The sequence below is a fragment of the Mauremys reevesii genome, linkage group 2 (genome assembly GCF_016161935.1).
Source record: "Mauremys reevesii isolate NIE-2019 linkage group 2, ASM1616193v1, whole genome shotgun sequence".
Classification (NCBI taxonomy): Eukaryota; Metazoa; Chordata; order Testudines; family Geoemydidae; genus Mauremys; species Mauremys reevesii.
In genome coordinates, this window is record NC_052624.1 from 83,444,221 (window position 1) to 83,515,079 (window position 70,859).

At 45.3% G+C, this 70,859-nt stretch overlaps 3 protein-coding genes and 2 non-coding genes across 9 annotated transcripts in view; 1 reads left to right on the plus strand and 4 right to left on the minus strand.

Moving 5' to 3' along the window:
- Positions 1 to 14,673: 14,673 nt before the first annotated feature.
- RPSA (ribosomal protein SA) lies at positions 14,674 to 22,992 on the minus strand. Its single transcript, XM_039526996.1, has 7 exons — positions 22,864 to 22,992; positions 20,810 to 20,978; positions 18,895 to 19,013; positions 17,060 to 17,305; positions 16,022 to 16,150; positions 15,620 to 15,803; positions 14,674 to 14,823 (listed from the first exon to the last, which is right to left on the minus strand). The coding sequence occupies exons 2-7, from the start codon at positions 20,940 to 20,942 to the stop codon at positions 14,729 to 14,731; spliced, it is 906 nt and encodes a 301-aa protein (XP_039382930.1). The 5' UTR covers positions 20,943 to 20,978; positions 22,864 to 22,992; the 3' UTR covers positions 14,674 to 14,728.
- LOC120399720 lies at positions 16,705 to 16,864 on the minus strand. The gene has a single exon (XR_005595319.1). It is a non-coding gene; the product is annotated as a small nucleolar RNA SNORA62/SNORA6 family (small nucleolar RNA).
- On the minus strand, positions 19,092 to 19,251 carry LOC120399721. The gene has a single exon (XR_005595320.1). It is a non-coding gene; the product is annotated as a small nucleolar RNA SNORA62/SNORA6 family (small nucleolar RNA).
- Positions 22,993 to 28,821: 5,829 nt separating the features above from the next.
- SLC25A38 (solute carrier family 25 member 38) lies at positions 28,822 to 39,950 on the minus strand. 5 transcript variants are annotated; one of them, XM_039527166.1, is made up of 8 exons: positions 39,558 to 39,950; positions 38,858 to 38,934; positions 35,818 to 35,939; positions 34,917 to 35,001; positions 34,122 to 34,301; positions 33,034 to 33,202; positions 32,131 to 32,297; positions 28,822 to 30,051 (listed from the first exon to the last, which is right to left on the minus strand). In XM_039527166.1, exons 2-8 carry the CDS (start codon positions 38,924 to 38,926, stop codon positions 29,929 to 29,931), a joined length of 915 nt encoding a protein of 304 aa, XP_039383100.1. In that variant the 5' UTR covers positions 38,927 to 38,934; positions 39,558 to 39,950; the 3' UTR covers positions 28,822 to 29,928. The 5 variants fall into 5 exon arrangements, with proteins under 5 accessions (XP_039383100.1, XP_039383103.1, XP_039383102.1 ...); XM_039527169.1 differs by lacking the exon at positions 39,558 to 39,950 and adding an exon at positions 36,934 to 36,978 and having other exon boundaries at positions 38,858 to 38,910; XM_039527168.1 differs by lacking the exon at positions 39,558 to 39,950 and adding an exon at positions 36,826 to 36,978 and having other exon boundaries at positions 38,858 to 38,908.
- A 10,236-nt stretch (positions 39,951 to 50,186) lies between these two features.
- CASP14 (caspase 14) overlaps positions 50,187 to 70,859 on the plus strand; it is a 22,476-nt gene continuing 1,803 nt past the window's right edge. The window contains exons 1-6 of the mRNA XM_039527165.1: positions 50,187 to 50,448; positions 53,275 to 53,366; positions 57,505 to 57,660; positions 63,665 to 63,893; positions 66,026 to 66,154; positions 70,224 to 70,333. Of these exons, the coding sequence (XP_039383099.1) occupies positions 50,187 to 50,448; positions 53,275 to 53,366; positions 57,505 to 57,660; positions 63,665 to 63,893; positions 66,026 to 66,154; positions 70,224 to 70,333 (978 nt within the window). The remainder of the gene's footprint in view (positions 50,449 to 53,274; positions 53,367 to 57,504; positions 57,661 to 63,664; positions 63,894 to 66,025; positions 66,155 to 70,223; positions 70,334 to 70,859) is intronic.

Consider the following 70,859-nt stretch of genomic DNA (forward strand, 5'->3'; position numbering starts at 1 on the left):
TTTGCATAAGAATGACAACAGCCACTTGTGGCAGGCCTCAGAGGAAAAGCATACAGGGTCTTTCCGTTCACTGGCGGGAGATGCATCTTTTCTGCTTTGCACATTGCCTCCAGCAGGAGAGCACAGCTAAGCACTAACTGATAAGCACTCTGTACTGTAAGGCTTACCAGGACTTTGTGCAAGAGGATGCAGCTATCTTAAATCTCGGACTAGTTCTGAGATCTCCTGAGACTTGGTTCCCTCTTTGGTCTTGTTCACTGAAACTGACTAGACTGTGTTTACTGTTGGCAAACATGTATGTGTTCAAGGAAATCACCTACTTTTTCACATCACACAGAAAGAAAAAGACAAGGGACGACATGTTCCAGGAACTGATGGCCAGCTCCAGAGCGGAGGCGGCAGAGCAGAGACAGTCGAGGAGAGCCTGTGTCAGCAGCATCGCACACACCTGGAACGGGAGGATAGGTGGCGGCAGGAAGACCAGCAGGCGACTCAAACGCTGCTTGGTCTAATGAGAGATGTTCTGCAAGACCGCAGTCAGTGCAGTGCATCTGCAACCGCCTCCAACGCCAAGAAGTCCTGTCCTCACCCAAAGTGACAAGACGGAGGGTGAGAACTGTCCCTGCACGATAATGTTAGAGACAACTGTAAATTTGTACAAGCTCTTTCTTTACAGCATCAACCAGTCCCAACTCCAAGTTCAAACCCCCACTGTGTATTACATTATTAAAAGCGGTTTGGTGTTACTGACTGTTTTTCTGGTGTCAGAAGACTTTCTGTTGTTCTGTGGGGTAATTGTAATGTCACTGCATAGCCCACAGTGCCATGCTACAGACTTGGCTGCAGGGTCAACTGCAGGGCACACACAGACTGCAGTCACTAGGCACCAGGGACAGTCTGTGTCTTTCCTTGAGGTGTATGCTTGTGCAGGGTCCTGGTGCCTGACATCCCGAATGTAAGGCAGGCTTCCCTTCACATGCATTTGGACCGTAGTCCGATCCTCCCGGTGCCCCGAGCCCAAAAATAGACCTCATCCAGGGGCAGATACTCACCCTTCCCTTCCAACGCCCAAACCCACAGCCCAAACCCACCCATCAGTGCACACCTTAACCAGCACAGAATGCTTCCATGTTTCAACGAATAAACAGAAATGCAAAGTCAACGAAAGATTTATTATTAATTACTAAAACATGTCCTTAGTTTTAAAACGTCCTTGGGAAGTGGGAAAACTTGGTTTATGATCAGGCTCTCTTAAAATCAAGTGGACAGTCACAGGTTACCCTGCTGCTGGGATATTCTCTCAGCACGGGTGTCTGGCTGATCGTAAACAGCAGCCAGGCGATTTGCCTCAACCTCACAGAGATTGTGGAGCACACAGCAAGCAGCAATAACTACGGGGATATTCTTTTCGCTGATGTCCCACCACCATTCTGCACTTGCTCAGCCGGGTTGAAGAGTTCCTTTCAGTGTCAAAGGCGCCTATAGGGCTTCATGAGGCCAGGGCATTAGCGGTAGGCCGGGTCCCCGAGGATCACTGTAGGCATCTGCACATCCCCAACCGTTATTTTGTGGTCCGGGAAGAAAGTGCCTGCCTGCTAAACAGACCAGAGTTCCTGAACACTGATGTTGGTAAAACGTCCCCTATGGTCCACCACAGCTTGCAGCACCATTGAAAAGTAGCCTCTTCGGTTAATGTACTCGCTGGCCTGGTGGGCTGGTGCCAGGATAGGGATGTGAGTCCCATCTATAGCCCCACCGCAGTTTGGGAATCCATGATGGCCTGGACATTTCCGACAGTCACTACCTTTGAGAGCAGTTTTGAATGACAGCAATCCCCGTAGATTTTGCCACGCCAAAAGTGGTTCGCTACTGACCGGTAGCTGTCTGGCGTGGCAAGTTTCCAGAGGGCTATGGCCACTCGCTTCTGCACAGTCAGGGCTGCTCGCATCCTTGTGTCCTGGCGCTTCAGGGCAGGGGACAGCAAGTCACACAGTTCAAGGAAAGTGCCCCACGCATCCTGAAGTTTCGCAGCCACTCTGTGTCATCCCAGACCTGCAGCACTATGCGGTCCCACCAGTCTGTGCTTGTTTCCGGCCCAGAATCGCCACACCATGAACTTGACCCATTGCCACCATGATCTCCACTGCCTCAGCATCTGACTGTGGAAGAGGTGGAGCGGGCTCCATGCAAGGAAGAGAGGGGCGGGATTTGGGTTCAAATGCGACACATTTTTCACATTTTTTCCCAGCATGCATTGGAATTTGTGTATTTAGTATGGATACACAAATAATCCACAAATTGACTTAAAGTAGATAAAAATAGTCCTGTAGTGTAGACAAGCCCTTAGTCACGGCTCATTTACTAAATGTGTTTAGAATGGGTCTCTTCCATGGGTTAATTGTAGCTGGAAGAGAGCCAGCACTAAGACATCTGTCTTCACAAACCATCTACAGATAGCACAATAATATCTATTTCCGAAGGCATTTGGGCCTCACCCTTAGAGTGAAAATAAGATGTGTACAACTGCAGCCTTTTAAAACAAAACATATTTAAAATAAATGAGTTCCCTCCCTCCCCCGCACACACACACATTAAAGAGGCTGCCAAGGACAAGAAAGGGCTTACATTGTATTTCTAATGAGAGCTGGCAGGGAGGGCTATTCACCAGCTACCCGAGTTATCGGGCTGAAGCTCAACACATCTCTAAGGAGACCATCTACTGTACTCAGGAGGAACAAAAACTGTTTGCATGTTGCATGGCTCCTTTCTAGGCTGCAGACAGAGCCTCACAAAAATTATGGAGGTGCTCCCCCCCACTCCCTACTGAGTGGAGGCCAAGGAAGGGGTGTGTGTTAGAAAGCTCTCCCCACAGGGGTGGCTCATGTCCTGGCAGAGTAGGGGGCTGTGGAGCTGGGACTGGTTCCAGGAGTTGCAACCTGGAATGGGGGGGAGGTCACAGCACCAATCACTCAAATCAATCAAATTTGGCCTGGCTGGGGACGGAGCGACTACTGGCCCAAACCTGAGTAGAGTTGCAATCCTGCACACCGGGTCACCCTGCCACTCACTCATATTTGGCCTGGCCACTCACCATCACAATAAAGAAGTGTTCAGGCCAAACCAGGTGCTGCAACTCCTTTGTGCCAGCTTACACCACCACTCAGTTTGGGGGCCCTCTCAAACGACAGGCCTGGGACAAACTGTCCTTTTGCCACCACCCCATCTGCATGGCCCCTGCCCCTGCCAATCATCTCAGGTACTTCTGCTTAGCTAGAGATCTTGCTCAGATACTCTGAGCTCACACACTGTAAGAACCCCCTCCCAGTGCTGAAATCAGGAGACAGCTGGACACATGTATGGAGCTGTTGATAATTAGCACATAGAGGCTGTCGAGAGCAAAAAAGCTGAGCCCATTCAGGGTCTGTAAAGAACCTGGGTGTAGGGAGAACTTTTTTAAAGTAACATTTTAAAGCCCTGGATTCCTGTCTCCTATGTTTGAGGGACCTCACTGGTGTGGTAGGTTTTCCTTCTCCTACAGGAGCAGTGTCTGGGGTACAAAACGAGTGAGGACAAGTACATCAGCTCCCTAGAGTCTGGAGAGCTGCAGCAGGAAGGCCTGCCGCAGGGCCTTATAGGAAGAGAAATAGAGAGAATAGAAAGAAACAAATGGAAAGGGCAGGGAAGAGTACCAGAGAAGTGATTTTTCCAAAGAAGAATAGTCTTGGACACATTCCTCAAATATACTCCCCTCACAATACTGAAAAAAATATATATATATAGCTCTTATATGGCTTTTCATCAGTAGATCTCAAAGGGTTTTACAAAGGAAGTTTGCATCATTATTGCTAATTTACAGAGGGGTAAATTGAGGGACAGAAGGTGAGTGGCTTGCCCACAGCAGGCCAATAGAAGCTCTGGGAATAGAACCCAGGTCTCGCTAACTCCCAGCCCAGTGCTCGCCCTACTAGGCCTCCACAGGTATGGCACTGCCTGCCAAACACAGCATTTCGGCCTTCTCCTGGCAGTGCCAATTCAGAAAGCTCTGATGACGCGTCCATGCTGAACACCAGCTTTTACTGACAGGAGACCGTGTGTGAAAACTGAGAAACCAACTGGACCCTTCTTTGTTTTACAGTGTGCTTTCTGGCTGGTGACACATGGGCAACCTTATCCCCAAATCCCGTTGTGATGAGAAACCTTTTTGTCCCTTTAGCGTTTTTAGTGAAAAGAGCACCATACATCAAGGACTCCCACTTTTGCCAGCTCCAGGGAACCCATGAGTGGTAAATCACATCCCATTTGCATTTTTAATGTGTCATTTATAGGCAAGTACTTAAACATGGCACTCTTCCATCATCTCTCAGGAGTCACTAAGCCTTAACTAATGATGATGATAAAACAGCCTTCAGGAAGGTACCATACCCTTTAAAATCTGAATGGTTCCTAAGCCGAGAGCCCACGCTGGGGAGAGTGGGGAGGGAATTGAGTATTAGACTATATTAAGGAGACTACAATGCAGAAAATACATCATAAATCATTCTGCATCTTAAACGCCAAGTTCATTTTTGGTCACCATATCTCAGAAAGACAGAGCAGGGTAGGAGAGGAGTGGAAAAGGGCAACAGAATCAATCTGGGATATTGTACAGAACAGGGGAGTCCAGTTAAGGAGAGACTAACAGGCCATGGAACTAGTTGGTTTAGAAAAAAGCAAGAGGAACTATAAGAGGCATTGTCATCATCAGTTCCCTGCAATTACCACTCCTGGTCTCTAGTTTTTTCCCCTCTGTCCCAGTGCAACTACAGTACCTTTAGGGAACAGGTACCATTCTGTCCAAAGCAGGGACTCCACCTTCCCCCAGTAGTCAGAGATTTGCTTTCCTTCGCTGTGGAACAGCCCCCAATCATTAGCCCGAGAAACAACCCCTAAACCAAGACTTCAACAAAGTAGCATTCTTGTCCCAAACTAGCACTAGTTCATCATGCTGTGTTATGCATACACATGAAGAACCCTTCCTAATTTATCTGTAGTAACAGGATTTCTCCTGGATTGTATTCAGCCCTATAAAGGGAGATAAAAGTGAACGCTATAAAGAAGGCCAATCAACTATTCCTCAAATATAACAACAAACACCTGGAATTTTAAAATAAAATATACATTAAAATGGATGCAAAGACCTACTACTTACCTATCACCGGTGAGCCCTTCCTCTCCTGCAGGAGTCATGCTGTCTGCTACCACCAGATCCTAAGGTACAACAGTCATCCAGAGAGCTAACCCTCACCACATAGTGTAGTCTCACAGGGACTGAATCCCAGTGCACCCACTCCAATTCTCACGATTATATTGTGTCTCATGCTATTTGATTTTTTTTCTTAAAGGCCCAGCCTAAGCTCATGTGATTAGGTGAGAATCTCTGTTTTCATTTTAAAAAAAAAAGTGTGTAACCTTGATGGCTGCAGAGAAAAGCTTAACAATGTGACTTGATCTTAAAGCTCAAAAAAAAAAAAAACCCAGAAGACTAATAAACTAGATCCAAAATGTATTCTATTTTTTAAAAAATCTCATGATCTTTTGAGGCCCAATTCCTGGTTTTTGAACACTTGGGATTGGCAATACTGGTTGCTGGAGATCCCAGACTCTCAAAATGAGCTAGCGGAGCATATTTGGCTGACTACAATGTCCAAACAAGGAATCTTTAGCTCACAAGCTAGAGAATCACCACTCCCTGTAGCTATATTAGAATAGCAAACTAGTACATCAGTTCTGGGGCTACCAGAAGCCAAGTTAGATGGAGAAAAGGACATTTCTGGAGCCAGCAAAACATTCCACTCCTAACTTCTACCTGCCAGCTCTCTTCCCAATGGAGAGAAAACCACACCTAAGGGAGGGGCTGAAGAACTACATCCAGTCTATAGCACCTGGAGAGAGGCAAGTGGCTGCACCCAAACACACAGAAAAAAAGGGGGGGAGGGCTTTAAAGGAACCTGCAGGGAGGACTAGACCCTAACTGCACTGTGAATGACGGCACTATACAAAAGAGGATTTTGGCAGCTGCGAGATGGAAAATATGCTGCTCCTTTATTGTGCCTCAATGAAGCCACCTCCCTGTTTCCCCTGACATCCCCTCCCCTTCCAAAATGAAAAGTCAGGACCTGTTACAGCGACATGTCTCTGTTTTTTTCTTCTCTTATTTCCCAAGTATTTCACTCCCTCCCTTCTCTTTCACTCACAACCAGTCATTTTCATCTTTCCTTCCCATTAGTTACAGTGGAAAGGAGCCTAAAGGGCCTGTGTCTTATCAGTGGACAAGCAGGCCAAAGAGGAGCCTACAGTCCTGACTAATGCTCTCCCTTAATTTACAAAGGGAACAATGATCTCTTTCCCCTCCATTGATATAAAGGGGAGGGGTGACACCTCTGGAGGCAGTCAGCAGGATGAGCTTTCTAACTATATGGCTTGGTAACTACTGCAATAGGTTAACAAGGTTTGTGGAATCCCCATCATTGGAGGTTTTTAAGAATAGGTTAGATAAATCCCTGTCAGGGATGGTCTAGGGCAGTGGTTCTGAACCAGGGGTCCAGGGCCCCCTGGGGGGCTGTGAGCAGGTTTCAGGCGGGGCCAGCATCAGACTCACTGGGGCCCAGGGCAGAAAGCCAAAGTCCCACTGTATGGGGCTGAAGCCTGAGCGGCTTAGCTTCATGGGGCCCCAGGCAACTGCCCTGCTTGCTACCCCATAACACTTGCCCTGGCTTTAATATGCAGAAAATCAGTTGTTGTGACACAGGTGGGCCATGGAGGTTTTATAGCATGTTGGTGGGGGCTCAGAAAGAAAAAGGTTGAGAACCCCTGGCCTAGGGGTCCTGTCTCAGCATTGGGGAATGGACTAGATGTAGGGTGACCAGAGAGCAAGTATGAAAAATCAGGACAGAGGTGGGGGGTAATAGGTGCCTATAGAAGACAAAGCTCCAAATATCGGGACTGTCCCTATAAAATCGGGACATCTGGTCACCCTAACTAGATGACGTCTCAAGGTCCCTCCCAGCCCTACATTTCTATGATTCAGTAAGAGCCACAGTCAACATCTAAAAACTCCTGGTTTTTTGTAACACCAGCAGGGCAAGCTGAGGGAAGTATAAGCTTCCGAAGCAGGGAAATTGTTCTGATCACCCAAGGCAAAAGAGGACAAAGGAAGATAGACAGTCGGACTGGGAGAGGGAAAAAAAAAAAAAAACAGTGATTGTGCTGGGGAAGCTGAGGGCTTGGCTACACTTGTGAGTTGCAGTGCTGGTGGAGGCTTTCCAGCGCTGCAACCAGCACTGGCTGTACACCTGTGTCTGCTTGGGGTGTAATGAGTGCAGCGCTGGTGCTGCAGCGCTGCTCGTAAAGTGTGGCCACACACCAGCGCTGTTATTGGCCTCCAGGATATTAGGAGATATCCCAGAATGCTTTTAACTAAATTACTCTCTTTGTTTTGTTATGCAGCCTCTCTTTGTTTTGTTGTGAACTCGGGGCTCCGGGAGTTCTTATCTAAAAAACAAACACAGCTCCTGTTTGCTGTGACCAATCTGTTTGCTTTTGAGTGTTTGCTTTTTGAGGAGAGAAACAGCAGGGGGAGGGAGAGAAAGGGAGTCCGTTGGAGCAGCTGCTTATCTGGTCTGCAGGCTGTTTGCAATTAAGAGTAAGGGGTCGGGAAAATTTTCTGATTTTGCAAGGCAGGGAGCTGATATGATACACAGTGTCGGCTCCAAAAATCCACTCTCTCTCTCTCTCTCTCCTCCGCTCCCTGTGACACTCCACCCCACCCCCCTCTTTTGAAAAGCACGTTGCAGCCACTTGAACGCTGGGATAGCTGCCCATAATGCATCACTCCCAACAGCGCTGCAAATGCGGCCACACTGCAGCGCTGGTAGCTGTGAGTGTGGCCACACACCAGCACTTTCCCTACACAGCTGTACAACCAGCGCTGTAACTCCCAGCGCTGCAACTCTCAAATGTAGCCAAGCCCTGAGACTAGAAAGTACAAGGAAGGAGCTAAATTAAAGGGGGAAAAAACTGAGTCAACGAGAGAAAGTATTTGTTTTCAAACACGGCCCAAAGCAACCGTCTTGGAGGAACCAGAGAAGAGTAAACAACGGAGCCTGAAATGCAAGGAAGACAGATGGTGCCAGGTAGCGAACCACTGTGCTCAACCTGATGGAAATGAGACCTTCTGCTTCAAGGACTTTCCACCTCAGCTTGTGAGTACTATGGCTACAAGAAACCTGAGAACTGAATCTGGGAATGCTTGAAACAAAGCTGCCGTGCTTGTTATCAACCGTTTGTGGGTTCAACTTTCTCCCAGAGATTAGAGAGAACCAAGGGCGGCTTAAATTAGGAATGGAAGAGTCAAAGGTTCTCTTCAACTTATAAGGCCAATGACCACCCACGTGTCCTCTATAATGGAAATAAAACAATGTAAATTTTACAGCAGAACATTGAGAAAGTTTAATATTCAAAATGTGTCTCGCCAGAGTAGCATCTGCAGTTAAATAAATTACAGTATCTACTGAGATGCCTCTTATCAGGATGAGGGTTCTACTGGGAGATGGTACTATTTACATTTGATAAAGATGCAGAGCTGGGTGAAATCTACTTACTGATGGCACTTTATGCCATATTCTCACCAGCTTTCCCAAGGGTTTCAGAGATGTTAAGATGAGAGGACTGAACCTTGTGAATTGAGAGTGTTTGAGGTGGAGAAACAGTTGCCCAAAGCAACTCTCTGGGTTTTCAGCAAAAGAAAAGAGCTGAAATATTTCAGGGTGTTTCTTTTCACTCCCTTGGAGATAAAACAAGATTATATGAAAGTCAATAGTATAAAATGTGACAAGTCCATTAGGATGGTTACTGATGTACTCTACCTGTAGACAGGTCAGCTGTCAGAGCCAAGTGCTGTCTATACCATGTTCTAGCCCTGACTGAAAGAGGCTAAAAGGCTGACATGCTGGGACTGAAGCCTGTCTTTCCAGCTTCTCAAATAGCTTGCTTAGCTAGCAGTTATACAGTAGGTACTAATGATGGTTTCTTCAGTACTGCTTGGAGAATGGCAGGTTTGAGGATGGGTGATAGTCTCTTGGAGGAGGGGAGTCTTATCAGGCCCTTACTGAAGCCAGAGGCGGATTTACTATGAAACAATGCGGTAACAGGGGCACCCCCAAAATGGAGGACAAATCTCATCTGACAACCTGCCCCCGAGTCCTGGCCAGCAATACAGCAGGGCTTAGGCAGGCAGACTGCCTGCATTCTGTGGCTGGTGGCCCCACAGCGCTCTCAGAAGTGGCCGGCTGCTGGCACATCTGTGTGTGCCCTTGGGGGTGTGGGGGGAGGAAGAGGCGGATCCACGTGCTGCCTCCGCCCAAGGCAGTGCATGGAGACCTGCTGCCCCCATTCCCCAAGGGGTGTGCAGAGACATGCTAGCAGCAGCACCACAGCACTAAGGCTGACCCTGACCATGCCGCCCTTAGGGGGGGATGTCTCCACATGTTGCCCCTGACCCAAGCACTGACTCCGCAGCTGCCAGTGGCTGGGAACTGCAACCTTCCTCCCAGAGCCTGCACCCCCTAACCCAGGGGTCCCCAATGTGGTGCCCGGGGGTATCTAAATGCACTTGTGTCCGGGCCAGCAGTTGAGCGTCTGCCGGAATGCCACTGAATTTCAGCAGCGACACCTCTCGATGACATCGCTTGTTGGCAGCGACCGATGTCGCCGCTGAAATGCTGCCAAATTTGGCAGCATTTCAGCAGATGCTCAATTGCTGCCACGGTTCTTCACCAGATGAAAATGTTGGGGACCACTGCCCTACCCCAAGCAAAGTACCTCACTTTATTTTCATTTACTTCCTATTACTTTTAGAAGGAGAAAAATGGGGGCAGAAGGGGGGAGATTAGTGTTCTTTTTCTTGGCTTGGTCCCAAGGGGGAAGAGGGGGTGCGCAGGGTGGAAAATGAAGCTGTGCACAAACTCTAAATCTGCCAATGACTGAACCAGTGGAATCGCAGTCACTTCCCCCAAGGTACTGCTTTGTCAAGCACGTGTTTTTCACTGTGTTGTGCTGCTGGACTCCTAAGCAGACTAGGTGCAACAGCACCATCCAGTGGTCAGGGAAATAACTAATCAGGGAAAATAATCCAGCTCTGGGGTTCCCCAACTGCAGGTAGGCCACAGGCACAACTGCATTCTTCAATCAAATCTCTAACTCCAACTGACTCATGTAATTTAAGTAAAAGCTCTATAAATAACTTGAGCTGTATCTGCTGGAGTATAGAAAATTTAGAAAATGCAATGTCATGTTTAAGTCTCACAAGTACAATGGTGTGTTTCACTTCAAGATAAACCTAGAGCAACATACGTGGTCCACCATTTACAACAGTACAAAATGACCAGCAATATTTTAATCTGACATAGATATATTTATTTTTCAAAAAATAAAAGGATGCACTCATCGAAAAGATATTTACTGGATCAGATGAATACCCATAGCCTTAGTGTTATTTTTATTTACAATATTTGATTTTCTAATTAGTGGAGAACAACAGTATCTTCCTTATATAGCACATTCATATTTTACACTAAAAATGAAAAAAGTATTCAAAGTTTTAAAAATGAATATTGAATGTTTATTCAGTTTTATACATTGTATATTAATATATAGTGTTCTCCCTCTTTGAATATTTTGCTCTCAACTTGAAGTTTTAGTAGAACCATCTTGTTTCAAAGACCTTGAATTTCTTTGAGTGAATAGTGGTAGGGATTCTATTACACCTGTTTAAATGCACATTTCCTTTTCATTTTAATGTAGTGTTACTTTATATGTAATAATTTTCCTACAGTAGAGGGCCTCTGAAGCAGAAGTAGGGGAGCCTTAATCTAGCTGATGGGATCAAAAACCCTCCCAAGCTCCAAAGATTTGAACATGCATCTTCCCCCTACAATCAGTTGGTTTTTAAAAGTGCAACTGTGTATATGTAAAACTTCAATGGCAGTTAATATAAGGATGAGGTAGTTCTAAGTGTTACATCCCAACATTATCAAAATGACCAGGTGAGGGATTTACACTAGAGAACATGTGATAAGCTTCATGGTCCACAGAGACAAATTCTCAATGTCCGCTCCGGTTTGATTTACTGGAAAGACAACGGAGCCTTCTGAACTAGTTTCATCCCAGACATTGTGCTGTACCAGAATTGTGGTGGCATTTTAGAGAGAGCCCACTATGTTAATGTTGGGAGCCACAAACCACGATCATATTGTTGAAGACTGCAAAACAAAAGCTTCCTGGAGGTCTTCATACCTTGAACATTGTTGATAACACTGGTGCTTGGCTTGATAGAATTCCATACATCAAATCATGCACTGTAACCTCATGAGCCTGGTGGCTCTAGGGCAGTGGTCCTCAACCTTTTTGTGGCCAGTAGCACATTCATGTTTTCAGAAGAGAGGGGTGGGTGCCAACAATTTTTCAAGGCTTATTTTGTATTTGTACATTAAATACAAAAATATACATAATATATGAACCCATAAGATAAAAAGGGTAATTTTACATGTAAAAGGTATTAAATTATTCAGCAGTTACTCTTTCACCTTACCATGTAAATTTGCTTTTTTTAATCTACCTGTAAGAAAAATTGAATTTTTACAAAATAAACAGTTTTCATTATTTTTAAAAAGTTAAACATTGTTGAACTGCTGGTCCAAATATATTTATTATTCTTACTTTAACATAGAATGAAGCCTGCAGCCCTGGAGTTCTGTCCTCGGCAGGCCCGGGGCTGCAGTTTCTCTCTGGCCCCGTGCCTGCCAGGGACTCAGAACTGGCGCCCACAGCCTGCAGCCCCAGAGTTCTCTGTCCCTGGCAGGGGCAGGGCCATGGCTTCTCTCCAGCTGCGAAGCCCGAGAGAAGCCACAGCCCAGCACCTGCTGGGGACAGAACACCAGCGCCCGCAGCCACGGAGAAGCTGGAGAGACGCTGCAGCCCCATGCTGCCAGGGACAGAACACCAGTGCCCGCAACCTACAGCCCTGGAGTTCTGTCCCCAGCAGGCGCAGGGGCTGCAGCTTCTCTCTGGCTTAAGCCGTGGCCCCGCGCCTGCCCAGGACCAAGAACACCGGCGCCCGCAGCCTTGGAGTTCTCTGTCCCCAGCAGGCGTGGGGGCCGCAGTCCCACGCCTGCCCGGGACCAAGAACACTGGCACCCGCAGCCTGCAGCCCTGGAGTTCTGTCCCAGGCAGGTGCGACCCAGCGCCTGCCACGGACAGAGAACACCAGTGCCCGCAGCCCCGGAGTTCTGTCCCCAGCAGGCGCAGGGCTGCGGCTTCTCTCCCTTGTTGGGCACTAGGCAGGTGCACATAAATGCCCTGGCGGGCGCTATGGTACCCATGGGCATTGCGTTGGGGACAACTGCTCTAGGGCATAATCCATTCTAAACATCAAACACACATTGGTTTATTGGAACACCTAAAAGCAGCAGCACAGCTCCCTACAGACAGCTTTACATCCACTAGACAAGAGCTATGCATAGACTTGTCTGTACTCTTGCTAGTCCTTTTGTCTTATAAAATGGTTATATGTGAAATTAAATAGCTGGTAGGGTCACCTGCTTCAAAGTTGATCTTCAGCCCTTTCAGATTCACTCAAATGATCCTTCCATACCCATTCCCACCACCACCCCTCCCCAACATTAGGCTTAAGATACACCCAGCTTGGATCAATGCCCACACAAATCTGAGATGGTGGGAAACAAGCAATTTGAATAATGGTAAAATGTGAGAAAACTGAATGCTACTTAAGTTAAAACCTGCACTTGTTTCAGGAACATTTCTCTGTTGGGCATGTAGATGTATAACAAAGGGGCACAAGCTCTTCCCAGTTTGTGTGTTTAGATAGACCTGATGCTGAGGAGAGCTGAAAAGTGTTAGATATCTAACCCCCAGCACAATTTTAATATGCAATTGATGAGATTCATGGATGCATTCAGGAAGTGGTCTGAGGTGGTAGTTTGTGCAACATGCATGGATATAGCCCCTTTACTGCCATCATCCATTATTTGTGATTAAGGAGCTACACCTATATGATGGGAGATAAATGCACACTGGCTTATTTTTGTATCACTTCAGTTTTCCATCTGTCTGGGATTCAACAGCCCCCACCCTACCAGCTACGGAGTTTAGACACTATGGCCAGTTAAATGTGAATATAGGCTTTTACTACTGACAGCCAGTGAACTTCTGTCTTTACCCCTTAGTCTGACTCAAAAATAATCTAGAGACAATCAACCTGGTTTACTTCCACTATTAACTCGTGACTCACCAGCCCTGTAAATTTCCTCTTGAAATTATTCAACTTAGCAGGAAATTGCTTCTCTATATTGCTTGTTTTACAGATCCATTAGTCACTTACACCAGCCTAAAAGGAAAAATCAAATCAGTGCCCAAACATACATGCACTTGTTGGCTAGTATTTTATCATAGCCAGTTACCTGTAATGGAACCAAAGCCAACTAACACGATTGAACTTCCCCCTTTGTCTTTCTGAAGTATTCTGACTTATTTCCTTTCACAGCTGCATTTTTTGCCTATGTATAACAAGCTACTGGTTATGAGACTCCCTGTACTGTGGGTCTCTGCTTCACGGTGATCTATAGAGAGATCAGAAAGGGACACTTGAGCTGACAGTTGCTGGAGGTCTTAGGTGAGGGGCCTGGAAGCAAGTCTTTACTCTTCCCCAAACTGTTGTCTTGGAAGGTCTAAAGACCCTTAATATCACCCTTGGAGTGAATTGGGGGCAGCTGCTTTCTATGGAGTTCTTCTGTCCCTCTTCCTCTTTGGGGAGAAGGGATCTTCTCATGATCTGGCTTCTCTTACCATGAAGGATCTGGGAGCGCTTCACGCCTCTAAGATTTTATACTCCCTGGCTTTCCCTTGAGTGGCTCCTCTGGTGCTCTTGGCAAAACGCTGCAGATGGCAGATCAGGCCTGAAGCAGTTCTGTGGGTCATGCTGTAAGTCCACATACACATTCCCAAACTGAAGATGAAGATTGCTCATGGGATAGAAACACTAAATATGCATTTTATAATAGTTAATTTGCATTACGTATTCCCTGTAAGGCAGTGAAGTTTTCATGGGAAGTTACCCTAGATGTATACAAAATAATTCATGAGAGGATGATTCCTCAAGTTGAAAATCTCAATTGCTGCCTTTTAAAGTGGACTGATTGTCTGAAACATCTCCATAATTTCTGGGCACCTTTCCAACAGTATGTTTTAAACCTATGGTATCAACAGTCCAAAATGCCCATCATTAACTATAGAAAGTCTTCAGTCCCACCATAAAACAGGTGATCTAGGTGTAGAAGACCCGATCCTCTAACATGTCAAGGGAGTAGCTATTTGAACCAGTTATATACAACATTCCCCATGCACTAATACTTTTCTGATCAGAACAAGCTCTATGAAGCATTTGTTTCTGAAAAGCACAAATAAGACTTTACGAAGTGAAAACTATAGGTTACATCTTGGGCATCCCAAATCTTGGCAAGTGCCCCATCAAGTTTGCTTATGTCTAAAGAAACTAACTGGAAAGTAAATTGAGATTTCAGAAAAACAATATAAATATACCAGAAAGGAGGACCAGAAATGCAAAGTGTAAGAAACCGATCTTTTATTTACTTCTTTCACTGCACTTGTATTGAAGTTAAGACCATTCAGTGGCAGTCCCAACCCACTCAGTGGCCTGTGCTGTGGGGGCTGCAGACCAGTCTTCAGTGGCAGGCTGGGCACTCCAATCCTCTGAAATAATAAAGTGACTATCAGGAACTTCTACAGCAATTGTACTCGCATCCTGTGCACCTATTAACTAGTTTCACATGCATATCTAATCATGCATTTGAATAGGCAAGAACACTTATGGAAACAAGTGTGGTTGACTGTTCATGTATCCCATTGGAAAACAATTTGTGACCACTAAGAAGTACCGATCTAAATGGTTAAATAAGGGCTTGTCTACACTATGCAGCCTTTAGTGACAAGGCTGTGTCTACACAGCCTGTCGCTAAGAGTCAGTGTGTGTGAATGCTCTTTTGCAGTATTTTATCAGCACTTTTGCCAACAAAATACTTCCAGCCCCATGAGCAGCATAAGCTGTCAGCAGGAGAGCGCTCTTGCTGACAAAGCTGTGTTCACACTGTCGCTTGCATTGGCAAAACTTTTGTCTTTTGTGGGGGGCTTTTTTAAGCACCCATGAAAGAAAAATTTTGGCAACAACTGTGCAGTGTAGACATACCCCTTAGGCTCTAAAGACAGGGTAATCTATACAAATTTACCAGATGAATATAAAAAATACTTCCCAATATTCAGCCATGCTAACCAGAGGACATCTGCAGGAAATGTTTGGCAAATACTATGGAACTGAACTCTAAACTAATGAAAATCTGAGGAAATTCACTCAATGCACATGAAAGCTAGTCAGAGCTCTATGTGCATCTCCAAAGTTTCATACAGCTGACTATCACCAAGTCAGCTCTTTAAAAAAAATCCCCCACATAAGAACTTCTATATCTGCCATCAGCACTTCTCAAAAACTTACCAGTTGGGAATGGTTGGATTGGCACAGATGGTACCTGCACCCCCTCAGACCAATCTGCAACCTCAGGCTGAGGAGCAGGAGCAGCAGCAGCAGCGGTGAATTCAGGTGCTGGGGCTGTCCATTCACCCTGGAACTCCTCCTTGGTAACTGCCTTCTCAGCCGCAGCCTGCTCTTCCTTTTCAATCTACCAGACACAAGATTGACAGAATCTCAGCGGGAGGGAGTACACTCCTATATTAGCTAACTTGCACTGCTTGAAGACCATTTAAAATTGAGGTTAAAGTGAGGTTCTAACTATTTTAGTGATTGTATTACAGATGAAACTTCCCTCAAGTGACCAGCAAAGTTGTTTCCATACCCTCCCCTACATGCACACTCCCAACCCAATCCAGAAGTTTTTACCTCCTCAGGATCTCTGTAGAAGTAGAGGTCAGGCATGACCTCCCATGGGTGTTCACGGGAGATGGTGCCACGCATACGCAGGACCTCACGGGCGAGCATCCACCACATCAGACCCACTGAATGGGCCCCCTGAAACACAAACTGGTGTCTAACCTTTGGTTCAAAACCAGTCCTTAAAAAAAAGGATACATGCCATAGCTGAAATCTATAAAAGAGCACAAAATGTACACACCAAGTCCAAACCTCTTAAAAGCACAAGCTCTTGTAACTGACTAATGCTTATTTTTCCCTCAAATCCTTCCTGAGGGTCCTTGAAAGATAAAGGCAACTCTTTGGGGCACTGCTCACTTTTCAGATCAACGGTAAAAATACCCCATGGGCACCCCATAAGCATCAAGATTTTAAGAATACAGATATGAGTAGTATGTTTATGGGGTAACTGAACTTACATAGCTAGGAAAAACTGACCAAATAGACAAAATTTACAGCATATTCTGAATATGTTCAAGTTTTGACTTAGGTATGAACAAATTTCAGAGTAAGGGTCTAATCAACATCCTAGGCTCCTGCCCCCGTAAGCCTCACCATTGAGGTAGTTCCAGAGACGCGCAGATGTATTCCAGAGCAATTTCATCAGCTGGAAGACTCATCTTGGTGCTTTACTTTTATCTCTCACGTTTAAGAAATGTCGCAAGAATCACTATCAAACTCCACTCATTGGACCACAAAGGCCCTTGTGGCGTTAGCGAAAAATCCTGCCATGGTTACTGTAGCACATGTCCTACACTTGAGAGTTCATTGGCCAGAAACTGACCTCAGCTCCAAGCTCTAACAATGTGCAGTTCAATCCCTCCTTCACACCATCTCTCCCTCCCACACCATGCAAAAGGCTTTAACTGGTTCTTACCAAATTAGATAGCCAATACTTTCTAGCCCTTCTCTGCAGAAAGGGTTTTGAAAGAGAGCATACTAAGGTTTCCATACCATGGATCTAGAGTGAGTGCCAAAGGGAGAAGCACTGAATACTAGAGCAATTACCTTATTATTGCATGGGATAGCAATATCCACATAGCGCAGCGGGGAGTCTGTGTTGCACAGCGCAATGGTTGGGATGTTAACGTAAGATGCCTCAGTCAATGGCTGATGATCAGCCCGGGGATCTGTAACCACCAAAAGGCGCGGCTCACGGAAGGCAGCCTGGATCTGATTTGTGAAGGTACCAGGGGTGAAACGTCCAGCAATTGGTGTAGAGCCAGTGGCAGCAGCAAACTTCAGAACAGCACGCTATCAGGGCAGTAAAAACAAAACCAGGATTATACAGCTGGATCAACAATCTCTCTATCATGGTACTGTGGCAATCAAAGAGGATATGCATTTTTGAATGACCTTCTTTCTATTTCAATTTCTATTGTCTGACTGAACTCCGACAACTCAACTCTGGCATGAAACAGAATGGAATTGTAGTCACATTCACAATTATTTCCAGCTCTGCGAGACTGAAATGGAGTAAAGCCTCATCTGTCAGTGAAATAAGTAGCCAGCCCAGGACTGTGGAAACATGGGACTACTTCCTAATCCTAACCATATGCGACTCCTCAGAGGTCTTAACTCTACTCTTAAATGTCACTAATAATCTAGCTTTACTATTTACCTAGCTTCTGTATTTACACTGATCCTCTTGTAACAAATACAGGGTAAGGGTGTAAGGAAATGGAAGAAAGAGCAAAATATTTCTCCCCAAATTTCTATACAGTATTTCAATTTCCCATATCTGGCTGCAGCAAAACTTTAATCACAGGTGAAAAAAGAGTTACATTTACCTGCATCAATGTCTCAGTAATATCCCACCAAATCTAATTTATTGAAAAATTCTTTAAGCCCATCAGATTTCTCAATTAGGCTGGCACATGGCAGTGATTGCCATCAAACTCCAGTCACAGAGTTTTAACAAACATCCTGCCATGCTGCTCCACTGTAGCACACTTTTGGCACTTGGGAGGTCATTGGCAAGAAATTAGAGTCAGCTCCAAGTTTTAACAGTTGAAGTATACAACAAAATCCATTCACAACCTGAAGGTCTTCTGCTTACATCTTAGACCTATACAAGACCTACCTATCATGACACTATGAATTTGAACCCACTCTTTTGCCCATCTCTACCAGTGCAGACGCAAAAGCTAACAGTGGCTAGGCTGGACTTAATTTGAAGGGTAAATTCCCTGCTGCATCATAACTGCTTTTATGGCAGCATCTCTCGATTTGGAGAATGAAAATAGGTCTTAAAGAGTTTATCATTAAAATGGAATGTGAAAGCACTGCAATGCAGGAAACCCAGAGACACCATCTCATTCAGCAACAACCCCTACCAAGGTGCAATGTTGACTGATTCCCAAGAGACTTGGGAAAAGTGACAGCTGCAATACCAGGCCTCCAAAAGGGATGTATAATGCAGGAGCAGGTTTTCCCCCCCAAGATTACAAGAAGTGAAGAAAGAAATGTGCATAATTAGAATGCATGAGAACCCATCTAAAACAACTGATTTAGTCACTAATCTGTCATTACCTTAATTACCATCACCTAGCCCTCACATCCAAGACACTTGCTCTAAAGGAACAGAACAGCACACTACGAACTATTTAACTTGTGTCTGCAGAACATACAGATCCGAAGCTTCTGTGTATATGTGAAATTTGCTGAAAATGGACACACAGTCTTCCCAAACCCCAAATGCAACGAGTCTATGTCCAAAATAAGCATTAGATTCCGGGTTGCCTGCTTCCATTTACCTAGCCTCACAGCCCTGCATGCAACATAGGCTCAGTGAGCACAACTCTACAAAAGCAGGCCTTGCGCCCCATGAGTAAGGTCCATACCTGTCCAGTATTCCTGGAAGAGATGACGCTCACATCAGCTGGGTTTTCAATGGCAACGATGGCACGGGCTGCCAATAGAAGCTTCTCCCAAGTCCTCTTCAGATTGATGATGTAAATACCTAATATTAACATCAGCATCCTCAATAACCAACAAGTATAAGCTCTCATTGGAGCTGCACTTTTGTGCAACTAGATTGGCATGTGGCAGCGATTACTATCAAACCCCAGTCACAGAGGGAACACCTCTCCTGGTGTTAGCGAATATCCTGCCATGCAATTCACTGTAGCACACTTCCGACACTCAAGAGGTCATTGGTCAGAAACTGGCCTAATCTCTGAGCTTTAACAGTGTGCAGTTAAGACTTGTAACGAGGAAAACAAAACAAAGGATCACCACATATGTGTTATTCAAACCCAGAGCAGTAGAAACTTTCTGAATTTCAGTTGTCATTGATTTAACAATTTGACAAAGAAAGCAATTTTGGATCAACACTATAGCTGGGGGGAAAATTGACAAACTCAAAAGTTTCGATTTTCATAAACCAGTTACAAATTTAAAAATCCTGCACAACACTTTCCCCCTATTTACCAGCGTTACTCAAGCCATTCCTGCACGTTTGGCACATCCTTGTGTTAAGAGATAATACAGTAAGGAAAAAAGATACTTAGTAAATTCTATTTGTTTGTGATTTGCAAGAAAAAAAACTACACTTGGGTCTTTATTTGCCCTTTTTGAGGTATAGGTGGAGGCCTGGAATTTTGACATCATACCTACCTAAAACATGAAAGCTGAACAACTTAGACTGTTTTTGTTAGCATGTCCCTTCTAACTCCGTATCATCTATTTAACTCCAGCATTAATTAGTATTTTGGCTAAAGGACACCTTTGTTAAACATCCCTAAGACCTTCCAGCATTATCAGGTTAGACTAGACTATTTCTAAGGTAAAACCATAAGCAGGAAATAGAGGTTTGTGAAAGTTTATGTGCACCACAAACCAGAAGAGGTACAAACCCAAGTTTTACACTTTTTTGCATGTTAACTTTCACTCAAATATACCTCGGGGTGGGCAAACTTTTTGGCCTGAGAGCCACATCCGGGTATGGAAATTGGGGACGCAGGCTCTGGGGTGTGACTGAGGACCTTGGGGTACAAGAGGGGGCTCTGGTCTGGGATTGAGGGGTTTGGAGGATGGGAGGGGGATAAGGGCTGTGGCAGGGTACTGGAGCGCAGAGAGGGCTCAGAGATGCAGGCTCTGGAACGCGCTCACTGCAAGCAGCTCCTGGAAGCATATCCACCCTCCGGCTCCGAGGCACAGCCAGGCAGTTCTGCACACTGCCATGTCTGCAGTTCCCATTGTCTGGGAACTGCAGCCAATGGGAGCTGCGGGGCAGCATCTGCTGACAGGGCAGCACACAGCACCACCTGGCCGTGCCTCCACATACTAGGATGCGGAAGGGGATCATGCTGGCTGCTTCCTAGGAGCCACATGGAGTGGGGGCAAGCCTCCAGTCCCACTCCTTGGATGGAGTGGGGCAAAACCTGAGCCCGCTTTCCGGCAGGAGCTGAGGGATGGATTAAATGATCTGACAGGCCAGATGTGGCCTTAGTTTGCTCACCCCTACTCTAGGTACTCAATGTTGCACAAGATACAGAGCCCAGCTCTGCTGAATTCATTTTTCAAGAATAACACTTAGCTGTGAATGGGTGACAGGGGATGGATCACTTGGTTACCTGTTCTGTTCATTCGCCCTGAAGCACCTGGCATTGGCCACTGTCAGAACACAGGACACTGGGCTAGATGGACCTTGTCTGACCCAGTACGGTCTCTCTTATGTAACCATGTTAAACATCATTGCCAGTTGCTGCTACTAAATATACATTTTAAGTCCCAAAGCACTGCCGAAGTACTTACCATCACTTTTCCTTTTGTAGATATACTGTTCCATCTGAAAGTCTAGATTGGTGCCTCCCAAGTGGGTTCCTGCAGCAAGGAATTTGAGGACATCCTCCTCCTTCATCTGCAGGACATCGAGACCTCCGGACATTGTGAAAGTTCCCCTTTTAAAGTAACGACAGGGAACCTGGAACAACAAATCAGTTCACTCTACCACAAACTTACTCAGAAGTAATTGTGTGAAGTAACAAAACATCGGGGAATCCTAGTCACTGGAGGTTTTTAAGAACAGTTTGTACAAACATGTTAGGGAGGTCTAGATCAGTGTATCTCACATGCAGTCACCACGGGCTTTTCTTGTAGCTAACAAGTCTAAAAAGTAGGACTGTAGATTAATCGCACTGTTAAACAATAGAATACCAATTTAAATGTATTAAACATTTTCGATGTTTTTCTACATTTTCATATACTGTATTCTGTGTTGTAACTGAAATCAAAGTGCATATTATTGTTTACAAATATTTACACTAAAACTACACTTTCAATTCACCTCATACAAGTACTGTAGTGTAATCTATCATGAAAGTACAAGTTACATATGTAGATTTTTTGTTACATAACTGTGGCACATGCTTTCGGAAGTCGTTCAGTCACACATTTAATTAAAGCATTTTTTTTTTTAAAGTGTCATCAATGTGGAAGCATGTCCTCTGGAATGGTAGTCCAAGCATGAAATGCTAAACATTTATATGCCCCATCTGGCAGGTAAAGATCTTGCAATGCCAGCTACAATCGTGCCATGAGAACACCTGTTCTCACTTTCGGGGTGATATTGTAAATAAGAAGCAGGCAACATTACCTCCTCCAAATATAAACAAGCTCATTTGTCTTAGCAATTGGCTAAAGTAGGACTGAGTGGACTCACAGGCTCTCAACTTTTACGTTTTATTTTTGAATGCAGTTTTTGGTACATAATTTTACAATTGTAAGTTCAATTTTCAGGATAAAGAGATTGCACTACAGTACTTGTATGAGCTGAACCGAAAAAAACTAATTTTTAGAGTGCAAATTACATGTAATCAAAAATATAAAGTGAGCACTCTACACTTTGTATTCTGTGTTGTAACTGAAACCAATATATTTAAAAATATAGAACCATCCAAAAATATTTAAATAGATGTATTCTTATTAACAGTGCAATTATTTGTGATTAATTTTTTTAAGTTGATTGACAGCCCTACTAAAAACATACAACAATAAAAGCAAAAGAAATAAAAAAAGACAAGAATATGAAAAGCACTTTATTTGTATTTCTATTCTGTTTGGGCTCAGTAAGGAAATAGTACATTATTTTTATTGTGTTTGCAAAAACCCCAACATAAATAAATTACTACGAACTGCACATATGCATGGACATAATTAACTTTAGGAAACAAGTAAGTATTTTAGGAAAAATTGTCAAGAGCAGCCACTGGTGGTCTAGATGTATTTGGCCCTGGCACAGCACAGGGCTTGACTTCTCGAGGTCCCTTCCAACCCTGCATGTCCATGACAATCCCTAGGGTGGGGGGTGCAATCTAAGCAAGGTGCGACTGAAAACCTGTAGTTAAAAGGACGCAAAAAAGCAACCGCCCCATTCTGCCATCGGTGACTCGTGTGGCTTTTGCTTAAGTTCCCTGCAGTACAGCTGAGCTAACCCTAAACGAGCCCCCCCCACCACCACCACCACCCATCCCACCCGCGCACAGCACGGGGCACGCAGCGGCTCTGCGCACCACGCCGCTGCCGCCGCCGCTTCCCGAAACAGCAGCAGCGGCGCCCAACCGCACATTGCCACTTGCCAGCGCGTGGCGGGGGGCCCCGCGCGCGCTTGGCGGGGCTCGCGGAAGGCCCTGGATTGGCCGAGGCGGCGCGTGCGAGCTCGCGGGGAGGGGGGCGGGAGATCCCGGAGCCGGGCCCGACACTAAACGAACCACCCGCCCCGCCCGGTCCCGAAACCCGCCCAGAAGCTTCCCCCCACCCCCCGCGCGGACGGTCCCCCAGGCCGGCTCCCGCCCCGCCGCAAGACTCACCCGGTGACAACGCCGTATGGAGACCACGCTCGGCTCAGCGAGAGAAAGAGGGAGGCCGCGCGCCGTGACGTTCCTTTATATGTTCCCGTCGGCCAATCAGCGGCAGCGACGTAATCGGAAGTGAGAGAAAGGGTTGAAGGTCACCTGGTTCCTAAGGGGCGGGAGGAAGGCTCGGGGACCTAGCAACAGTCACGTGGGAATGGCCCTCAGCCGCAGCGCCTGTGCCGGGCAGCAGCCGGCAGGTGGCAGCAGAGCCGCGAGTGCTGGGGGTCCCCGGGCTGGGAGCCAGGCGTGCAGGGGCGCTAGCTGGGGCAGGGGGGGGGGGGGGGGGGAGGCAGGGGAGAGGGTCTGGCCCCCTGGCGCAGATGTTGGCTCTCCATCATGGCATGTATGCATAGTATGTCCAAAGTATATCTATCAAGGTGGGTGTGTATCTTGTGTGTGTCCCAGAATGACAAATGTGTCCTCAACAGAGATAGTAGTTAGCCAAATACAAATGATATATGTATCCTGTATATCCAATTATCCCCTAATAGTACATGTACAGGGTCTATAGGTCAACCAAATGACGAGGACAAACTAGGTGTTGTTGTGTTGTTATATAAAGCAAGGGTAGGGCATGAAAAAGGTGTGTCTTTCTCTCTGGCACAGCCAAGAGGAACACCCGCTCAGCTGACCTGTGGTACCTTTCCTGTCTCCGTGACTCCTTGGTGAACAAATGGCGACGTCTCTCCTGTAGTCAAATCGACCCGCCTCCATAGAGAACTCCCACCGACACCGCAAGACAGTACCATGAAGAGGAGTCCACCTGCCATGCCCACTCCGCTGGTGTGCGCTGCTTTCAGCCCCAGCTGCTGTGGAAATAGAGACAGGCAGCATAAACTATGTTATACATTTGCAAAGCTTAACTGTTTGGTGAGATCCAACAGTCTGACTGTGATGGATGTGATGTGGCCCTTGGCTGTGCCAGCAGCCCCCTGGTGACGCTTGGTGACACTGGAGAAGCCAGGGTAGCTGACTGGACTGGAATCTTGAAAAGAGACACCGCAGAGATTCCAGGGTGTAAAAGAACAGCCTTCCCAATCTATCACCCCCACCGTCCTGCAGTGTCAGTTTGATCATTCTCAGCTGCAGAGTCTGAGAACTGGAGAAGGGTTTAGCATTCCTCTCCACCCTGGTTGACCAGGAAGGGTGGCAGGTGAGCAGGACTGGGCAATTGAGCAATTAAGAGCATAGATCATGAACCAGGCAGCAACTCAAAGGCAGTTGCAGGAGATAAAAAAAAAACTAAATGCCAGCTAAACAGCATACAACATACCCATGATTTACTGGCAGAGTAAAAATTATGTTTTGTGTTCTATGTTCTGTACTTGTATTAAATGAAAACCAGCTGTAAAATCTGCAAAGACACTAATGCAATGTCCTGGGGAACCGGATGAATGTACAACATCCACCAACGAAAGACTGCTTTGGCTCCGCGCTGGAAGGCCCCCTTAGTGAGTCCTGCTGACCACTAACACCGCCAGTGAAGTGCCAAAGACTGACTGCTTGACCCCATTTTCAAAAGAAAAAAAGACTCTACATCAGGAGAATTCTCCTACTGACAATTAGCCTATTCTTTCCTCTAGTTCAACTGTGCTTCTGGACAGCTGTGATAAATGTATCCCTCTGTCTTCCCCTCTTTAATTGATTTTTTAATGATATTGTCTTTTTCCATTTTTCAGATCACTACAGATTGCTCCTGCTCACAAGGGCATTAGATTAGCACACAACACAGGGGTTTATTTCTTATCTCTGGAAAAGAAGAAATTGGATCCCCTGTGGGGGGGGGGGGCTAACAAACTGCCATTTTGGAATATCTTTAAAGGCCAAGAACATAATAAGAAATTGGGCCGACTAGAAAGGGCCACTAGCCTCTGAGAGATGGTATTGAATATCACTGAGGCTGGGAAGGCATTGCAGCAGGGGATAGTATGTTTAAAAAATTTCATTTCCCTGAATGACCAGCTGATGGCCATTTGGAATGATCTTAAGCACCAAACTTGGCCCACTGGAACCATCTGATCTGTGGTCCTTCCTGTCTCCGTGACTCCTTGGTGTAATTAGGTAAGCTCCAGGGGGAAACGAGCCCTTTTGGCTAACAGCTGTTTGGCGCTACAAGCCTGGGAGGAGAATTAGAGCAGAGCAGTGTGCTCGGGGTGGGGAGGTGCTGCACGGCTCCCGGGAGGGGGGGAAAGAGCCTCAGGACAGGGGGGAAGCTGCTGTGGGGTTGGAGGCACCTCAGGGTGGATGGGGGGAGCTGCCACAGGGCTGGTGGGGGTGGGGGTGTGCAAGGCCCAGTGGCTAATCCACCACTGTTGCTACCTCAAAGGGTTTAATGGGTCCTTTATATCTCGCTGTTGTCCTTAGAATTCTTAACATATAATAGTCACTGTCTTACTAGCTGGTGGCAGCTCTCTTACATATGTAAATTGCTGTTTGTAGGACATGGTAGGCCTGCTTTTATGTCACAGTTTACTCTCCAGGTTCAACTAATGGATTGGCTAGGGAAACCGAGACTCTGGAGTTCAAGTGGCCTCACAACTCTGTGCAATACCTACTACCTGTAGGTAGAGATGTATAATTTTGTGTAACCAGAGGTTATTCCATAGTAATTTACAAATCCTTTCATAATCTTCACAGCAGTATTAAGTATAATGTTCTGATATTAAGGGATTTATAAAAGTAGATATAGGCATTGTACAATACACAAAAGGAAAGGCCATGATTTGAAGCACTTAAGACCTAAAAACCCCCATATATATAGAAATGAGGCCACAATGAGACAATGGGCAAAAATATATTACAGCAATTGGGGAAGAGTTGAAGATGTTACTGCCTTTTTCCCTGCTCCTATTCTGTATTTTCTGTTTTTGATTGTAAACTCTTCAAGGCTGGGATCCATCTTACAATGCTTGTACTGACAAGCAGCCTTTAGGGCAGTATAGAAATAATGGTTTTATCATTCACACAGAGAGCACAGAGTACTGTTGAAACCTGTAACAGCCTTGCTTTTACTGTGCCAGGTAGATGTTTTCCTTCTCCTTAGCCCTTCTATCACAGGTGTTGGTTTTAGATGCACACAGCCTGAGGCCAGGGATATTAGCATGATCTTTCCATAGCCTGAAGGTGACTTTGTGCTTCAGAATTACCTTGATCTGCCACTTTTTCCTCTGGTCTATTTCTACATTAGGCAAGGGTTTTGAACCTCATCAAGCAGCAGCTGTGTGTAGCAGATAAGAGCCCAACTGTTGACTCCACCCCCTGATCCTTCTGACCCCCGGATGATGCTGAGCCCTGAAAAAATCTCTTCCTTTTGTGACAGCACTAGCAGAGCCAGGCTGGTAGAGCACATTTGTGGAGATGGAGAGGTAGGGCTAGGGTAACCAGACAGCAAATGTGAAAAATTGGGATGCGGGTTGGGGTAATAGGAACCTATATAAAAGACCCAAAAAATCAGGACTGTCCCTATAAAATCAGGACATCTGGTCACCCTAAGTAGGGCTGGAGTCACTTTTAAGGGCCTAACATAGGCAGACTTTGTAGAATCAGTGGGGCTCTGTGTAGTACACATGGGAATTGAATCATGAAGAGCAGAAGGCTGCGGACTTTTATGCCATAGTAGCACATGTTCATGCTTTTAAGATCTACAGGTTTCTCCTGGTAATTCCACTTACAAAATATACAACATTTGTAGTAAAATCAGATTTACAAAAAAAAATTTCACCTTACGCAGGTTCCATTTTAATACCTCCCCCTCCACACACACACATGCAGACCAAAAAGAAATGGCAAACTATCATTCCTTCCCCAAAGAGCTTCAGTTCTACATCCCACAAAAAATAACAGCTGCGGAGCTTCCAATCCATGAAGTTAGATTAGCTTTCAAAGGGTAAGGAGCCAGAATTGGGGTTTGTACAGTACATTTCAGACTTCAGTTCTGTAAGAGGGGTTGAAGAAGGGGAGTGATGGTATAAACCCATGCATTAGCTGTTATCTGCTTAGCAGGTTACACACAGCTTGGGGCACCAGAACTTTTTTTTTTTAAACTGAGCTCAACGTCCGGATTCCTGTGCTGCCTTGCATCTTGTGCTCAAACCCAGGGGCACTAGATTGGACGCTCTTTGTGGCAGGGACTTTTTTGTTCGGCTTGTTCACCACCTAGCACTCTGGGGGCCTTGCACTTGTGTAGTCATTTCCACCTTTGCACAGTGAATATCAATCCTAAGGGGAGCATTTCCCCCCCCACCCTCCTTGGCATTGGTGTGAATGACTATGCAGGACCCTGAGCAGTGTCTAAAAATGCCCCAAACTCTTTCACACATTCTCTTTCAAAAGGGCCTGGGGATTGTTAATTTCCACAGGAAGCCTGGCAAAGGGGGTCTGCAGTTGATTTCCTATGAAGGCAGTGGTTTGAGCATTGGCCTGCTAAACCCAGGATTGTGAGTTCAATCCTTGAGGGGACCATTTGGGGATTGGTCCTGCTTTGAGCAGGGGGTTGGACTACATGATCTCCTGAGGTCCCTTCCAACCCTAATAATCTATGATTCTATGAATAACATTAACAGAGCAGTTACCTTCCTCTCCTCCCATGACTGCCAAGTTAGGGATTCCATCTAGTGTTGCCTCTAAAGGCTAGAGCCTTCCGCAGCTTAAATATGACTGTGCTTTATGTCTGGCCAGATGTGGAGCTCAGTAGTAGCAGAATCTGCAAGCTTGGTTGGGAGGGGGGAGGCTGTGCACAATAGTGGTACAACTCCTGTGCCCTGATTCCATGCCAGAGAAACCTGCTGACAACCAGGCCTCTCTATCCAAGGAGGCACCTGATAACTCCTGCTTCTATAGCCCTCCCTCCCCAATCCTGGAACATGAATGTCTCAGCAGATAAGGTGTCTGCAAAGGGCTCAGCCATGCTCCTAGGAGACCAATTTCACAGGAGTGGCAGATATCAGCTGTAGCAGGGATCTAATGTTTTTGGCAGCATCCCCTCAGCAGCAGGCTTCCTCCAGCAATAGAGGCTCCTGTTCTGTGCGCCCTTCAGTCAGTATGCAGGCTCTCTCCTCTCTGCAAGGGCACTCAGCTTAAATAATCAAGTGTTTTTCTTGCTATAAATGTTTACTGGAGATGTTTACTTAAGCAAGTGCTCAAAGCTAGGGGCACTGAAGGGGAAATGCGCTCCTCCCATACACAGACAGGAAGCTTTTTGGGTCAGGAGCTGTGGTTTGGTTCTGTTTATGCAACACCTGGCACAATGAGGTCCTGCTCAGTGACTGGAGCTACAAGAATAATAATGAAAGTTCTCAACAACTCCTTTGAGAGCAATACTATGCAATTCTTCTGGGGTGCACCTGCTTAGGGAGAGACCGTCTATCTATACAGCAAAAAAGCCAAACCAAAACAACAACAAAAAGCCCTGCAGCACAAGTCTCAGAGCTCAGGTTACTGACTCAGGCTTATGCTTTAGGGCTAAAAATAGCCCGGGGAGCATCTCAGAGCCCAGGCTCCAGCAGACCAAGCCCAAATGCCTACACAGCTATTTTTAGCCCCAGAACACAAGCCTGCATCACTTCAGCTGGGCTCAGATTCGCTGTGGTGGGTTTTTTGTTGTTTTGCCATGTAGACGTAACCTGACTGTGCCTCTCCTGCAGTTTCCCACAGGGCTGTTTGTCGTCATTGCTTTAGTAGAACTGGTCCCCATGGAAGTCAATTGAGCTGTCTCGCCTCATCCCCCACCCCACACACTAGGGAGTTTGTTTTCCATCCGTTTCTTAGGTGTCCTAGTGTTTTTTGTTTTTTTTTTTTTAAAGAAAGGCACTGAAACTAAGACCAAAAGATTCCCCACCCTCCCTTGCGAAGAAAGAAAGGAGCTGCTAGTCCATTTTGCAGCCACAAATGTAAGTGACAGTGTAGAATACAACCTTCTTGCATGATATGTTTTATTACAGACGCATTTACATCCATTGGAGTTAAACCTGGATAATGGTCCAAAGCTGCAGCTCAATTTAAACAGTGCAAGAAAAACAGCTGGTACAGAAAGGCTGCAAATGGAGTTTCTCAAAAAAAGAAAAAAAAAAAGACTCCATTTCTCAAGTCCTTTTTCTGGCCTTTCATCTTTCTTAGCTAAGTCATATTTCAAGCCAGTTAGTGCTTTTGCCCTGCCATGGTAGTCATGTGGGTAGGCATAACAAATGCCTATAGACAAAGAATAAAGCCAGTGGAAAAATGTCTTCTTCCAAGACATTGGGTCATGCCATGGGAAATACAATCTAAAGCACAAGGGAAGAGGTGTAATGGCCTTTGCTGCAAGCCACAACGGAGATGTCAGTTAGGTTCCCAGCTATGTTATCCAACATCAAAGCTACTGTGCAAGGTATGGTAAGACTGCATTTCCCAGCATTCCTTTCAGATACATTTCCCCCTTTCTCACTCTAATACATGTATTAATACATTAAGCAATGTCTGAAACAAATGGTTACATGGTGCCCCTCGTAGCATTCTCCTCTATGCCTTCCCTGTGGGTGCAGAAGCAAAATACACTGACATAACTGGACGAGTGTCAGATGGCACATGGTGTGCCCAGTCTATGATCCCAGGCCACCAGGGTAGAAAGCTGCAGAGTTCTGTAGTCCAAGTCCAATCACTTCTTCCCCAAATGCTTCAGCTGGCTTCTGTGCAAAGGCTTCTCAGGGCACATAGGACTATTCTGAAGGAGTTTCTTTCAACGGTCTTTACCGTAACCATGTAGTTCGTAGGACACTGAAACCCTCCCATCTTCCAAGGAAGTTGAATGATACGGTCCTCCTGGAATGCTTTACTCTGACGATGCAAAGTCAAAACCTTCTCTGCTACTTGCATTTGTGTCAGACAGGGCATGTTTTGCAGCCTAGTCCCCTGGATCAGAAATCGTTATCACTCTACCACTGTGGAACAAAGATCCACCCGCACAGAACTGGGAAATCACATCTCACCAGCTGATCCAGGTGAGCAGGAGAAGGGCTTAGGCTGGTCTCCTCCACTACAAGTCCTTCAGGATTTCAGCCCCATTTTTGCCATCATCTGCTCATATAAAGTCCATGCCATCGCTGCCATCAGAGTGCGCCGCAGGGCACGGGGGACGCCGCCACGGAAAAAGCCAACCAGTCCATAGTCCTGCAGGACGAGACAAAACAAACACCAGCTGTCTCACTTCATTTAATTCCTAGACATCTACTGGATGGCATAATCCATGGCTGCACTGAAATACATTCTGTACTAGTCCCTAGTGCCTGAGAAATCCATGCTCACATAGCACTCAGCCAGAGGGGCAGCCGCAGGGAAGGGATCTCTAGCATCATTCAACTGCAGTGACTCTTGCTGATGAAGGACCAGAAGTTACTGGACAGCTGCTATACTGTGAGGCACATTACAGAACAGTAAGAAGAGGGAGGGGAACCACAGGGCATGAAGGGAAAGCCCCACCTCTGCTCAGGGGGAGGGGGAAAAAAAAAAAAAAAGACAAGAAAACCACTTCAGGTCACTTAATATAGTCACCAGCCACAGTAAAGGACCCTGCTTAAAGCGCTGCTGTGGCAGCATTTTATTGTCGCTGCCCCATTTGTGCCCCCCAGACTGCCAACGGGGCAGGGGGGAAGGGGGCAAAAGGAGCAGCTGCCCTGGGCTGGTGATTTAAAAGGGCCCGGGGCTCTGGCTGCTGCTGCAGAAGTGGCAGTGACGGCCAGAGCCCCAGATCCTTTAAATCACCGCTGGAGCCCCGGGCGGTGCGGGCCAGGCAGCGTGGAAGGGCTGGCTGGGGGATGCTGACCCTCCCAGCCCCACCCCTTCTGCCTGAGGCCCAACCCTTTCCAACCCCTTACCCCCATACCAGTAAGTTTTCAATTTTACTTTCATCCCCTGAGAATTGCCCACAAGTATTTTTAAAGCTCTGCCTAGGATTTACTTTCATTGAGCAGAAAGAGAAATTCTGAATGGGAGCAAATAGAGTCTAAGCAGAAGCGTGGCTAAAATCCGGATTTAAACAGACCCAAACTTTAGGGAGGAGGATTGATATAGACTTGAGCAGCAAAATTAAACTCCAGATCTTTCATTCTGATTTTGCAGGCTCTCACTTGCAACAAAGAAACAGTATAGCCAAGAGTCATCTGATCAGCAAGGTAACCCAATGTCAGGACAACTGTAACCCAACTTTGATGTTGTGTACCCCCTAGCATTGCATCACAGGGTTTGTGAATCACATCTTGGGCTAGCATCCAATGGACATACAACTCGGGGGCCAAATACAGGTCGATGAGTGCTCCACTGGGGTATCCACTGCATGCATCCCCACCCAGTTCCTTGGATAACAAATCTGTACATTCACTTCTTGCTAGTATTCAAAGGACAGATAATTGTTTTATAGCCCATTTAGCCTTGAAGCTCGTGTTTATAAAGCAGCATATTACAAAAATCCTCCTGCCTCAGTCTGGCAATCACAGGAGTACTACAGTGATAAGCCATGGATGTCGGCAGCCCAGGACTGGGTACAACCAGATCCTGCAAGGTTATTTGTTAACATAATTGAAGTGAAATCAGTAAGTACATTCGATTAACAACAGTCTAAGGGTAAAAGTGCTCTATAATGGAGTGAAGAAAGGTGAAGTGAAACCTCTAGGTCATACGATGGCTCAGAATACAAGTTAGATTACGTGTGAGGGGTGAATGTAACATGCCCAAATGCGTATGACTGTCGTCCCCTTTTTATTCACTCACTCCCCGTGCTCAGGTAGAGAGAGTGTTTGCTTTTCCATGGGATTTGTTCTGTGAACATAGGTAAAGGATGGTGGAGCACCAGGAATAACCAGGTGATGGAGAAGTTATCTAGCACATTAATTTTCATACCGCTCAGAAGGAGCAAGAAACAAACAACAGTAGCATGTTGGACGCTGATATGGATATCTGCCCCTTGGAAACTGGACTCGGACTACCAACCAGTCATCAGATGGGAGTAACTTCAGTCACTACTGACCCAGGCTGTATGTGAACCAGTGACCGAGAGGAGAAAAGTTCAATCTCCCATAGCATAACACAGAGGAAGCATTTCAGAAGCTACACTGCGTTCACAGCGGTATACCTAGTAATAACTCATTTGAAGGTCTGCTTTAGAGATGAAGGTGAGAACCTTCTTATCAAATCTGCATCTCTGGTGAAGTGACCAGAACTGAAGTTACATTCACACAATCTTCTCAGTCTCACCTTGAAGATTAAGGCAATGGCCTGCCCCGTCCAGCGGTACTTTTCAGGTGTCAGCTGCATGTGGGTTTTGATTACATCAGCAGGCTGTGTCACCAATGAAGCCAGGATTCCAGCAAAGATTCCACAGCTGAAGTTCACTAAGGGGGTGAGTGCTGGATCAAACTGGTCTGGAATGGAGCAAGACACAGCTTAGTCAGACATAATACAGTTCAATTCTGTTCTGTAGATAGTGAGTTTCTTAGAAGCTGTACCCCAAACTAAAGTTACCAAATTATAAAGTAGATAACTGAGGAAGAGACTTTTCAAAGGAGATTAGCAAAGAGAGACACCAATGCTAATTTTGGCTAAACAAATCACTTCCATTGGGACTGAATTTGACAGACACACAAAGCTAAAGAAAGGCTGTTTTAGAGGGCAGAAGTTGCAGAGGAGAAGGCTCTCACACCAAAATCAGGCAAGTCTCAATTTAGCAGAGATTGCAGGAGTGTTGGGGAACTATACAATGTGCATGAAAATGAGCAAGTTTTCCCCACACACAGCTCTGCCAACTCCTCATCCCTAACTCACAGTACCCCTTGCTTGGTAACTGCATCCCTGAAGTATCTGTCTCATACTTTGTTCATAGGCAAACAACAGATCACCCCTGAAGTGTGATGCATTCTATGTGCAATCTAGACCAGAGTCCCCTGAGCACCAACATGAGGCCCAGGTCATTTTCATTTAAGACTCCTCCAGAACGTGAGCAACCAGTTCTCTACAGGTGGAACACTAATGCCCCACCTTAGCCCTACAAGAGATCGATTTAATCAGAAAGGCCAAAGTAAAGCATGTGGACAGAAAGGAAAGGATGCTGGAAGTGAGAAGAACTACATTCTGTGTTATTACATCCACATTCAGCATTACCCTGAGGAATAACTTTTTTGGTCTGGGTATAGAACATCAAATAGATGCCGGAAAAGGGTGCATCACGCAGGAGCGTTGCAGTCAGCCCACAGAACAAGCCCCGGGCCCCTTCTGTCCGATAGATATTCCTCAAGGCTCCATACACACTCTCATAGCCGTACTTCCCACTCTGCAGAGGACACACAAAAACAGTTACCTACATGTCAGATATAAGGTCCCTTGTGCTGGGACATCATTACCGAGCAAGCCTTGAAGTGAAATCACCTCTCTACACACAAAGGGGTGTACGCTTACCTCTGACTCCTAAATGCTTCAAACCCACAAGGGCAACCAGCCAGATTTCTCCTTTCCCAAGGCCAATCATATATTGTACTTACAGTATATTTTTAAGTATATACACAAGATGAGATGACATAAGAACTATTCCAGTGACATCACAGCAGAGCCAGAGAGCAGCTGTCTTGCTACATTATCAGCAACAGAGCTTCCCACACGCTTTAGCACTGATATTTTAATCAGCTACTTTTTCTATAGCAATTTACTTCTCCCACTCCATCCACTTCCACTGGCTGGAAGATTTAACCCCAGTCTCCTCACAGAGCTAAGCATGGTGCCTCCCCAGCAACCCCACCAATGATGCAAGAGATGAGGAAGGGAATTTGAACTTTATCTCCTGCATGGCAGATCTGTGAAATGGGACTAACACATATAAAATAAATATACACCATATAGTTACTAGATATTACAGACCAGCCTTGCAAGAGTGTTAACAGCCAAGATACAGCCACTCTCCCCCACTCCTGCCATGATGATTATGATAAAAAATATTATTTCTTGCTGAGCAAGTAAAATATAAAAGTTACTTGCCCCAGGTGTGTGAGCGTGGAGAATTTTTCAGTCCATCTAGGTTTCAAACCATACCCATAATTGCAGATTTTAAGCTCCTTACTCAGTATAGAAGCAGCAAATAGGATCTCAGTTTCTCAGTCCCTGATACTCAAGACAGATGAATTTTTTGTGCTATAGGAGAGGGTATGAAACCACAACACATCAGAAAGTTCTAGAAGTATTAAAATTGAGACACTCACCTCATATCGTGTCTTCACCACGGTTATGGGCAACATGCAAACCCCTGCTACTGTACGGGAGCTAACACCCAGAAAGACAGACTCTAGGGCTGTGGGGGAGCGGTCTGAGAGAAAGTACTGCTTCATCTTGTACAAGGTGCTGAAGTAAATCCCGACCCCAGGGATGCATCTTGCGAAGGACTGCAGAAGAGTGAAAAATGGAGAGAAAATAGAAGGGAGCGAGAACACACTACAGAACACTAATACAAGGGAGCGTTAAACTGGCTGGGAAGCTTCAGGCCCCGGGGAGGGTCACTGAAAAGAAAGAGCTGGTACTCTGAAGAAAGGAGAAGAGGTGTAGGGCAAAATCATGACTCCACTGAAGTCAGAGTTTTGCGATTGACTTCAATGGGGCCAAGATTTCACCCGAAGACTCCATCCCCAACTACATGCACATTCAGGAACTGAAACAGGCTTAGGCCAGTGCATCAGCCATTACAGATATATAGGCCAAGATCTGTATAGATATTTATGAGACATGTCTTCCCCTCAGCGTTGCATGGCCTAAGTAACAGACAGATACCTCCCAGTTTCAAAAGTGACTTGGGCACTTAGGAACCTTAGACCCACTGCCCTTCAGTGAGAGAGACTTAGGCTCTTAAGTGCCTAAGTCACTTTTGAAAATAGGACAGACATCTAAGTCGTTTCAGCCTTGCAACACTGAGCAGAGCAACATTTAAATACCTTTAAAATTCTAAACCATACTTACTAACACATGCTAGGTAAGAAAAAGTCAGGGTTAAAATAATCACTTACTGGTGAGACCCCTTTCCAAAGCCCTAGGAGGCTTTCAGTGCGAACAACCCTAATGAACAAAGCTACCATCCCAACATGACCTGACCTAGAAGGAAAACAAGAAAAGAATTAAATGATATACTGCAGCTGTTACCCCGTGGGACCAACCCTACAGCCCTGCTCTAGTCCTCCCTCACCCACCCAGAGTGCTCCAGAGATATACCTGTGTGCTAGCTATAGCACCTTTAGAAGCTCTCTCTATTCAGCCTGTTCTTCCTTGTTCATTCAATGCTGCCTCCATCCATGATTTACAATGCCACAATCGCTCCCACTGGGATTATCTATGGATTTTGACAGCATACTTAGCATCACCACTATGGAAGCAACTATGATATCACAATCTACTATTAGTGACATCATAGTTCATCAGCACCGGAGCGACTGTAGATTAACAATGGATAGGGTCATGGATGAATATATCAGGCAAGAGGAAGAGTGTGGTTAGATATTGACATACCAGTTCCCCATGGGGTAAAGGTATGTAGCAGTTATATGGGATTTTCCAGAGCATGGTGGGCATTAGTGAAACCACATGGGCCTACCTAGGACAGCTGCTTCAAGAATGTATGCAGTGCTCTCAGCTATATACCTCCCAATGCTATGGCTGAATATCACTAGAGTAGCGCTCATGAGAATAAGGTCTCACTACCATCTTTCACTTTGTAGGCTCCTTCAAAGTACCTCCCCTCCCACACACATACCCCAATTTCCATAAAGCTCTTCTTTCTACTCTGCCTTCCCAGCTGTTAGCAACACTAACTGAGATCCTGCCCTCAACTCCAGGGCCTGGCCAGCAAGAAAATGAGACACCCCACTTCCCCTCCCCACCCCACCCCGGACAGCAGAAGCTTCAAGCACTTACCCATTGATTGAAGGCTGCAGGGTCTGCAGCCGGGTTTTAAGAAGATCTAGGGGCTGGAAGAGAAGGGTGGAGCAGGTCCCACTGATGGAACCGCACACAAAGGCCTTTAGCACTGGATGCATCTGAAAGAGAAGTCCTGGCTTTAAAAAAAGACTTAACTGGAAACAGTGCAGGAGGAGATGAGTATTCACTAGTTCTGTGGGGGATTTCTGAAGGCAGGGGGAAGCATTTGGGGGATGAACACTGAGCGATAGCAATTCAGTGTGCAGGAATAGTTGCCTAAAACCTTCTGAAGCGTATACACAAACACTGCGTGAAAGGTGTTACAAGTGCTTTTTAATTTATCTTCATGGATTTCCTCTTCACTATTGTGTACAGTGCAGTACAAGGACCTCAACAGAACAGAATAAAAGCATGTATTGGCATAAGAACATAAGAGTGGCCATACTGGGTCAGACCAAAGGTCCATCCAGCCCAGTGTCCTGTCCTCTGACAGTGGCCAATGCCAGGTGCCCCAGAGGGAATGAATTGGTAATCACAAAGTGATCCATTCCCTGTCGCCCATTCCCAACTTCTGGCAAACAGAGACTATGGACACCATCCCTGCCCATCCTGGCTAATAGCCATTGATGGACCTATCCTCCATGAGTTTATCTAGTTGGGATTTTTTTAACCTTGTTATAGTCTTGGTCTTCACAACATCCTCTGGCAAGGAGTTCCACAGACTGACTGTGCATTGTATGAAATAATACTTCCTTTTGTTTGTTTTTAAACCTGCTGCCTATTAATTTCATTTGGCGACCCCCTAGTTCTTCTGTTATGAGAAGGAGTAAATAACACTTCCTTATTTACTTTCTCCACACCAGTCATGATTTATAGACCTCAATCATAGCATCTACACAGGTGAAAGGGACAGCTGCAATGCAAAATATAGAATACACAGCAGGCTAAAGAAATCCAAAAATAATTCTTGCTCTACCAAGCAGATGCTAAAAAGTGAAGAGTTACTTGGAGGGTGTTGGGATGTGCTCAAAGCAAAGTATAATGTCTTCTCAGCAGAAGATGGAGAGACTGCGGAAATGCAGAGTTAATTAATTTTCCTCTCTTTCTCCTCACCCCACTCCTTCAGCTCCAAATCTTGCTCCTGAGGTAGGTTCTTTCCTGATCCAGAGAGGACTTAATCATAAGCCACAAAGCAAGCCACAGGCTTACTTTAAATAAAACCACCTCACATGATTCCCAAGAGACAAAGAGCCCCTGTGCCCTCCGCACAGAGCCACATCAGAGAACACGTCCTACTAACATAACGCTGCCCGGACACACCAGAGAACCTCATGACTAGCGATCATGTTTTCAGCTTCTCTTGATGTGTATTTAGCTGTAATAATAAGTCTTCTATATCCAAGTGGCTTCTAATATTTAGTTTAGAGCATCTTTCTCTCGCTAATGGATCTGACCGGACTTCCATGTGAGGCTCCCCAAGCATTATCATCATCATCATTGTCTTAAACGAAGTACAGGCCATAAACAATAAGCTTTCCCCCATTCTGTCTTGGCAGTGGCCTCGCCGAGGCATTATGGTAACTACGAACTTTTGTGGGGAAAGGAAAAAAAAACTCAAAAGGCTACACACTGTGCACCTGAGGTGCCTTAAGGACCTGGTTTTCCTGTACACCCTGTCTGGCCCAGCACAAGGCACCGGGAGAGAGCAGAGGGATTCTCCCCTCCAAATACTGACCCACCCGCTCCACTCAGCCAGGGCAGGAACACACCCGGCTGGGTCTGACAGAAGACCACAGCAGGGGACTGGGGTCCCCCATCCGCGTCCCGGCCCAGCCTAGCCCTGCTTAGCTTGGGAGAGGGGCTAGGATCGCAGGCCTGGGGCACCGGTAATTTCACAGGCTCCGCCCGCAGCCACACCAATCACTCTCCTCATTGCCACTTGCGGACCCGCCCGGAGATTTACGGCAGCGGCCGGCAAAGGCAGTGATGTCAGAGGCACCCCTCCGACGCCAGCCAATCAGGAAAAGGGAGGGACCCAGAGTTCTGTTAACTCTTTCCCTCCCGCTCTGAGCGGGAGAGGCGGCCGCTGCTACATGCCAGGCTCGCTCCGGGCCGGGCCGCGTTCTGCCCTGCGGCTCAGAGCAGCCTGTAGCGCCCCGCACCCCCCCCATACACACTGCGACAATCCTTAAACCTCCCGCACCCTCCTCTGCTCCTGCAATCCCACAATGCACTGCACTGGTACCATTCACCACCCCCGCACCCGTCTGTGTGTGCTGCGTTACCCTCCAGCCTGTCCCATGCAGCCTGCCCTGATCTCCTAGTGCACTGTCCTGTGCATCATGCAGTACCAAACAATCCTCCCCATACACTGACACTCGACTACTGCATTCCCATCCATGCTATACCTTGCAATCCCCAAGACATTGTCAGTATGCTTCAAAGCCTCCCCATGTGCCATGCAGCCTCTACAAGACATTTCATTGGACTTACCCCCATTATATACCATATAGTCCCCGTGGTATCGTAACTCATTGCTATACAACCTCTACTGCTCTGCACTGCCGCTCTCTGTATGCCATGCAGTTCTCCTACTGCATCCCAGTACCAGGCACACCAACTGCACTCCACCATGTGACACACAAGTTCTCTGGCTCCAGTCATGGTGCAGCCTTGTACATATCACACTGCATATTGCATACCCTCTACACACACGACAACACTCAGCACTGCTCCCCACTGTAAGCCATGCAACCTGTAATACCGAACTGCAGCCCTACCATGCAAGAACCCCCGTGTGATCTCTTCTGAACTGAAAAGACTGGATTTCTCTACATGAACTCGCCTAGTTTTCAGTAAGAAAAATCCTGCAATACCCAACACAAGCATGCAAAGCTGACTCTTAAAGGGACAAATATACACTGGGGTTTTTCAGGATGACAGGACATCACTGTTCCTTCCCTTCTCCAGATTTTCAATTCCAGGGATTGTGGCATTCAAACAAAACCACACCCATCACCCTTTTCCATTTCCTTACCATTAGTGTTTCCATCTTCTCTCCTACATCTTGAGACTGGAGCAGCGGAGGCCTCGTTTTCTGGATCATTTAAGAAGCTGGACACAGAAATGAGGGGATGATGTTTTATAAGTAATTAAATAGATGTTTCCCCCACCCTCTCCTTCCTGGAGATAGGAAAGAACTGGGTCTGAACAGAGGCCAGCAAGCAAACAAGGATTGTGAGCGTTTAATTTCATAATTTCTGGTAAATCCTCTTCACATCTGGGAGGAGCCACTTAATTCCAAACTCAATTCACATTTGGTGATTATTTTTTTAAAGAAAAAAGGCACATCTGCAATTCAAGAGCAACACAGGAAAACAAAGCACTTCGGATTTCCCAGAAAAATAGAAACTACCCTGAAAAATGGGAACTATTTTACTCTCTTTGTTAATATTTAAATGTACACACCCGCGCACAAAGTTCCTTGATTTCTCTGCCTTTTCTGCTCTTGCAGTTTCTTTCCCATCTGGTTATTTCCTCCCTCATTAAGCAGTTTCACCCCAATGAGGTGTCTGCCTTTTTAAGTCTTTGTATTGAAATTCTTGTAAATCCTTCTTGTTTTAGAATACTTCCCACAGAGGCTTACCCAAACGCTTATCTCCTCAAGTGCTCCTTCTCAATCTTTACCTGGCCTTCCCGAGGTCAGATTTTAAAACAAAACAAATGACTATAGTCACCTTTAAACTCCAGGAATCCTCGTGTGTGTGATATTACATATGCCTTTCCACAACACCTAACACGGTCATGGCTGGGCTTTCGTTAGTAGTCCGCATACAGGCTGCTAGCCTTCAGCCAGTTTGCATTCTGCTTTCGGGGAAACGCCAGATTGCTAGTCTTTTTCCCCAGTGTGCTTCCAGGTTGCTCACTTTGCTCTTCCTTGTGTTGGTGGGTGCATACAGGAGAGTGTCGTTATAACAGCTCTGTCATGTCAGCCTCCTCTGAATCAACGTAAGATCCCTGAGCCGGAGCTGCGTATTGGCAGCCAGTCAGCTTCCGGCCTGATATAGCCAGCTTCACGCTCCATGCCGGAGTCACTCCTGCAACTGCACTCGGATGACACCAGCCGGCTAACGCTGGGTACTGCAGTAAGTATGACCAAAAATTCAATTTAACAAAACAAAAGAAAATGTTTTAATTTTGTTTCAAAATTTGCCATAACACTAAAACAAATTAATTGAACATTACATTTTCCTGAAAAAAAATAGTTTTTAAGACAACCCCATTTTTTGCTGGGATAAATTTTCAGTTGAAAAATTTCTAAGCAACAGCTTCTGCAAACTCTGTGCAGAACCTAATAAGGAAAAGGGGGTTGAGGCACTGTAGAAATGTGAGCATTTTACATTAGCTACAAAAGGAAACTTCAGTCACATCTTTAACATAGCGACAAAGAGTCCTGTGGCACCTTATAGACTAACAGACGTATTGGAGCATAAGCTTTCGTGGGTGAATACCCACTTCATCAGATGCATGGGACTAACACGGCTACCCCTCTGATCTTTAACATAAGAAATCAGAATAATGGAACAAAATCAGGAATATCAGGGATAGTGTCTTTTGGATAGTTTTGTTAGCGTCCAGAGTTGTGTGTGGAAAAACAAATCTATGTTAAACTTGCTCAAACCTCCTGATTCAAGGCATAAATCAACCTCCTACCACTGAGCGTTAGAAAGAAATTTCCCCTTTACACAAGTTGTTCCAAGGCAGTAGGAAGACAAGCAGGCTAAACTGTAGATTTATTTGGGTTTTATATAGTGAAGTTTTAATTGGTTTTTAAGAAGAAGTCTGTACTTCTACAAATACAACAAAGAAGAGATGCCCTTTAGAAGGCTGGTAAAGAAACAAATGATGTCACAATAAGTTCTTGAAAGGTGTTTGATTTTATTTATAAGTGAAGGAAAATATACAAATCTCAAAGAGCTGATTTTCTTTGATCTTGTAACAAAGTGCTTGATAAGAATACAGAAAATAAAATCAAAACATGATAGAAAATAGTTTCTGAAAGTACTATAATAAAGCTAACTAGTTAAAAGGAACATCCTAAAGAGACACACTCTCTCTCTCTCTCTCTATATATATATAATTTGTAGAATGTGACTTAACTGCTATTGAATTGGAAATGAGGTGGGTTTTTTGTTTGTTTGGGGGTTTTTGATCAGCCAATTCAGGAGCATGGTATATAGCTTTTCTAGGTTGAAAGAGTCCCCCACAGAGATCAGAGTTAATAATCAGGCCATCCAATTGTTGGGTGCAGCCTCGGGGCTAGGCAGAGGGTCTGAGTGAGGATGCAAGAGAAGAGAAATGATGCCAGTTCCTGCCAGTTATGGCTTTCCAGAGTAAGTGACTTGTCACCCCAACCCGGATCCTTTCCCCTTGAGGCTTGGGCTACGAACAATTTTTGTACCAATTTAACAATTTCAGTTTACACACACACACACACACACACACACACACACACACACACACACACAAAGTCACATCTCTAATCAAAAATAGTTAACTTTGTACAAAACCTGTTTAGCCTAGGCCTAATATGCTGCTTAGGTCTTATGTGGCCTTCTGCAGAGGGTGAATTTCACCCTTCAGAGTCTTCCAGTGGAGACAGGGACTGGATTCCTAATGTAAAAAACAAGCTGAATAATAACCTATAGAAATTTTTCAGGTTGCATTTATACTTCATAAACAAGCTAAGAGCAGAAGACCACACAGTTTCCTTTGCAGGCCACCTCTGAAGTACTATTTACCCAGATTGCCTGCACATTTATATCAATAAATAAATCCCTAATATGCCACTCCATGCCATATCTGCGAAGACTTCCTTCATTGTTTTAATCATTAGAGAGTCTTCTGCTGGGTCATGCAAAACAAAATCTTGTCATCTCCTTGTCCATCTCCAGTAAAACAGCTCATCAGAGATTTCTTTCTGACTCCTACTAGGTGTTAACTGGTAAAATTAAACTTAAGAACAATGTTTTAGATGAGGAAATAATTTATTTATGACAGTAGTGTCTGGAAGTCCCAGCTCATTGCGTTATGCTGTGTACAAATACACACTGAGATAGTCCCTGCCCTGAATATTGTATAATCTGAACAGGAAAGACAGATCAAGGGTAGAAGAGATGAAGTATTATCACACCCATATTACAGATGGGGAACTGAAGCATGGAGAGATTAAGTTCTTGCTCAAGGTGATATTGGGAGCCTGTGGCCAATCTCCAGTTTGGTACCCTAATGACCAGACGATCCTTCCTAACTGTGGTGACTGAGGACCAAGTTTTGCTGCCATTTACCCTCCTTCAGTCCCATTGATTTCAGCTGGGCTCCCTGAGTACAACTGAGAACAGAGGACCTGACCTTGCAGGTTTTGGGACAGACTTTAGCACTGAATGTATTATGGGACTACTTGGGGAAAAAAATGAATAAAGCTGAATATCTGTTTGTCAGCTCAACCTAATGAGACTAATCAAGTTAATTCCTCCCTCCCCCCCCACACACACACCAGGGGAGACAATGAAATGGTATCATGTAAAAGTTATTTAAAACAAAGGGTCAGCTGCCTCCTGAGTGCCCCCTTGTGGCCAGAGGCAATTGTGTGGCACCTACCTCTGCTTTCCCCTCACAAGGGCCCCTTAAGAGCAGCACACTGGCTCTAATGTGGATAGCAGTTCCCACTGCTAGGGCTAGTTTAGAACTGAAACAATTCTTTACTGTATCACCACCACTCTGCCTGAGACCAGTTTAATACCAGAACTAGTTCTGAACAGTCCTCAGGGTCCCAAAATAAAGTCCATCTCCACATTACAGACCATACTTAGCTCTGGTGTCTTCCCACGTAGCCAGAGCTCTTCTGTCCTAGTCTGTCCTCAGCCTGTCCTCCCAGATCTTCCAAAGTCAGCCTTCTAATTTTGACCTTAGGCTTTATAAAAAGCAGTTTAATAAAAAGATCAGTATTGCCAACCACAAGCATTCAATAACCATGAATCATGCCCTCAAAAATCATGAGATTGGATTAAAAATAATGAGATTTTTAAAATATATACATTGGGGGGCTTTTGTTTTTTCTCCTGGTTTTTGAGCCTTCTGGGTTTACTCGTGGCACATTTTCAGGCTTTACTCCACAACTTTGAGGGCTTCAAATTTATTTCTTTTGAAATAAGAGACTGAAGGAGAATCTCAGCTATCAATTCCAGCAGCTGGCGCTTTAACAAAAACATATATGAGAGCTGGCAACGCTGAAATAAAAATAACCTTAACAAAGTAGTGTCAGAGGAAATTAAAGAAGAATCTGTTTAATGTATTACATGTCTCTGGTTTCCTTCTCCAGACCGGAGGAAGAGCTTTGAGAAGCTCAAAAGCTTGTCCCTTCCACCAACAGAAGCTGGTTTAATAAAAGATATTATCTCACCCACCTTGTCTCTCATATCCTGGGACTAACATGGCTACAACAACACTCAACAATGGTGAAGTGAAACAGATCAAATCTATATCTTTAGAACTGTCTGAACCTCCCTATGCCATTTATATAGCCTGTGAATCTCTTTTCTTCAAAATCTCTGGAGTGTGGTGAATAGCTCTCATTTACCATGAAGTATCTCAGGACAGATTTTCGGAAATGTATTGTTTACAGCCAACTCTACTCTCTTAATCAGTTTCCAAAAAGGATATAAAACAGAAGTTTTAAATATTGGTTATATGGCACTGACAAATTCCAAAGTAACCTAGTGTACATCTGTCACATTCCAGGTGTAAGCCAGACCAGTGAGAGGTTGTGTCACTACCTGTCCTGCAACTTTGGGTGCCTCACAATGCTTTGCTGTTGTAGCTCCCATAGGCGCTGACTCTGTGGGTGCTCCAGTGCTGGAGCATCCATGGGGAAAAAATGGTGGGTCCTGAGCACTCCCCGACAGCCTGCCTATAAGCTCCCCTCCTACAACCATGGGCCTCCCACCTACCGGCAAGCCCCACGGATCAGCGCCTCCCACCCGCCAGCAAGCCCCGTGGATCAGCACCTCTCCCTCCTTCCAATCAGCTGTTTTGTGGCATACAGGGAGGCTGGGAGGGAGAGGAGTGAGGATATGGCACACTAGGGAGAAGGGGCAGAACTAGGCGGGAAGAGGTGGGGTGGGGCCCTGGGGGAAGGGATGGAGTGGGGCTGGGGCAGAGCCCCAGGATCGAGCACCCCCCGGCACATCTTCGAAAAGTCGGCACCTGTGGTAGCTCCCAATCTAGGCCACTCACAAACAGCCTTCAAGCATACAGGTCACAGCTTGAGTGTCTGTGTATAGCTGTAGCCCTGGTCCAGCAGCTGTGACCCCAGCAGCCTGTTAGCAACACCCCAATCACACTCTGGATTCCACCAGCCTTGGTTACTACTTGCAGGGTGACCAACACAATCCCAGTCCTGAATTTTTCCAAAAACATGTGTTTTGCACTGTCCACCCCTCTCCAGGACAGTTCAGATATCAAGGTTTCTTGCTCCTGAACAGTCAATATTCAACTATTTTATACTTTAATTGGAGTCACCAAACAGTTCAAACACAACACTGTTTTAGTTTAGATTAAACGATAATACAAGTTTATTAACAAAAGAAGTTAGGATTTTAAGTTAATTCAAGATTGGTTACAAGCAAATAAAAGTGAAAACACATCTGAAAGTCTACAACTTAAACTAGCAAGTTTCGGTTCAAGACTTTGTTTAAGATGGTCTGTCTCACCCACAGTCTTCCAGCAAGATGGTGACTGTCCCTTTCCTTGGTCAGGAGCTCTCCTAGAGATGGCTGTGCCTTTGTCTTCTTAGGTGAAAGAGAGAGAGAGAGAGAGAGAGAGACAGACCTGTTTAACAACTGTTGCCTAGGCAGGGCTGTGTAGTTTTGAATATGTGCTAACAACATCATAATTTTACATATAATGTTTCTACATACAATTGATATTAGTGACCAGTTATTAGTTTTCAAATGATACCTCACAAGACATATTTTACACAAAGATTACTACAATAGTGTATAGGGTGTGAATACAGGGGTGCTTTCAGTCACAGCATCCATTGCCACAACTGTGATTTAGTTAATTTCTTTATATGCTCTATCACATAAATCACTGAAATATCATTTCTTATCCCACGACAGATACCAAGTTACATAGATAATATATCTGATTTGTCTAAAACTGCTTAAATAATAATAAAGGCCAACCCTAGGTCCTACTGAAGTCAATGACAAATCTCCAATTGGCTACAATGGGAACAGGATTTAGCCATTACAGTCTATGGGCCCTTTCCTGAGAGGTGCTAAGTGCCCACAGATGTCAGTGAGAAGAGAGGACATTCAGTATCTCGCAAGGTCAGGTCCGACATGAGTTTAGGAACATCGGAAATGTCATCATAAATCAGAGCAGTAGTCCTGTAAGGATAAGGCCTTTGTCTGCAGCTATATTGTAAGGCCTAGAGCCTCAGGCCTTCATCTGCAGTCAGATTAAAGGAGCAGCCGAGCAGCAGCCATTAGCTAAGAAGCAGGAAGTCACATCCTCACATTCCATCTAAATTACATTAAAACAATGTAATATCAGGCTGTGAAGAAGGAGACCTAATGGCACCCGCTATCACCAGATAAAGAAACAGATCTTAAGATGGTTGAAGAAAACTTAGTTTGATAGCATCCTGTCTGTCAAGAAATCACTAATCAATAGTTGTGGTTGTGAAGTCCTCATTTCTTTATTGTTTTGTCATTATGGTCCTCACTTCCCTATTGTTTCTCTGTAAGGTCTCTGTCTGGTTCTTTCATTGTTTCTGTCTGTTACATAATTAATTAAGGTGGTGGGGTAGGATTGGTTAGAGAATTTTGTTACACTATGTTAGAATTGGTTAGTAAAATTTTAGTATAATGATTGGTTAAGGTATAGCTAAACAGGACTCAAATTTCACTATATAAACTGGGGTCCAAAAGGAAGTTCTTTGGAAACCAACTCCAGGACTCGGCCCCAAGATCAGAGCTGCCAGACCTCAACACACTGCCAATAACACCAAACAGAAACTGGAGTCCCACAGATGGACCTGATCTTGACTGGCCATCAAGAAAAGTTCATCTCTTATTGGGAGTGGTGAGCACTGTATGTGTAGCGTGTGCAGTCTGTTTTTGATGATTGTTAATAAATAGAGGTTATGTAGCATATTACTGTGTAAGGCTCTTTCACTGGTAAAAGGTCCTGCACACCTGCAGAAGTAGTATACACCTGGACCCCTATGTACTGGGAAAGGGTGTGGGTACTTAAATTGACCAGGTTAGTTGCATCCTGAGCCCTACGAATTGGATAAGGGCAGGTGCTTTTCGCCTGGAGCCCTACGAATTGGGAAAAGGTGGGGGCGCCTAAATTAACTGGGTTACGCCTGGAGCCCTATGGACTGGGAAAAGGTGGGGTGCCCTTATGTGTGCAGGTAACAGCCCATCTAGTCCAGTGTCCTGTCTCTTCAATAACCAACACCAGATACTCCAGAGGAAGCTGCAGCAAACTTCACTGTAGGACAGACTGGTAGGAACGACAGTAGGACCAGCAACAGACCAACCGGGTTATCAAGAATGTCCAGAACTGGAGACTGGAGATATTGCTGCACCTGTTAATGCTGTAAAGGAAGCTTGGTTCTCTGCCACTGCCTTATTAAAAACCAGTTCAGGTACTTGCTTGCTATGGATTTTTACCAGGTTGGGTGCCACTTTTGGGTCTGTATCACATTCAGTGACTCCTGGAACTGGGCTGTGCTAGACACCTGGGATGAGGAGCAGTTCCTGCAAAACTTCCAAGTTTGAAGACCTTTCTCTGTCTCCGGAGGGCTTGTCCCAACGTTGGAGCTCTGCTCACTGTAGTCAACAAGTGAGGGTTACTCAGCAGAAGCTGACAACCCCAGATATGATGTTACTCACTGGGACGTGCATTCAGGATTGGGAGGCCCATGTTGACATGTTGCTGGTGTAATGGCAATACATACATTTCTGCAGGGCATTAAATCTGTAGCTAGGTTTGCAGCTGGCACAGGAATCTGGCCATTAACATGATGTGGGAGGTGCTGACAGCAGGTTAATTCAGGACAAGAGGGTGGGGCCTTACTGGAAGCTATACTATAAATGCCCTTAAGACAAATTCAGCTACAAACAGCAAAAAAGTTAGCCAATCTGTCTGTCTTCTTTGATCTTCTCAAATAATGTGATGCAAGATTCTTTTGATCTGGACCTGTTTTGAACTGACTGCCCTCTTCTATCCCCTACAGACCCACTGAGCACCCCATCTCCTCCTCCTGTCTCATGATGGCACAGACCCTTCCCCTTTCTCTGTCCCTAACTAGCCCCCAGGGACAAACTGACTGAGCCCTACCTCTTCTCCCCAGCCAGCCCCATGGACCGATAGAGCCCCTGCTCCAGAGACCAACTGATCCCCTATCCATTCCCACCCCAGCCAACCAGCATCAGGGACCCACTGACCTGGGCCACCCAGAGGCGGGGGCAAGTGCGGCAATTTGCCCCAGGCCCCGCAGGGTCTCCTACGAGCATTTTTTGGGGCACCTGGAGCGGGGTCCTTCACATGCACCAGGGCCCCGGAAAACTCTCACAGGCCCAGGCCCCAGGAGCTTCTTCTGCTCCAGGTCTTCGGCGGCAATTCGGCGGCAGGGGCCCCCCCGCCGAAGACCCCAGACCCCCCTGAATTCTCTGGGCGGCCCTGCCACTGACAGGTTGTTGGGACCTGCCAGCAGAGCCCCCACTGCGCTTCCCTACTCCAGAAGACCCTGGGTGCCTTTCCCCTTCCACTATTGCTCAGCAACTGTGCCCTGGATGCTACTGTGACCTTGCACTCCATATGTTTTATGGAAATAGGCTAATGAGTGTGAATATAATGTAACTGGAACATGCTTTATGCAAAAGGTCTCTTGTAAGGTATCATTACAAAGCTTTTAATCTACTGAGTGTGCTCATCCTGTTTTCTTGAATGTATCATTATTGAATCTGAAACTAGGAATATGAAGTATAACTCTGAGGTCCTATTGTAATTATGCAAAGTGTGGGCCATTAATGGTGGTTTGGAATCTGGATGGCTCCCATTGACTAGGACAATTGCCTGTAAATGGCTCTGTTTACTTGCAAACCTTCCTGGGCGCATGTGGGCCAGCCCTGGAAAAATGGAGGCTGGGGTCTCACAGGACATGTGACCATATCACCTGGTAATGAAATCCATCTTAAATCTGGTACTTTTCCATTTAGAAGGAGGGGTGGGGACCCAGAGAGACAAAAAATTCCCACCTTGTGCCAAAGCTATAAAAGGGGGTGGAACAGAACAAAGGGGCTGCCAGTCATGAGAAAACCCCTAGTTACCACCTGAGCTGGAACTAACAAGGATTGTACCAGGGAAAGGATTGGGCCCAGACTAGGAAGGAGTCTAGTCTGTGAAAGAATCTTATTGGAACAGCTCTGAAGGTGAGATATTACCTGTATCAGTTTCTTAATGTATTAGGCTTAGACTTGCATGTTTTTGCTTTATTTTGCTTGGTGACTTATTTTGTTCTGTCTGTTATTACTTGAAACCACTTAAATCCTACTTTTTATGCTTAATAAAATCACTTTGGTTTATTAATTAACCCAGAGTAAGGGATTAATACCTGGGGGAGCAAACAGCTGTGCATAGCTCTCTATCAGGGTTACAGAGGGTGGACAATTTATGAGTTTACCCTGCCAAAGTTTTATACGGAGTAAAACAGATTGGGGGGGGGTTGGATCCCATTGGGAACTGGGTATCGGAGATAGGTGACCTGCTGAGCAGTTTTTAGTTAAAATCTGCAGCTTTGGGAGCATGGACCAGACCTGGGTCTGTGTTGCAGCAGGCTACTGTGTCTGGCTCAACAAGGCAGGGTTCTGGAAGACCCAAGCTGGCAGGAAAAATGGGCTCAGAGGTAATTCCAGCATGTCAGGTGACAGTTCCAAGGAGGGGTCTCCATGACCGAACCTGTCACAGCTACCTCCAACCCATCTATCAGGTACTGGTCAAGGCCCCTGCTCCCCCTCCAATGTGTGCACCATAGCTAGCTTTCCTACTAGATTAGTATAGTGAAAGTTACCTAAAAACATAAAAATGGCCATAAGAAGTCAAACCAATAGTCTATCTAGCTCAGTACCCTGTCTTGTGCCAGATGTGTCTGAGGGAATGACCAGAACAGGGCAGTTATCCAGAGACCCATCCATTGTCATCCAATCCCAGGTTCTGGCAGTCACAAGCAGGGACGCTGAAACTTGGCCCTCCCATTTTTGAAAGGAGATGGGCCTGTCCTGTCCCTTTTTGGCCAGGGCCCTCCTCTTCACCCATGAGGTCCTATACCCCGGCCAGGCCAGAAGCTGGAGCCCAGCCTGGATAAGAGTGGCCCCGAGAGCTATGGGGAGCCATGGACCCTCTGTCCGCCTAGGGTGAGTGGGGGGCCTGAGAGCAGCCCCCGACCTGTGTTCCCAACCCCCTGCCCAGGGCAGATGGAGGATCCCTGGGTCCCCACACCTGCCTGTGCAGCTTTCCATGGCCCCGCTGTGGCTCTTTGGTCCCCAAGGCCCCATCTTCAGCCAAAAGCTGAAGTCTGATTGGCGTAAGAGCTGTGTGGGGAAGCCACAGACCCTCCATCTGCCCTGGGCGTTGGACCCATGGACACAAACCAGGGGCTGCTCTCAGGCCACCCCCACCCTGGGGGGGTGGAAGGGCCCAGTCTCCCCAGTCCAGCTCTGCTGGGGGTAGAGCCTCGAGGGAAGCGAAGGGCCAGGGGGGCCCTCAGACCCCCCTCACTTTTAGGAAGAATCGGTGGCCCCTGGTCAGAGATTTAAGGACACTCAGGGTATGTAGTTGCATCCCTGCCCATCTTGGCTAGTAGCCACGGAGGGACCTCTCCTCCAGGCCCATCTCTCATTCTTTTTTTAGCCTAGTTATGCTTTTGGCCTTCACAAAACTTACACCGAAGGCTTGGCTGCATGAGCATCTCACGCGGTACCCACAGCGCCCACTGATTTCGACGGGACTTCTAAGCACCCAGAGAAGGCAGGACCGACTCGCACTGAACAGGGCAAGTTGGAAAGCAGCGAGGAAGCCGCCAGGCCGGGAGGGAGACGCGTGCTTGGCGCGCCGGGGGAGAGCTGGAGTCAGGGTTTCGCTGGGGTGGGTGGGGCGCGGTTGGGGCGCGGCTCTCGCGCCCACAAATACCTGCTTCGGCACCCCGGCTTGTCAGGCTCCGCCGTGCGGACGCGGCTTGCCAGAGAGGCGCGGCAGAGCGCGCGGGCGGATCCCGGACCGAGCCAGGGATGGAGCGGCTCCTCCAGGCCGCCTTGGCGCGGCTGAGCGAGGAGGAGCGGGCGCGCTGCGCGTTCTACCTGCGGGGCCCGCAGCCGGCGCGCGGCGCCCGGGCCGAGCTCCGGGGCGCCGACGGGAGCCCGGCGCAGCTGGCGCAGCGCTACGCGGGCCGGGCCGCCGAGGTGCTGAGAGAGGCGCTCGAGGACATGGGCCGCCGCGACGTGCGCGAGGCGCTGGCCGGGCAGGAAAAGGCGGGAGCAGCGGCAGCGCCAGGTAAAGGCAGCTGGCGAGGGCGGAGTGCGAAGGGGGGGTCGGGCTGTAACCTGAGCAGCGCCACCGGCTGCGGGGCGCTGAGCCGGGCTGGCAGCCGCTAGAGCCCCCGCCCCGGCTCACCTGCCGCAAGCCCCGATCCACGCCGCGGCGAAGGGCCTCGCGTAGCTAGAGCGGAGCCGGGAATCCGATCCACCACCCGGACAGGCAGCCCCATCCCCGGGCCAGTGCGGGGGGCTGCAGGATTGCAGCCCATTGTCTGTCAGCTCAGTGAGCACCCTTCTCCCCCCTCCCCTTTCCGCCCACGTGCGTGGGGGAGGGAGGGTGTTATTAAATACCGAACAGCTTTCACCCCCGCAGCCCCAAAACGGGTCTGTGTTTAAACAGCCAGGGGAGCCATCCCGCTACCCCCGCCCTGTCGGTTGGAGTTGGCAGCTCTCTGGTTTTGCTGGAGAACTAGACTAGGCAGAGGAAAGCAGGGCCCTGTGTTTCAAAGCATGAGAGAAGGGAGTGAAAACCTTCGAGATTTGTTAAAATAGGAAATCCAGGGGTATGGGAGTAGGTACTGACAGTGCTGGAGATAAAGCTCCAAGAGTACATAGTCCCATTCTCACAGCCACTGCAGAATTATATTGTTCTGCTAAGCTAGCCCTCCTGGACTCTATTTCCTGTAGGCACAGCCCCGGTGCATTAGGAACACATCACCGGATACTGCCAATACCACACTGAGTAACCGAGACAGCTGACCAGGGAAATAACCTACTTCCTTCCCTGACTGACCAAGGGACGAACCCCACCCATCTACTTATCCACTACACCGATACTGACTTGGACTCCTTATTCATTCCATGGATGGCGTAGCTGAGCCCACTTCTCCACTGACACTTTAAACACCCTTGCACCCCAATCTGGGTCTATGCCGGTTATGCGATATGTATGTATCTTTTCATCCTTACAAACAATATCTGTAACCCCCCCATAACCGAACCCTGACCCGAGATGTACAGTACCATCCCTCTCAACTTGTGTTTATTTCATTTCAAACATTCACTTTAATAAAAAATTTAAATCTCTGAATCACAGTTTCAAAGCCCGTCTTATACCCGCAGGCACTATCAGCCATTCACACTGAAAACTAGGACATCTAACCAAGTGAATTATGTAATCCACAGATGGAATTGGTTGCTAGTGAAAATGATGGCAAAACTCACTGACTTCAATGGGAGCAGGATTTCCTATCACACCTGCAAAACTAAGCAAGGCTCATGAACAGACATTTGTTGATAAATAAGACTGTGCCTAGGCTGGAGATTTAAATTGCCAATCCCAGTATTATAGCTTTCCTTTTGTGTTTGAGAAACTAAACTGAAAACTTAAAAGAGGGTCTCAGAAATAGTGACATGAAGTACATCTTTACAGTCTAAGACAGTAATTTAGAGAGACCGGATGGGTGAGGTAATATTTCTTATTGGACCAATTTCTGCTGGTAAGAGAGTCAAGCTTACACAGAACTCTTCTTCAGGATATTACATCACCTACCTTGTCTCTCTAATATCCTGGACCAACACAGCTACAACACCACTGCATACAACAACGACAGAAAATAGACACCAACCCAGGAGCTGGAATCAAAATGTTTTTCCAGTTTTGTTTATATAATCAAAGTTAATATCCTATAACTTGGCAGGTTGAGAGCTGATAGCCAATAAAAAATAATGTAAACAGGACATAAACCTGCTATCCTCAATTTTTAATATAGGTCTGACCTAAACAAAATCACTATTTCCTTCAATGAGAATTTTACGTAAGTAAAGCTCATAATCCATGCAGACAAAGTTTTACATGCAGAACAATAAGTCTGTTAATATATTAGGGGTTTTGAAGAGATTGTGGTCAAAACAACAGTTTGATACCAATTTACTACTCCTATTTTGTTTAAAATGAGTTTTTCCAAGTTTTGATATGACAGCTCACTCCTGTAGTTATTGTATAAAATAGAATGTAGGTGATGCTAAAAAAGGTGAAATGGAATTAAAAGATGATTGAATCTCAATTTACAGACAGTGCAGTAAAATACAGACAGGGTTTGAATGTTAAACATTTAAAAAGAGGAACACTCCTCTGCAGTCCTCTTCCTTTTTTTTATTAACTTATTTTAAGGGAAGGAAACAGTCTTCCTTTCCAAATCAGTCCCTGAACATAATTAACTTAAATGCAGAATAATAAACCACCAGATAAAGATTTAGAAGTTCATTTCCAGTTGCGGTAAAGTTCAGCACAGCAAGTTCAGTGTATGGGCCAGGCTGAGGCTCTATTTTGGGCTTCTCTCTTCTAGGCCTTTTTGGCCAGAGATTTTGTATTGGTGCTGCCACTGTTTCAGTTTAAATGGTAGTAGCAACAGTAGGAGAACTAGTGTAGATAAGGCACTGGCAGTATTTTAACCATGGTGTCAAGTAAATTTTATCTAAGCCTACTCAGATAACACTGTGCTTAATATACTGATAGCTGCCTTAAGTCCTAGTCACTGTTGCCACAAGTGGTGGAGTTGGAGCAACAGTGAGAAACTTGACCCAAAAAACAAACAAAACAAACAAACAAAAACCTGGTCAAACTACAGAGCAGAGGAAGCATATTCCTAGGCCTGCAGTGATGTGTGCGTTTAGCATCGAGGAGCGGGGGGTTGTCCCTATAGCAGTTTGCATTGTCCAATGTGTCAACTGTGACTTACAAAAAATTAGGAAAGGAAGATATTAAAAAGTCATACAAAAACAGCTTCATCTGTCATTTGAGCTGCACTTATAAATTACTTGTTTTTAAATATCCACACAGCTGCTGTATTGAGAACTGGCGAACAAACCAGGAATCAGACAAGTGATACAAGTTTTAAAGGAAGAACTGAGCAAAGTGACTATGATGAATTGGTAATTGTACTTATTTTTCAGTTTTCTCAGAACAGTTCAATACCCATGAAGCCCCTGGCCAAGTTCTCCTCCCAGTTTTATGGGTGCAGCTTCCCTGGACTTCAGTGGGAGCTGCCCTTGTGTGCCAGAGAGCAGAATCAGCCTGATATTTGTAAATAATTGAATTTTGCTAAATTATGCAGTTCTCTCAGGTTAATAAAGATGACATTGAATAGTTTGCTTAACCCTGCTATACTGTGGGCTGGAGCCTGAGTATAGCCAGGTTAAGTGGAATTTCCAAAAGGGGATCTCCCTTGGGATTGGGGGATGGAATGCCCCCCTGGGTATGCAGGTCATGGCCCATCCTATACACAGCCAGTTGTAGGGGTTACATGGTAGTAAGCCCTACATCAAAATTAATGGGATTATTCATGGCAGAAATCCATATGTGAAGAGATATGTGCAGAATTAGGCCATTAGCTGTTTCATGGTTGTAACTATAGCCCCTGGATGATAGTAGTAATTGCTTCCCCTATACTCTGTCTACAAGAGGGATTATGGCTAGTGACTCTGCATAATTATGGATCAATTGGCCACTCTCCTCTCCCTCAACCCAGGATCACGCATTGTCATGGAGAGTTGGCATGGAGCATTGCTCCTGGAGCAGGATAATATCCTGAGAGGATTTTGAAAAACAGGAAAAGCTTGAAAGCAAACCACCATCACATGCAAAATTAAAGGAAGCTGTACTTACACCTAAGATATGAATGCTTTTAATATGCCTGTCAACTTTAATAAATTCCAAAATAAAAATAATGAGAGATGATACAATCCTGGACCTCACAGGCTCTGATCCATAAAAGGTATTTAGGCTTCTAACCTCCATTGACTTCAATGGAGGTTAGAAGCCTAGATATCTTTGTGGAACTGGGCCTTAGAGCTCAGGTATAGCTAGGGTGACCAGATCTCCCAATTTTATAGGGACCCTCCTGATATTTGGGGATTTTTCTTATATAGGTGCCTATTACCTACCCCTACCCCCGCCCTCCCACGCAACCACCACTTTCATAGGTAGAGCAATAGCACAAAGTAACTTCAGGAAATTACTAGTAGTTTCACTGATCATCAAATTTCTATACACACCTCTACCCCAATAGAACGCTGTCCTCGGGAGCCAAAAAAAAAATCTTACCGTGTTATAGGTAAAACCGTGTTATATCGAACTTGCTTTGATCCACCAGAGTGTACAGCCCGCCCCCCCGTGAGCGCTGCTTTACCGCGTTATATCCGAATTCGTGTTTTATCGGGTCGTGTTATATTGAGGTAGAGGTGTCATTATAGAAAACTAGCACTTGTAGATATGGAATTATTCTATAATATATGCAGTTGGGTTGAAACCCTGGCCCTGCTGAGGTGGGGGTATGGATTTCACTCCACCTCACTAGAGCCATTATGTCAAATTGTGTCAGATTGTGCCTGACTTCAATGGGGTTGCACAGGTGTAGCTGAGAACAGAATTTTTCCATGAATAGAACCATCTGCCATTTATCTCCTTTTCATGTATCAACCAAAAGTCTAAGAATTATTTGTTAAAAACTTGAGGAATGAAAAACATCCATCTTTTCTTCCTTTTATGAATCAGGCCTGTAATATCTGTGTTCTCCTGTGACCAATTTTTATATTGCAGCTATCCCTGAAGAGTTTAATGTTAAGGATAATGTTAACTATCTTATTTTGTTTATTACTTGAAATACAGAAATAATTTGAACCCAAATCCTTAAACAAATTTATTTAACCTGCTATTGATCATTTTAGATCTTTTTCTAACTGAAAAATTTGGGCCAAATTCTCCTCACTTGTGAGTTTTACATTTTATAACTCCATTAACTTAAAGTTAATCCTGATTTATGCTCATGTAAGAAGGAGCAGAATCTGCTAGGGGAGTGTCTAGACCAGAGGTAGCAACTATGGCATGGGTGCCAAAAGCAGAACACGAGCTGATTTTCAGTGGCACTCACGCTGCCTGGGTCCTGGCCACTGGTCAGGGGGCTCTGTATTTTAATTTAATTTTAAATGAAGCTTCTTAAACATTTTAAAAACCTTATCTACTTTACATACAACAATAGTTTAGTTATATATTATAGACTTATGGAAAGAGACCTTCTAAAAATGTATTACTGGCACTCGAAACCTTAAATCAGAGTGAATAAATGAAGACTCGACACACCACTTCTGAAAGGTTGCCGACCCCTGGTCTAGACCATACTCTGAAATAGTGTTGAAGATAGTTTGGTCCCACCTGCAATTATGATTAAACCATTTTCAGCCCTGGTTCATCTGCAGCACTTGCAGATGCCTGCTATTAGCAACTAGGGCTGTCAATCACAGTTCACTCAAAAAAATTGCTATTAAAGTTTTAATGGCACTGTTAAATAGAATACCAATTGAAGTTTATTAAATATTTTGGATTTTTTTCTACATTTTCATATACAGTGAATTGTATTGTAATTGAATCAAATGATATTTTAGTTTAAAATATTTGCACTGTAAAAATGATAAATTTTTCAATTCACCTCATACAAGTACTGTAGTGCAATCTCATTATCATGAAAGTTGAGCTTACAAGTGTAGAATTATGTACAATAAACTTGCATTAAAAAATAAAATGTAAAACTTCAGAGCCTACAAGTCCACTCAGTCCTACTTCTTGTTCAGCCAATCGCTAAGACAAACAAGTTTGTTTACATTTACAGGAGATAATGCTGCCCTCTTCTTATTTACAATGTCACCAGAAAGTGAGAACAGGCATTTGCATGGCACTTTTGTAGCCGGCATTGCAAGGTATTTACGTGCCAGATATGCTAAACATTTGTATGCCCCTTCATGCTTTGGCCACCATTCCAGAGTATATGCTTCCATGCTGAAGACTCTCATTAAAAAAAATAAGCATTAATTAAATTTCTGACTGAACACCTTGGGGGAGAATTGTACGTCTGCTGCTCAGTTTTACCCTCATTCTGCCCTATATTTCCTGTTATTGCAGTCTTGGATGTTGGCCCAGCATGCATGTTCATTTTAAGAACACTTTCACTGCAGATGTACAAAACACAAAGAAGGTACTGGTGTGAGATTTCTAAAGATAGCTACAGCACTCGACCCAAGGTTTAAGAATCTGAAGTGCCTTCCAAAAATCTGAGGGACATGAGGTATGGAGCATGCTTTCAGAAGTCTTAAAAGAGCAACACTCTGATGTGGAAACTACAGAACCCAAACCAACAAAAAAGAAAGTCAACCTTCTGCTGTTGGTGTCTGAGTCAGATAATGAAAGTGAACATGCATCAGTCCACACTGCTTTGGATTGTTATCGAGCAGAACCAGTCATCAGCATGGACGCATGTCCCCTGGAATGATGGTTGAAACATGAAGGGACATGTGAATCTTTAGCGCATCTGGCATGTAAATATCTTGCAACACCGGCTACAACAGTGCCATGAGAAAGTTCTTCTCAGTTTCAGGTGACATTTAAACAAGAAGAGGGCAGCATTATCTCCTGCAAGTGAAAAGAAACTTGTTTGTCTGAGCAATTTGGCTGAACAAGAAGTAGAACTGAGTGGACTCACGGTCTCTAAAATTTTAGATTTGAATTAAAAAATAATAGTTTTTTGTACATAATTCTACACTTGTAAGTTCAACTTTCATGATAAAGAGATTGCACTAGAGTACTTGTATGAGATGAATTGAAAAATAGTATTTCTGGTTTGTTTTTTTTACAGTGCAAATACTTGTAATCAAAAATATTAAGTGAGCACTGTACACTTTGAATTCTGTGTTGTAATTGAAATCAGTATATTTGAAAATGTATAAAACATCAACAAATATTTAAATAAATGGTATTCTATTATTAACAGTGTAATTAATTGTGATTAATTTTTTTTAATCGCTTGACAGCCCTATTAGCAACACATCAGTTTTAGGTTGTAGACAAGGCTATAGAAGCCCAATCCTACAGATGCTCTCACACTCAGTGGGATTTCTCTTAGCAGAGTAGTTGCAGGATTGGGCCCTCAATCGTGTGTTTCGTGTAGAAAAGCCATACAGTGTTAGAATGCTGTTGTTCAGTAAAGCTACAGACCATTCATCAAACATTTTGAATTAACAGGATACGTATGACATGAGCAAAACCCGTGTGGCGTTTCTGATGTGTGTGACAACAGGCAGGCGCGGTGCAGAAAAGGATATTGAAGTAATGAATAAGTGGTTTGACAAGTACCGGTTTGAAACACCTTCTGGACAGTGCATAGATCCTAAGGGGACGGTAAGTCTTAAAAATTATACCATACCAAGCAGACAGCTTCAAAGGGAATGCCTTCCACACCCCAAGTAAGGGCTCACTTGGTGCTATCTGAAGTTGTACTGAAGCAGAAATCAGTACAGTAACTCCTCACTTAACATTGTAGATATGTTCCTGAAAAATGCGACTTTAAGTGAAACAATGTTAAGCAAATCCAATTTCCCTATAAGAATTAATGTAAATGGGGGGCGGAGGGTTAGGTTCGAGGGAAATTTTTTTTGCCAGACAAAAGGCATTATATACATTTTAAACAAGCAATTTAATACAACACTGGGGGCACAGCTCACTGACACTGCAGATGAGAAGGCAGCAGCTACTAGAAGAAAAAAAGCACAGAGAGAAGCATTACACAGCAGAGCTAGCTTTCCAGGGGCAGCAAGGAGCTGGGAGGGCCAGGCCCCACCCCCCCCCCCCCCCTCCCCCTCCCCCCTGCCCCTCCTCCCCCTCCCCTCCCCTCCCTCCCCCTCCCCCCTCTCCTCCTCCCTCTCCCCTCCCCCCCCCTCCTGCCTCCCCTCCCAGGCTGCTCACCTCCTGTGGGAGGGGGGAAGGAAGGGAGCTCTCTCAGGCTCCCCTCTCCTGTCCCCCTCCCACCCTGGGCCGGGCAAATCCAGCTAAGGGAGGTGTGGGGGAGGCAGGGGAGCCTGTCTTGCTGAGTCCCGCCTCTCCCCCCCCCAAACACCCACGGCCAGCTTGATCCTTCCTTCAGTAGAGACCCCTGAGAGAAACACTTGAGGACTCAGGGGAGGAGGCCAGGGGGCCAGGAGGTGCAGGAGGCTGGAGTGGAAGGAGAAGGCAGGCACAATAACAGTATGAAGACTTGCAGACCAAGGCAGCAAATGAGCATTTTTGTACAACAAACAAACAAAAAACAAACAAAATGAACTGAAAAACTTGAGACTACTGTAGTGTGTGTAAAAAAATTAGAAATACCAGACCAGAGACCCAGAGTTGTGATCTTTTTTGATGACAGGGCTTGGGTTAACTGAAGTACCTGAAGCTATGGATGTGGATTGATGGATTGCTTCTCTTCTAGGAAGAGACAGCCCATGCCAGAAATGTAAAACTTCAGCTCCTGGGTGGCAATAGAAGAACTGCAAAAAATGAGCTCTCTCTACATTTGTTACAAATCCAAATGCTTGGGACACTCAGTATGAATAATTGAATAATTGCTATAATACTGTTATGTTACACAACTTTTGTTTTTTTTTTACAAAAAAAAAAAAAAAAAAAAAAAAAAAAAAAAAAAAAAAATTTAAATTTATTTTTAAAGATGCCAGTATAGACTGCATTGAACACTCAAAATGTAGTATATAAAGTAAAGACAACTAACTTTAGCATATAAATATAAATAAAAATATGATCCTTCCAGTGATACACAGATACAAAATCTGTATAAACAAATAAATGAAAAATGCTTGCATTTAGAATTCAATTCTCATTCATTAAAATGCAAAATGCAAAAAAAGCTAATCTGTAACCCCTATTTTAAAAAACCCACCCTCAATGAATTTTTTCATTTTTCATTTCAGAGGGAGGGATAAATAAGACCTTTTCAGTGGGAATTTGGGGGGGGGGCTGCTGCAGAGAACTGACTTCTAAATATTGTCATGACTCTTCTTTTAAGGAGTTGAGTAAAGTTAGATTAGTGGCAGGCAAATGGTTATGAAGTTCTCTAAACTTATAATTATAAAGCAAACTTTTCAGAACCTCTTTATTTTGGGGCAAAAGAGCTCATGGACTTTCTATCACCACATCCTCATTCTGCAGCATTTTTAAATTAAACAAAGTACATGTTTTTTAGGAATCAATTACCCTTCAAAACTCTTCCTTAGCCATTGCTCCCATCATTTCTTCATTTGAGATAAATTAACTGGGACTTGAGAGTATTTACCAGGAAAAAGAATACACATGCCAAGATCTTTGTCTGCCTTGTATCAAAACCTGTAATTCCTGGATATATTTTTGTAGCACAGCGGGCACTCACCACCGTGACACCTCCTGCTGGTTGTCCGGGAATTAGTTCAGTTCCAGCCCCAGAGCACCTCCTGCTGGCTGGTGTCTTCCTACTGGTACCTGCTTCCTCCTGATCTGCATCACTTATAGCACTTCAGGCACCGCATCCCTCCTGGACCCCAGTGTCCCTTACCTTGGGGTGCTGCCCCACAGCAGTGCCCCTACACTCTGGGTCTTCCCTCCCCAGGGAACCCTAACCCCCTAAGCCCAACTTGCCTCTGTGACCCTCTGCTAGTCCTCATTTAGTCCCTTCCCTCAGGAGCAAACTGAAGTTTGAAGTGACCACTCATCATTGGGCAGGGGGTTTGAACCTGTTGCCTTTCAAACCCCAGCTGCCTCCCTGCAGCCCTAGTACCTCCCCTGGCCTTTAGAAAGGCCTCAGTCTGGGGACTTATCAAGCCAGAGCTCCTCAGCTCTGCCTGCCTTTCCCCAGCTCTGCTCTGTCTCAGGTACCCTGCTTGCTATCCTCAGCAGCCTAGTCCTCTCTGGTTCTCAGCAAGAGTCTTCTCTAATTCCTCAGCCTGCCCATTTATCAGGGTCACCTGGACCCTAATTGGGTGTGGCCACACCTGTGGCTGTTTACCCAGCCAGCCTCCCTTGGCTGCTTTTAATCCCTTCTTAACCGGAGTGGGGTGACCACCCCACTACAATTTTAGATGAATAATTTCAAGTGTATTGCTCAACTACCGCAATTTAAGTCACAAGTCCTTACAGATCTGATTATGATTTCACTTTGCAAGTGTAAATGGGGATCAATTTTTATGAATTTGCTGAGGTGCCAATTAGATTTTAAAGATGAAATCTAACAAACTAAATTTGTCAATTTGATAAGTTTTATAGCTAATATAGGAATGGACTTTAGTTAGGATAACTCCTTTTTATTGAGTCCAGGGAGCGTAACTTACTAATTTTAATGCAAGGTTCTATTCACGCCAGCTTTTACTTTGGACAGTATTTCTCAAATCAAGACATGTGATGCTCTTAACCAATCAAGATTTTGATAATTCACCCAGAACCACATATGTACAATCAACAGTTCATCAATCAAGTGTAGACATAGCCAGTGTTCTAGGCATGTACTGAACACAAAAATAAAGTCTTGCAAGCAACTGTCATAGACTAAGGTTGAGATTCTGCAGTTATCTCATATACCAGTACAAATCATCAGCATTCCTAATTACACTTACTTATGATCATCTGTCATCAATTCTTCAATTCCTCCAACACATTTACCGCTCTTCCCATATTTCTCCAAGTAGTAAGGATGCACTTGTCTTAAAGATACTTTTAAGAATCCCTGTTTGAATGGGGTGGCATGGAGAAAACAATTTTAAGAACAATTGTTCATGATGTACAATTGTACATTATGGTTTTAAATCTCTTAGGCCAGTCTGCATGGGCTTACAAAGATGAGCATGCTTATAGCAATAGTTAGTTAATAGGCAACATATAGTTACTTGAGGTCTCACTAAAGAGTGTAGGCTCAAGATAACTTTTAGTTATTTATATTCAAGATCAGAAAGAGAAATACAAGCTGAGGTGAAATCTCACCATTTCTTTGTCTTGTAACCCAAGAGGAAGTGAGAGCTGTTCACCAGGCTGGTCAGTGTCCAATAGTATATCTGGGTTCTGCAGCTAGTCAGTAAGCTCTTCTTCCTGTAACCCTGGATGAAGGGAGAGGCTGTTTGAAGGGGATAAGCAAAACTCTGCAGTCCCATAAGGTGACCCAGTTTACGTATCCTGTTTCAGGGTCTGTTGGAGAAGGGCGATCCTCTGATTTTCTATCTGATGACGTCCAGCTGAGGGCTCAGATTTCAGCTATTTCTCTTTTGTTTCCATTGGTATCCAGTAGATGGCATAAGCATACAACAAATTTCTTTAATCCTTTTCTTATCGGAAAATTTTTATGTTGGATTAATTTCAATGATTTTTATTTCAATCTTCTACAGCAGTGGTCCCCAATGTGGTGCCCACGCTGAGGCATTTATGTGTGCCCGCCAGCAGGGGAGAGAAGCCGCGGCCCTGCGCCTGTCAGGGACAGAGAACTCAGGCTGCGGGCGCAGTGTTCCCTGTTCCCGGCAGGTGCGGGGCCTGCCTAATGCCCCACATGGGAGAGAAGCTGCCCCGAGACATGGCGGCCCCATGTCTGCCAGGGACAGAGAACTCCGGGGCTGCAAGCTGCGGGCGCCGGTGTTCTCGGTCCCCGGCAGGCGCGGGACCCATCTAGTGCCCAGCAGGGGAGAGAATCCGGGCCCCCGCGCCTGCTGGGGACAGAATACTCCGGGACTGCGGGCACCGGTGTTCTCTGTCCTCGCAGCTTCTCTCCAGCTTCTCTCTTCTCTCTAGATTCCTATATTATGTAATATTAAATATGATGGGTTTTTGTATTATTTAATGTACAAATACAAAATAAGCCTTGAAAAATTGTTGGTGCCCGCCACACTCGTCTGAAAACATGAATGTGCTACTGGTCACAAAAAGGTTGGGGACCACTGCTCTACAGACTAGCCTGTTTGCCCTGAAGCATGGGGTCACAGTGCTACTCAGGTTTGGCAGAGCCACTGGTTTCATGACAGAGGGGTGGCCGGACAAAATTTGAGTGAGTAGCATTTTGACTTGGTGCATAGGGTCACATCACCACTCAAATTTGGCTCGTCCCCTGTCTGTCATGATGGAAGGGTGGCCAGACCAAATCTGCCATCCCAGGCTGCTGCCCAGAAATCTGCCACCCTAGTCAGCTGCCTAGTTTCCCTGTAGCTAGTGCAGCCTCTGATGATGGGCATATATTGATTCTCATTATCTTTAGCTCCAAGAGGAAGCTAAAGGTTTGGAATATGTATAAGGGCAATTGGTGGCAGTCTTAGGCTATGTCTACACGTTTCCTGCTGACAAAATAAAACCACCCCCAACGAGGGGCAGTAGCTTTGTTGACGGAAGAGTGTCTCCCGCCGACAAAGTGCTGTCCAGCGCATTTTGTCAGTCAAATTTTTGTTGGGCAAGGGTGGTGGTTTTTTTTTCACATCCCTGGCCGACAAAAGTTTTGCCGACAAAAGTGTAGTTGCTGCAGACAGAAGGGCAGAGTAAGAACTGTAGCTGTGAACAATGTTCTTCAGGGCATGTTTGATACCTCTGGCTTCTTACAACTTACAGTAGCTTTATATTAATATAACTCTAATGACCTTAGTGGGGTTACTCCTCATTTACAATTATGTGAGTGGTATCTGAAGCAGTCTCTAAGGCACCAGTTCAGCAAGGTACTACCTGGGACCTCACTGTCTACTTATTGGTAGGTTAGCACAGGCGGGCAGAGTCCCTGGAGTAATGACAGAGGCACACAGAACATCTCTTTATTAGTGGACAAGGGCACAGAGGCAGCTCCCCTCCTACCAGTGATGCTGCTTACCAAACACAGTTTTGTTTTCTCCCTACAGCAGAAAGCACATTCACCCCTGAACTACCTCTCAGAGTTACTTCTTGTGTCAGGGGCCTTTCCCTGCTGGGAGGAACCACTCACTTAGGAGCTATCTATTGGTGTGCTCAGAAACACCCACTCACCCACCAAAACAATAACTGTTACAATGTTTAAGAAGAAAGTGACAGACTTTATGCATGTGATTAGTACTATTGATTTAAAGAAGACTTTTTCACATGCCTAATTTTAGGCAAATGCTTAAGTACCTTGCTGATTTGGGCTCTAGATCAAGAAGGGAAGAAATCTAAATCACATTTTAGCTATTATTATTTATTTGTATTATAGTAGCATTTAGGAGCTCAAGTCATGGACCCACAATGTACAGTTAATGATACTGCAAGGTGTAGTAGTGGCTTTAAAAATACTTTTTATGGCTAATTAAATTGATCTTTTAGCTTTATTGTTATTTCATTTGTTAATAAATAATCTCTTTTGATAATTAATTATTTTGATCAGCATATCTAACACAGCTGTTTGTGACAGGAAATATTGCCAGCATTGGAAGAGTTCCGGGATCAAATCAATCAATCTGAGGATGAAATTAGTTGCTGCCTCATTACTCTTATGAGTCATGGGAGGAGTCACGGCCTCATTCAGGGGAAAGATCATGACACAGTTGATCTTGATGATATATTTGCGTTATTCAACAATATACAATGCCCAAAGCTCCAAGAAAAACCTAAAATCTTCATCATTCAGGCATGCAGAGGAGGTGAGCAGGACATTAAATAGTGTTTGCAGGAGTAGTATTGAATTTCAGACTCTTTCTATGAAGGTTTCATTTCAGGTCTCTATAAAGGGCCTACAGTACGGATTATTAAATCTAGCCCAGTGACCTCAGCAGTTCTCTATACTCTGGTGTTGGACAGCTAGATTCCCGCCCAGTTCTGGTCTCTCAATCTCGGAGCAGCCAGCATTGAAAATAACACAGAGAACATGTGTTCCACCCAGAGAGGGCGGCAGTGCCTAGTGTTATTGCACAGTGACACCCTGGCCTGTTAAGGACAACCCATTACAAAACGCCAAAATGAATCTAACCTATCCTCCTAACCCAGCAGAATGGTGGAGGTGACAAGGGCCTCAAAGTTAGCAAAACTTATGTAATGGTAAATGGGATAGTCCTCAGGGCTCTGACTGGGGGCTAGTCTACACTTACCGTCCGGGTCGACGCGGTGAGTTCGACTTCTCTGAGTTCGAACTATCGCATCTGATCTAGACGCTCTAGTTCGAACTCCGGAAGCGCAGCGGTCGACTCCGGTACTCCACCACTGCAAAAGGCGGTGGCAGAGTCGACCTTGGAGCCGCGGACTTCGATCCCGCGGCATCTGGACGGGTAAGTAGTTCGAACTAGGGTACTTCGAGTTCAGCTACGCTATTCACGTAGCTGAACTTGCGTACCCTAGTTCGACCCCCGCCCTTAGTGTAGACCTGCCCTGGGAAACTGAAGACAAACCCCTTCCTCACAAGAAAAGGTACATAAGGCCTGACTACAACTAGTTCCTGCTCTTATTGGGCAACCTTCTGGCTTAACAGTTTGCCCCCACAGTATCCACAATGGTATGGAGTACAAATAGCCATCTTCTTAGGCCAGCTTTGCCAAGCAACAGACTTTTTTCAGTCCATTGAATAGTCCCAGAAGACCAATTTCACTGATGAAATGCTTGTGGGGATTTGCTATATATAAGATGCAATATTTCACAAGTACAGTTTTATGAAAATTGATACACTGAGTCAGAAATAATACACTGCCATTTTTTACCAGGAGACTGTGTTTCCTAATTATTAAAAGAAACAGCTGGGAGCCAAAGAGGAATCAGGGTTCCAACAGGCAGACAGGCTTATGGGGTCCTAACAGATTCAGAGAGGCACCTAAAAGAATCTTATTCTAATCATCTGAACTTCATAGATCTCCAAAATGGAGATAGAAAGCTCCCAAGAACAGGCTGTTTCATGATATTTTGTGGGGCTCTGGGAAAGATGTAACCAAAACCTGAATCCACCCCAGTTCAGAGCAGATTTTCGGTTTTAATGCAAGTCAAACATCAACCGAGATCAATGGTTGTCTGCAGACTTGAGCTGTTGCTACTTGCACAACTTTACATATTAATGTCCCCATAAGCCACTTCCCCCCACAGCTAGGCCGCACGTTCCTCCCAGACATTGAGACCATCTAGTAGAGTTGATTGATAAAATTATTTTATTTATTCATCATTACAATATTTGAAATTAAAGTGTTGTTTTAATTCTTCAGGTTACTGAGATACATAATTTTTGTTTTCAAAAATTGTAATGAAATTTTCATCAGTTTTTCATTTCAAAATGTTTGTTTTCAATATTTTTGATTTTTTTGTTTTTTCTCTTTTACCCCTTTTTCTTCTTCTTTTCCAATTTTTTTCCAGTTTGCAGTAGATAGAGGGAGGGGCAATGGAAAAAAAGAATGGGAAAAAAAGGAAAAATGACAAACCAGAAAACTGAATTTAAAAAAAAAAGGAAGAAAAAGCCTATAATTCATTTTCTAATTTTGAGTTTTAAAAAAAAGTAAGAATTTCTGATTTTGATAAAAACAATATATTTAAACAAAATGTACTTTACACAAAAAGTTTCCTCAACTCTGCTATCTAATAATCCAGCTAGCTAGCTAACCCCATTACCACCATATCTCAGTCCCTGCATTCCTTCCATAGCAGTAGGTGGGAGTGCCAGGATGGGAAAATATTGTGATACTTGTAGCTTTTGTATAAGAGAAACAAGTGTATAAACAGCAGCCCATACATGCAAGTCATGTATGGCGACAGGCAGTCATTTTACAGTGTGTTTAAACATATTTCCTTGTTATAAAAACAGGAAAAGAAGACCATGGAGTTGAAGAAATAGAGCATGAATTCAAGGAAGCTGATTGTACTTGTAACTTGATAGCTGTCAGGAGGCTGCCAACAGCTAGTGATTACTATGTCGTGTATTCCACTCAAAAGGGTAAGAGAGATGAGGCCAAGTTAGGCCCCAGTTACATACATGAATTGTGGCTGATTCCAGTGAGGGTTGGTGTCCGTGAGAGTAGAATTTGGCCCTTTATAAATGCAATTTCTGACTGATTTTTTTTTTGGCCCAGTTCCAATTTAGTACAGTAGTTTTTATCCCCATTCTACAGAGAGGTTAAATGACTTGCCCAAGGTCACACAGGAAAGCCCGTGGCAGAGCTAGAATCTCTTAACTCTAAGCCCTGTTCTTTAAATACAAAAGCATTTCTGACATAGGCTTTGGGATCTCTCAATAACTTTTATTTCATAGTCAGGGGAAAAGGGTAAGAGATTTATACTGAGGAAAATACGATTTTTCTCTATTGGGGCCAATATCCAAACAGGATACAGAAGGATAACGTGAATTCATGCCAATAGTCGTCGTATGGGGAACAGAGACTTTTCAATTCCCCAAATGGTGAAACTGGGCCTAGTGGAAATGCTGATGTAACCTCACCCTGATATGATAATGAACTCTAACAGCTGGGAGGTGGCCCAGAACAATAGCCTGACAAGCAGGCCCTAGACGAATAGAGAGATCTCTGAGACACAGTAGGGAGAGGTGGTCTCAGGTTGTCCTGACAGAAAGGGGGTCAGTAAATGGACATTGATTTCAAAAGATGTAAGATTTTCTTTTCTTTTCTCTACATTTAAAGGCTCTTCTATATGGGAAAGTTATACAGGTCTAAGGCATGAATTTAAACCAATCTAGTACTGCTGGTGTAACACCCCATGTGGACACTTATTCTCCTATGAGTGCTTTTTTCAGTTTAGTTTATGTCACTTGGAAAAACTAAAGCAAAAAAAGCTTTTCTTTACTAAAATATGTGTATCCACACAGGGGGAAGGGTGTGTATGTAGTGCTGGTAGAGCTATACTGGGAGTTAGGTGCTTAGGCGCATTTGAAAAATCCCACTAGGTTCCTATCTGCTTCTTTAGGCATCTAAATATCTTTTAAAATTTGGCCCATAGTTAGGAAACGAAGTAAGTGGCTATTTTTTCAGAGATGCTGAACAGTTGCATCCTCCAAAGAAATTAGCTGCTGCTGAAGTCAAGACTGACAAGGCTATTAATAGCAGTGTTCACCACTCAGAAAACGGAAACCTATCACACCTCCAGTTTACTGAAACCAGGCAAAAGAATTGTCAAACACAGCTTCTGTTGGAGAATTTTACTTTACATTAGTAATGAGATGGGGGGAAAATCCACTAAAATTTGGTGTCATGTGGGTGGACTAAGGCTATATCATGATGGAATGAAAAACAATGTGTCAAATTCTTCATTGGATTTTGAGCTAGCATTGTTCGGTTTCATCTGTGACTAGTATAGTCTGATCTACTGAGCAGGTGGCGGAGGAGGGCGGGAGGAGAAGAGATCAGTAGTGTGTGTTTGCATTTCTTTGTCCTGATTTCAGTAATGACAATTGCATTAATTTTAATGAATTGCATATTTTTTTAAAGAAATATGACAGTGGGAACTGGAGGTGTGTGAGGGAAAACAGGCCTTGAACTCGGGCTTCCTTTCTCTGGAGCCTTTCTTGTCCTTCTCCTTTCTTTTCCAAATTAGCTCTCCCCGCCCTTCCCCCCAGAAAGACTATATTATTCAACATGTATAAAAACAATAAAGATTTGAACAGGGCTTTCTTTTGTGGGAAGGGTTAGAGGTGGCCTATGTATGGAGTTCAGTAGAGAACATTTCTTGTAGTTGCAGGTACAAAAGTCCCTTACGTCGCAAAGAAGCATTTCCACTAATGCAGTCAAAATTACATATAAGTCTCAGATGTTATTTGGCCTTAGCAATTTTGAAACCACAAAAACCAAGGCTTCAGAAAAAAAGCCACACAACTACATACATCCCTTCACACTCATCTACATCCACTTTCAAATATACATCATCCCTAACAACTGAGCAAATCAACCACAGTCATCAAGGCGGGGCAGATTCAGAGTTAGTGGGGCCCTGTGCACAGCTTCATTTTTGGCGCCCCCCCATCCCCTCCTCGGGACCCACCCAAGAAAAAGAACATTCTCTCTTATCCCCCTCGCCCCATTTTCATTCTTTTTTTCTTCATCCTCCTCCTATATTATAAGTAATAGAAAGTAAATTAAAATAAAGTGAGGTACCTTGATTGGGGCAGGGGGTTGGGGGGCAAGAAGGGTATGGGGGGTAGGCTCTGGGACGGAGTTTGGCTGCAGGCTCTGGGCTGGGGCAGGGGGGTAGGGTGTGGGAGGAGGTGCGGGGGTGAGGCTCTGGGATGGAGTTTGGGTGCTGGGTGCAGGCTCCAGGCTGGGGCAGGGGGGTGGGGCAGGGGGAGGGGTGCGGGCTCTGGGAGGAAGTTTGGGTGTGGGCTCTGGGCTGGGGCAGGCGGTTGGGTGCAGGAGAGGTCGGGGGGGTGTCGCTTACCTTGGGCAGCATGGCTCCCAACGCAACCGGCACATCCCTCTGGCAGCGGCTCCTAGGTGGGAAAGCCAGGGGTCTCTGCGCACCCCTGCAGTTCCCGGCCAATGGGAGCTGTGGAGTCGGGGCGAGGGCAACATGTGGCGACAACCCCCTTGCCCCTCCCAGGGGCCACAGGGATATTCCGGCTGCTTCTGCGAGTGGCGCAGAGGGAGGGAGGCAGTGCAGGCAGGGAGCTGCCTTAGCCCTGCTGCAGGCACGTCTCCGTGCGCTGCCTCCGCCAGCACACAGAGCTGCCTCCCCCCCTACCAGGGGCACGCAAAGACGTGCCAGCAGCCGGCCACTTCTGGGAGTGGCATGGGGCCACGAGCCACTGAATGCAGGCAGCCTGCCTGCCTCAGTCCTGCTGCGCTGCCGGCCGGGACACGGGGGCAGGTTGTCAGATGAGATTTGTCCTGCATTTTGGCGGCTGCCCCTGTCATTGGGGGCCCCGTGCCACCACACTGTTTGTTTCATGGTAAATCGGCCTCTGCATCAAGGGATGCCCGACAGCTTTCACTGTCCCCGTGGCATGACAGAATTCCTGGGGGTGAGAATTTCTTAGTTTGTATTTGTATTGCAGACCTCCCAACAGTCCTGGGTTTTGTGGGACTGTCCTGCTTTCACCCACAAAATCCCCTGTCCCTGAAGCAGCTTCTGTCCTGCACAACTGGCTGGGCTTGTCTCCCCACTTGGGGCATATCAACCTGGCTCTGGCAAGAGGGGTTGCAGTGCCACACAGGTTTGGCCTGCCCACCCTGACGGGGTGGCTGGGCCACATTTGACTGAGTGGCATTGCAATTCTGGTTGCGTTGGCGGGCCAGGCCAAACCTGAGAAGCACTGCGACCCTGTGCAGTGGGAGCCAAGTCACAATTCCTGGAGCAGAGTCAAGCCCAGCCAGCCCCTGCAGGACAGGAAGCACAGGAGCTGCTACTGCTGTGGGGTGAGCATGGGGTGGGCTAGCTCTTCCACTTTCTTCTCCCTCCCCCAAGCTGCCCTCTCCTGGGTCTCCCATCCCCAAGGGCAGGACCTGTCCCACTTTAACTACTGGAAATGTTGGCAGATATGGTATTGGCTTTAGGAGCTATAATACCTTGCTATTTGTGAGTAGCATTCGGTTGTTGGGTGGTTTGTAAAGTAAGTGTTAGTTTGTTAGGTTAGGTCAAGAAGAGCCCCATTAAACTGGTGGTGGTGTCTGGCTTGCCACGAGAGTGTGCAGCCTACTTCCTCCTTCACCTCCACCCACCTCTGCTTTGTTTATCAACACATTGGGGGGCTGGGTAGCACCATGGTTCTGCCAACTCCCTGCCCTTTTTCTGCTCACTTTCTCATGGTGATGAGCAGTGGCAATGCAGAGACTGCACTCCACAGGAAACTCCACAATCAATTCTAGCTGATCCTAACATGGCTGCACAGGAAGGAGGAGGAGAACCATTATTTCTCCCTTTTCCTCTAGGTGCCCATGTTAGGGCTAATGATCACCTGGTGTTAATATGTCTTTAAAAGTTCATAAGCTGCATTTTGACAATCAACTTTTATTAGGAAAAATCTAAACTGATGAGCTGTTCCTGCTTTTTTCCATCTGTAGGTTATGTTTCTTTGCGTAACACGGAAAAAGGCTCTAGGATGATTGAAGCAATGGATGAGGTCTTTTCAGAGCAAGGCATGAAGTGGCATATAGGGGATTTGTTTACTAAAGTAAGTATGCAACAAAACTGCATAAAGAGTATGTTCAAAGTGACTTGCAAAGGAAAACTAAGTGGGTGTCCGCTCTTTATTGCTTCTTTGCAGTGTGTGAAGATAGGCTATCGGGTAGGTATTTTGGGTGTTTTAAAGTTTTTCTCCTTTTTCACTTCAGAAATTTGGATTTTGTTTACACTGAAGGGCAAAATTCACTCTTGTCCTGAGGACCAGCATAAGGTCTGTGCAGTACTCACATCTTTAAAATAGTGCTCCAGTGGTATTTAAGTGATATATAGACCTTGTGCTGTCATTCTGCACAGGGGTGAATTTCACCCATATGCAGCTGGTAAAATAGTGGAATTGTAATATCTCAAGAAACAAGAAATTGACAACCAAGCAGCTGGAGAAGGGAGGGGATTTTTAATCTGATTGTTTTAAAACTCTTTGAGTAACAGCTTATTTACCATCAACACCTTAGACATACTTGGAAGAAAGGATGGTATGATTAGAGTCATCACAACTGCACAGTTTGAGAAAGCTC

What these genes read in the sequence shown, in the direction of transcription:
- RPSA (XM_039526996.1), bottom strand. Translation starts at nt 20,942, where the DNA reads ATGTCCGGAGGTCTCGATGTCCTGCAGATGAAGGAGGAGGATGTCCTC. An exon ending in CTACAAAAGGAAAAGTGATG is followed by an intron (nt 19,014 to 20,809) that starts GTAAGTACTTCG and finishes TGTTAATATTAG; the next exon opens with GTATTTACATCATCAATCTG. An exon ending in CTTCCAGGAATACTGGACAG is followed by an intron (nt 17,306 to 18,894) that starts GTATGGACCTTA and finishes CTGCCCTGATAG; the next exon opens with CGTGCTGTTCTGAAGTTTGC.
- SLC25A38 (XM_039527166.1), bottom strand. Translation starts at nt 38,926, where the DNA reads ATGATCCAGAAAACGAGGCCTCCGCTGCTCCAGTCTCAAGATGTAGGA. An exon ending in TGGTGAAGACACGATATGAG is followed by an intron (nt 33,203 to 34,121) that starts GTGAGTGTCTCA and finishes TGTCCTCTGCAG; the next exon opens with AGTGGGAAGTACGGCTATGA. An exon ending in CAAAAAAGTTATTCCTCAGG is followed by an intron (nt 32,298 to 33,033) that starts GTAATGCTGAAT and finishes GCTCCATTCCAG; the next exon opens with ACCAGTTTGATCCAGCACTC.